We start from the raw sequence: 72089 nt of genomic DNA on the forward strand, positions 1-72089 counted from the left end.
CTGGATAAGAGCGTCTGCTAAATGACTAAAAATGTAAATATAATAATGACCTTTGCTGTAACAGTCATCCGAGCTGGAACACTAAATTCCCAGGGACTCACAGTAACAGTATTGGAGACGTGAGTCTTAGAAACTCCTTGATTTCAGAACAGTATAGGGAGTTGTATATAATGTACAGTTACACTCATAGAACATAGAGACATAACCCAGGTGAGATACTAAACAGTATATGCATTGGGCACTACACTAAACAAGATAACCTACACTTCTTGTCATTTCTTTGCACCAGATTCAACAGAAACAGCTGTGTATGTGACACAGATAGAAATGGAACATTCTCCCGCGTCAAACCCTCTGTGACAAACGGTTGTGTTTGCAGAAGCCTGAGCAGAGCAGAGGGGTGGTTTGGGTTGTGGTGAGATGGAAGGGTACACGTTCGTTGTTTCTCATCATCCTGCCTTTGTTTCAGCACTCAGGGTGTTGTGTCTCTCTTACCACATCCTCTCATCGGCTGTTTCTCTCTCTCTCGCTCTCTCTCTCTCTCTCTCTCTCTCTCTCTCTCTCTCTCTCTCTCTCTCTCTCTCTCACCACATCCTCTCATCGGCTGTTTCTCTCTCTCTCGCTCTCTCTCTCTGTCTGTCTCTCTCTCTCTCTCTCTCTCTCTCTCTCCCCCTCTCTCTCTTACCATATCCTCTCATTGGCTCTTTATCTCTCTCTCTCCACCCCCACAGAGCTGCAGGCCTCCAGGGCTCAGTTTCACCGCTAACACCCCTCCCCTCCCCCCACTCCTCTATGTGATGGAGAGAGCATCGAACTTCCTGTCACCTTGCTGTTGTTTCATTGCTCAACCACTTGTATCATATTATATGCCTTTTGCAACAAGTAGCAGTCAAATATAATAATTATGAAGTTATTCTTAAGAACATACATTGGGTGTACGAAACATTATGAACACCTGCTCTTTCCATAACATAGACTGACCAGGTGAATCCTATGATCTCTTATTGATGTCACTTGTTAAACCTACTTCAGTCAGTGTAGATGAAGGGGAGGAGACATGGTTAAATAAAGATTTTTAAGCCTTGAGACAATTGAGACATGGATTGTGCATGGGTGCCGTTCAGAGGATGAGTGGACAAGACAAATGATTTAAGTGCCTTTGAACGGGGTATGCTAGTAGGTACCAGGCACACCGGTTTGAGTGTTCCAAGAACTGCAACGCTGCTGGGTAATCCCGTATGTATCAAGAATGGTCCACCACCCAAAGGACATCTAGCCAACTGGACACAACTGTGGGAAGTATTGTTGTCAACATGCGCTTGCATCTATGTGGAACACTTTCGACACCTTTTAGAGTCCATTTTAGAGTCCATACCCCAATGAATTGAGGCTATTCCGAGGGCAGAAGGGGGGTGATAAGATTGGCTTGGGGGGGGGGGGGGGGGCAAGGATGTGTAAAGATGGGAGGGTGGGACAAGCTTGGCTTGGGTGAGGTAAAGATGGTATGTTGGGATAAGCTTGGCTTGGTTATGTTGGGACAAGCTTGGCTTGGGTGAGGTAAAGATGGTATGTTGGGATAAGCTTGGCTTGGTTATGTTGGGATAAGCTTGGCTTGGTTATGTTGGGACAAGCTTGGCTTGGTTATGTTGGGATAAGCTTGGCTTGGTTATGTTGGGATAAGCTTGGCTTGGGTGAGGTAAAGATGGTATGTTGGGATAAGCTTGGCTTGGTTATGTTGGGATAAGCTTGGCTTGGTTATGTTGGGATAAGCTTGGCTTGGGTGAGGTAAAGATGGTATGTTGGGATAAGCTTGGCTTGGTTATGTTGGATAAGCTTGGCTTGGTTATGTTGGGATAAGCTTGGCTTGGTTATGTTGGGATAAGCTTGGCTTGGGTGAGGTAAAGATGGTATGTTGGGATAAGCTTGGCTTGGTTATGTTGGGATAAGCTTGGCTTGGTTATGTTGGGATAAGCTTGGCTTGGGTGAGGTAAAGATGGTATGTTGGGATAAGCTTGGCTTGGTTATGTTGGGATAAGCTTGGCTTGGTTATGTTGGGATAAGCTTGGCTTGGGTGAGGTAAAGATGGTATGTTGGGATAAGCTTGGCTTGGTTATGTTGGGATAAGCTTGGCTTGGTTATGTTGGGATAAGCTTGGCTTGGTTATGTTGGGATAAGCTTGGCTTGGGTGAGGTAAAGATGGTATGTTGGGATAAGCTTGGCTTGGTTATGTTGGGATAAGCTTGGCTTGGTTATGTTGGGATAAGCTTGGCTTGGGTGAGGTAAAGATGGTATGTTGGGATAAGCTTGGCTTGGTTATGTTGGGATAAGCTTGGCTTGGTTATGTTGGGAAAAGCTTGGCTTGGGTGAGGTAAAGATGGTATGTTGGGATAAGCTTGGCTTGGTTATGTTGGGATAAGCTTGGCTTGGTTATGTTGGGACAAGCTTGGCTTGGGTGAGGTAAAGATGGTATGTTGGGATAAGCTTGGCTTGGTTATGTTGGGATAAGCTTGGCTTGGTTATGTTGGGATAAGCTTGGCTTGGGTGAGGTAAAGATGGTATGTTGGGATAAGCTTGGCTTGGTTATGTTGGGATAAGCTTGGCTTGGTTATGTTGGGATAAGCTTGGCTTGGGTGAGGTAAAGATGGTATGTTGGGATAAGCTTGGCTTGGTTATGTTGGGATAAGCTTGGCTTGGTTATGTTGGGATAAGCTTGGCTTGGGTGAGGTAAAGATGGTATGTTGGGATAAGCTTGGCTTGGGTGAGGTAAAGGGGGAGAACTGGGAGGGGCTGGTGAAGAGGGATGGATTTAGTTTAGGAGAGGGAGAAAGAAGGACTTAATTATTCTACATTGTAAATGTATTCAATATTTGTGTGACTTGCAAACCCATTGTAAAATGAATAAGTGTTCTGGACAGATTAGGAAAGGATGTCGAATCATTATTATTCCTTGTTTGTCCATAATAACTAAGATTTAATGGTGGTTATTGGTGAGAATAGAGATGGGCTTTATCTGGGGGACTGGGATGGGATCAGACACTTCTCTGAGGTTTGCGTGGGGCCTCCACTCACCACTCGTCTTGGTGGACCCACTCTCCCCAAGTAGACCCCCAACCAACCACTATACTTACTTTAATTTATAAGGTAATACAAACCGACCACAGTACTTAAATGGCAGTCTTAATTCAATGTATGTACTGTGCATTCGGAAAGTATTCAGACCCCTTGACTTTATCCACATTTTGTTACGTTACAGCTTTATTCTAAAATGTATACAATTATTTTTTCCCCTCATAAATGCGAAAACAGGTTTTTCAAAATTGTATCAAATTTATAAAAATAAATAACAGAAATACCTTATTTACATAAGTATTCAGACCCTTTGCGATCAGACTCTAAATTGAGCTCAGGTGCATCCTGTTTCCATTGATCATCCTTGAGATGTTTCTACAACTTGATTGTAGTCCACCTGTGGTAAATTCAATTGATTGGACATGATTTGGAAAGGCACACACCTGTCTATATAAGGTCCTACAGTTGACAGTGCATGTAAGAGCAAAAACCAAGCCATGAGGTCGAAGGAATTGTCCGTAGAACGCTGAGACAGGATTGTGTTTAAGCACAGATATGGGGAAGGCTACCAAAACATTTCAGTAGCATTGAAGGACCCCAAGAACACAGAGACCTCCATCATTCTAAAATGGAAGAAGTTTGGAACCACCAAGACTCTTCCTAGAGCTGTCCACCCATCCAAACTGAGCAATGGGGGAGAAGGGCCTTGGTCAGGGAGGTGACCAAGAACCCAATGGTCACTCTGACAGAGCTCCAGAGTTCCTCTGTGGAGATGGGAGAACCTTCCAGAGGACAACCATCTCTGCAGCACTCCACCAATCAGGCCTTTATGGTAGAGTGGCCAGACGGAAGCCACTCCTCAGTAAAAGGCACATGACAGCCCGCTTGGAGTTTGCCAAAAGGAACCTAAAGGACTCTCAGACCATGAGAAAATAGATTATCTGGTCTGATGAAACCAAGATTGAACTCTTTGGCCTGAATGCCAAGCGTCACGTCTGGAGGAAACCTGGCACTATCCCTACGGTGAAGCATGGTGGTGGCAGCATCATGCTGTGGGGATATTTTTCAGCGTCAGGGACTGGGAGACTAGTCAGGATTGAGGGAAAGATTAACGGAGCAAAGTACAGAGAGATCCTTAATGAAAACCTGCTCCAGAGCGCTCAGAACCTCAGACTGGGGCGAAGCTTCACCTTCTAACAGGACAACGACCCTAAACACACAGCCAAGACAACGCAGGAGTGGCTTTGGGACAAGTCTCTGAATGTCCTTGAGCAAGACTCTCCAGTGGGTGGTGCGGTCTGCACAATGCATCACCGGGGGCAAACTACCTGCCCTCCATTCCACCTACACCACCCGATGTCACAGGAAGACCAAAAAAGATCATCAAGGACAACAACCACCCGAGCCACTGCCTGTTCACCCCGCTATCATCCAGAAGGCGGGGTCAGTACAGGTGCATCAAAGCTGGGACAGAGAGACTGAAAAACAGCTTCTATCTCAAGGCCATCAGACTGTTAAACAGCCATCACTAACTCAGAGAGACTGCTGCCTACATACTGACCCAATCACTGGACACTTTAATAAATGGATCACTAGTCACTTTAAACAATGTCACTTTAAATAATGCCCCTTTAATAATGTTTACATATCTTACATTATACATATCACATGTACATGCTGTATTTTATACCATCTATTGCATCTTGCCTATGCCGCTCGGCCATCGCTCATCCATATATTTATATGTACATGTTCTCATTCACCCCTTTAGATTTGTGTGTATAAGGTAGTTGTTGTGGAATTGTTAGATGACTTGTTAGATATTGCTGCACTGTCAGAACTAGAAGCACAAGCATTTTGCTACACTCGCATTAACATCTGCTAACCATGTGTATGTGACAAATAACATTTTATTTTATTTGAGTGGCTCAGCCAGAGCCCGGACTTGAACCTGATCAAACATCTAGAGAGACCTGGAAATAGCTGTGCAGCGACGCTCCCCATCCAACCTGACAGAGCTTGAGAGGATCTGTAGAGAAGAATGGGAGAAACTCCCCAAATACAGGTGTGCCAAGCTTGTAGCCTCACTGCCAAAGGTCGTTCAACAAGGTACTGAGTAAAGGGCCTGAATACTTATGTAAATGTGATATTTCCGTTTTTTAAAATCTTTTATAAATTTGCTACCATTTCTAAAAACCTGTTTTTGATTTGTCATTATGGGGTATTATGTTTAGATTGATGAGAAAAAATATATATTTAATCAATTTTAGAATAAGGCTGTAACGTAACAAAATGTGGAGAAATTGAAGGGGTCTGAATACTACTTATTTTTTATATTGAAATTCCACAAATTAACTTTTAACAAGGCACACCTGTTAATTTAAATGAATTCCAGGTTACTACCTCATGAAGCTGGTTGAGAGAATGCCAAGAGTGTACAAAGCTGTCATCAAGGCAAAGGGTGGCTACTTTGAAGAATCTCAAATATATAACTATATTTTGATTTGTCTAGCACTTTTTTGGTTACTACATGATTCCATATGTGTTATTTCATAGTTTTGATGTCTTCACTATTTTTTTTGTACAACGTAGAAAATAGTAAAAAATAAATAAAGACCCTTGAATGAGTAGGTGTGTCCAAACTTTTGTCTGGTATTGTATGTACTGTAACAAGTGTTCCTAATGTTTTGTATGCTCAGTGTTCGACTCGCATGATTTTAGACGTCAACTGAAAGTTTTGAACTGTTGTGAACGTAGTCTACACACAACTCCCTTATTTGTGGAAAAATAAGATTTGACTCAGATGAACCCACACATAACTGTTCCACCTGAGCTTAGGTAGGCCTGAGACCATGATGCACTGCAGCGCTGCAGAGTGTCACGGAAAACTTCCTCTCTGTGTGGGCAGGAAGCAGGAAGCGGTGTGTTTCTCAGAAACGGACGTGATACAGACATAAACATCACAATATACTCCCTCGATGGAAAGAAACAAGTTACAGTCGAAATCAAAATTGTAGAGAGTTTCTTCTCCGAAGAGCACAGAATCTATCTACCATGTCTTGACCTTATTTCAGGTGAAGTTATTTCCTGTATCTGGGTAATCTCACAAACAGTGTATCATGTTCAGTAATCACCCACATGCTGGGGGGGGGGACTGTAAACAGGATTACATGCCAGTATATGTATTAAAGAGCTTGATAATGACTGTGTATTGATTTCTAAAATGAGCTCTTTGATGGAAGTCAGTCATAATGAATCATTCACGGTTTCAACATTACTAACTTCTCTTAGGTGGAAATAAGTTTCAGTCAAATATTCACATTTCCAACTTTTTTTTATTGAGTAACAGGTGAGTATATAGTAACAACTGATGATGAAAATCAACCCAATGTATTTTAGAAAGCCATTTTTTTAAACTATAGCAGATGTCACAAAGTGCTAAAGGAAAGTGTTACCTGACAACTCAGACTGATAAAATGACACTTGAGGAGACTAATTATATATGTTGTTTATTTAACCTTAATTTAATGAGGCAAGTCAATTAAAAACAAATTCTTATTTACAATGCCGGCCTTTCGGGGCCAAACCCGGACGATGCTATATGCACATTATTGAATGCGTTATTCATAAGGGAAACATTGAAATTGGAAGCAACATGTATTTATACTGTACACACTATGATGTAATTCCTGCAACAAAAATAATACAAAAATTAACATAAACGTTGGTTTTGTAAGTTAATGGAAAAAAAAATTATAATAATAATTGTCACACTTCCTGAATTAACTCATATACACTGAGTGGACAAAACATTAGGAACACCGGCTCTTTCCATGACATAAATTGGCCAGGTGAATTCAGGTGAAAGCTAGGATCCCACTTGTTAATAAATCCACTTCAATCAGTGTAGATGAAGTGGAGGAGACGGGTTAAAGAAGGATTTTAAATCTTGAGACAATTGAGACATGGATTGTGTATATGTGCAATTTAGAGGGTGAATGGGCAAGACAAAATATTTAAGTGCCTTTGAACGGGGGTATGGTAGTAGGTGCCAGGCACACTGGTTGTGTCAAGAACTGCAACGCTGCTGGGTTTTTCACGATCAACAGTTTCCCGTGCGTATCAAGAATGGTCCACCAGCCAAAGGACATCCAGCCAACATGACACAACTGTGGGAAGCATTGGAGTCAACATGGACCAGCATCCCTGTGGAACGCTTTCGACACCTTGTAGAGTCCATGCCCCAACGAATTGAGGCTGTTCTGAGGGCAACTCAAAATGAGGAAGGTGTTCTTAATGTTTTGTACACTCAGTGAATACATTAATAATGATTCTGTTTATTGGGGATGATAAAATACATCCTCACATTGTATAGTAAGTGACAGTTAATAGACAGCACACTGTACATTGTAATCACATGATAGACATGGGTATGTTCTCTGTCCCAAATGGCACCCTATTCCCTTTATAGTGAACTACTTTATAGTGCACTACTTTTCACCAGAGCCTTATGCCACACATGAAGCCCTCCAGTCCACCGAGCTCAGCTTCCACGGGTGGCCGGGTCTCGGTCAGGGATCAATTACATCTGTTTATCTGAGGAGCGCTGTATGGGAAACACAGAGATAAAGGATAAAGACAGTATGGTGTCTGTATGGGAAACACAGAGATACAGGATAAAGACAGTATGGTGTCTGTATGGGAAACACAGAGATACAGGATAAAGACAGTATGGTGTCTGTATGGGAAACACAGAGATACAGGATAAAGACAGTATGGTGTCTGTATGGGGAAACACAGAGATACAGGATAAAGACAGTATGGTGTCTGTATGGGAAACACAGAGATACAGGATAAAGACAGTATGGTGTCTGTATGGGAAACACAGAGATACAGGATAAAGACAGTATGGTGTCTGTATGGGAAACACAGAGATACAGGATAAAGACAGTATGGTGTCTGTATGGGAAACACAGAGATACAGGATAAAGACAGTATGGTGTCTGTATGGGAAACACAGAGATACAGGATAAAGACAGTATGGTGTCTGTATGGGGAAACACAGAGATACAGGATAAAGACAGTATGGTGTCTGTATGGGAACCACAGAGATACAGGATAAAGACAGTATGGTGTCTGTATGGGGAAACACAGAGATACAGGATAAAGACAGTATGGTGTCTGTATGGGAACACAGAGATACAGGATAAAGACAGTATGGTGTCTGTATGGGAAACACAGAGATACAGGATAAAGACAGTATGGTGTCTGTATGGAAAACACAGAGATACAGGTTAATGACAGTATGGTGTCTGTATGGGAAACACAGAGATACAGGATAAAGACAGTATGGTGTCTGTATGGGAAACACAGAGATACAGGATAAAGACAGTATGGTGTCTGTATGGGAAACACAGAGATACAGGATAAAGACAGTATGGTGTCTGTATGGGAAACACAGAGATACAGGATAAAGACAGTATGGTGTCTGTATGGGAAACACAGAGATACAGGATAAAGACAGTATGGTGTCTGTATGGGAAACACAGAGATACAGGATAAAGACAGTATGGTGTCTGTATGGGAAACACAGAGATACAGGATAAAGACAGTATGGTGTCTGTATGTGGAAACACAGCGATACAGGATAAAGACAGTATGGTGTCTGTATGGGAAACACAGAGATACAGGATAAAGACAGTATGGTGTCTGTATGGGGAAACACAGAGATACAGGATAAAGACAGTATGGTGTCTGTATGGGGAAACACAGAGATACAGGATAAAGACAGTATGGTGTCTGTATGGGAAACACAGAGATACAGGATAAAGACAGTATGGTGTCTGTATGGGAAACACAGAGATACAGGATAAAGACAGTATGGTGTCTGTATGGGAAACACAGAGATACAGGATAAAGACAGTATGGTGTCTGTATGGGAACCACAGAGATACAGGATAAAGACAGTATGGTGTCTGTATGGGAAACACAGAGATACAGGATAAAGACAGTATGGTGTCTGTATGGGAAACACAGAGATACAGGATAAAGACAGTATGGTGTCTGTATGGGGAACACAGAGATACAGGATAAAGACAGTATGGTGTCTGTATGGGAAACACAGAGATACAGGATAAAGACAGTATGGTGTCTGTATGGGAAACAGAGATACAGGATAAAGACAGTATGGTGTCTGTATGGGAAACACAGAGATACAGGATAAAGACAGTATGGTGTCTGTATGGGAAACACAGAGATAAAGGATAAAGACAGTATGGTGTCTGTATGGGAAACACAGAGATACAGGATAAAGACAGTATGGTGTCTGTATGGGAAACACAGAGATACAGGATAAAGACAGTATGGTGTCTGTATGGGGAAACACAGAGATACAGGATAAAGACAGTATGGTGTCTGTATGGGAAACACAGAGATACAGGATAAAGACAGTATGGTGTCTGTATGGGAAACACAGAGATACAGGATAAAGACAGTATGGTGTCTGTATGGGAAACACAGAGATACAGGATAAAGACAGTATGGTGTCTGTATGGGGAAACACAGAGATACAGGATAAAGACAGTATGGTGTCTGTATGGGAACCACAGAGATACAGGATAAAGACAGTATGGTGTCTGTATGGGAAACACAGAGATACAGGATAAAGACAGTATGGTGTCTGTATGGGGAAACACAGAGATACAGGATAAAGACAGTATGGTGTCTGTATGGGAAACACAGAGATACAGGATAAAGACAGTATGGTGTCTGTATGGGAAACACAGAGATACAGGATAAAGACAGTATGGTGTCTGTATGGGGAAACACAGAGATACAGGATAAAGACAGTATGGTGTCTGTATGGGGAAACACAGAGATACAGGATAAAGACAGTATGGTGTCTGTATGGGAAACACAGAGATACAGGATAAAGACAGTATGGTGTCTGTATGGGAAACACAGAGATACAGGATAAAGACAGTATGGTACCATTTTTGAACCTTTATTAGCACAAAGCTAGCCTGGTCCCAGATCTGTTTGTGCTTTCTTGCCAACTCCTACATTATGTCATCGTCATGCTGACAATAAGAGTTGGCAAGACAGCACACAAACAGACCTGGGACCAGGCTAGCTGGCACAAGACATAGATCGAAGAAGAGAGAGACATGGCTGTGTGATGTCCCTCATCATAGTTGCAGTGAACTCACCTGAAGCCTCCAAATCAGAGCCATGACGACCAGGCCGTAGAAGGTACTCTTAGCGATGAAGATGCTGTAGGCCAGCTTGGCAGTCTTGGTGCTCATCACATAGTCCTCTACAAGGACAATAATACATTGAAATGACTGTGATTAAGACGGTGTCTGGTAATATTGTTCGGCAGATTAGGCATGACTAAATAAGATAGTATTGTAAACAGTATTTTGTAAACTATAGGTTATATGTATTCCATGTATTTTGGCATGAACAAGAAGTAGTTCGGTATAGAATGGGCACATTTACCTGTCGTCATCTCTCCATCACCACCTTGACCTGGAAGAAACAAAGCAGTGTTTCACATGACGCAGGCCAGTGTCCATCCTAGTTCCACATAACGCTGTAGAGAAGCTTACTAGTTTACTTACTATTTTACTAGAGAATGACAAAAAAACAGAAGCGTACTATTGCAGTTCAATGAAACGTGTTTCTTCTCATAAACAAGGACAGCGTTTCAGTTCCTAATGTGACCATACCTTCTTCTCCGTTAATGTGATCTGCAACATAGATGTCATCGTTCCCATTGAAGAAGCGGACGGTGCAGGTGAATCTGTTAGAGGCCTTGTTCCATTTCTTGGCTAGGACTCTCAGTCTGCTGGTGATACTGTAACGTCTGTTTCCATCCCTCAAGGCCGTGTTGTCGGTCCCAACTCCATCGGTGATGTTGGCGCCTCCATTTAACTGCCAGAACACAGTGACGTGGTCGGGGTAGAAGTCGGTGGCCACACACACCAACGTCTTCTTCTTCTTCTTGTTTCTATCTTCACACTCCTTAGTGGAGGGTGGAAGGACTTTGACTTTGGGTGGAGTGACAGGGATGTCTGGCTCTGCAGGGAGGAAATAGAAGATTGTTTAACCTTTAACAGTCAATCAATGGCTCTGAACCTGAGTGCTTTAAAAGAGACACAGAAATTATCCTGTCTTTCTCCTTCTATAAACCGGTCCTGTCTTTCTCATTCTATAAACTGGTCCTGTCTTTCTCATTCTATAAACTGGTCCTGTCTTTCTCCTTCTATAAACCGGTCCTGTCTTTCTCATTCTATAAACTGGTCCTGTCTTTCTCCTTCTATAAACCGGTCCTGTCTTTCTCATTCTATAAACTGGTCCTGTCTTTCTCCTTCTATAAACTGGTCCTGTCTTTCTCCTTCTATAAACCGGTCCTGTCTTTCTCATTATATAATCTGGTCCTGTCTTTCTCATTCTATAAACTGGTCCTGTCTTTCTCCTTCTATAAACCGGTCCTGTCTTTCTCATTATATAATCTGGTCCTGTCTTTCTCATTCTTGACAGTAACATCAAGGCAACATGAACCACCAAATGCTGTGTCCAGACAAGCACATAATAACACAGCATTTCATTCAGAAGCTCAGAGTGAACCTCTTTGTAACCCAGCTGCCAAAGTCATTGTCAAGACCGTAGAACATGAAAGGTATAATATACGATTATCACAGTATTTTTTTATCAGTATTCTTACAGCGTCCTTACCCAGAACTGTTAGCTTAGTTCCCTCTCCAAAGTAGGCAGGATAAGCACCAGAGCACACCACATACTCACAGACAGAAAACCAGGCTGATGCTCGCTAGCAAGTACTGTATTTCCTGCAGTTTGTCTTTAACAAAGGGAGTAGTACTGTATTTGCTAATAGTTTGTCTTTAACAAAGGGAGTAGTACTGTATTTCCTGTAGTTTGTCTTTAACAAAAGAGGTAATACTGTATTTCTAAGGATGTTTACGTCGACAGAGCTAAACTCACTTTCTCCGTTAGCTCTATTCACAGAACTAAAACAAACCTGGGTATTTTCCTGAATATTTGCGTGTTCAACTAACGTATCAAATAAAATCAACTAGAATTCAACCCATTATTCCAAATGATTTCAATATTGTGTATAAATACTTTTAAGAGGTGAATCTCTTACCTAGAACAGTGAGTCTGGTTCCTTGACCAAACTCTGCCTTCTCCGGGTTCCACAGAGAGATACCATGGTTTACACGACAGGCTCTGTAGTATGACCCGGTTCTGACCCAGTTCTACTACTTTCCTTGGTCTGAACTATTAAACGGGTTCTTCCAACTGATCTAACACCATATAGATTCATGCAAACCAACGCCTGGGAGGATTTTCCACATTCTTCTATACGTATCTATTTCTCTCCCATCTCTGGGTTCACACACACGTTTAGAAATATATCCAAAAGTATCTGTCATTAACAGATACATCTATATAGGTTGTATCTAGAAGAGTCTATACACATTTAATCATCAGGTTTCTCACCCAGAACTGTGAGTTTGGTGCCGCTGCTGAAGTACGGCTGGTTGAGGTTCACACTGATACACGGCTACAGAAAGAGTCTAGTTATATACACCCTAATATGCTACTCACAACTCTAGTAGAGTCTATTTATATACACCCTAATATGCTTCTCACAACTCTAGTAGAGTCTATTTATATACACCCTAATATGCTACTCGCAACTCTAACAGAGTCTAGTTATATACACCCTAATATGCTACTCACAACTCTAGTAGAGTCTATTTATATACACCCTAATATGCTTCTCACAACTCTAGTAGAGTCTATTTATATACACCCTAATATGCTACTCGCAACTCTAACAGAGTCTAGTTATATACACCCTAATATGCTTCTCACAACTCTAGTAGAGTCTATTTATATACACCCTAATATGCTTCTCACAACTCTAGCAGAGTCTAGTTATATACACCCTAATATGCTACTCACAACTCTAACAGAGTCTAGTTATATACACCCTAATATGCTACTCACAACTCTAACAGAGTCTAGTTATATACACCCTAATATGCTTCTGTTTGCTGTTACAATATTTTGGTGCTATTCTATAAAACATTTCTACGTCACAAGATAAATGACAGATACTGTATCAGATTATATCATCCTAGTTTTTTGCCTTTACCTCAGACTGCGAGTCTAGTTCCCATTGCCAACTGATGCATTTACTATTAAAATAAACTTAGTTTAAAGTGTAAATGTTTTTATATTGCAGAATATTTTACATGTTTTCTCCATGCTAGTACATAACATTTGGTCGTATATTTTCTTACCTAAAACGGTGAGTTTGGTGCCGGCTCCAAAGTATGCTTCCGAGTACGAGCACAGAGCGACAAGGCTGCATCCTAAAGTCTCTAGCTCTGACTAAGACTCTGGACTTTCTCAACCTTTGTTACTCTGTTAGAAGTACATTCAAATACTCTTCACAGTAACTCAGCAACAGATATAATCTAAATTAAAACCAAATATATTATTGTGGATTGTTTTGGTGTTTTTGTCTCAACCTAGAACAGTTAAACCTGGTTCCTCCACTGAAGTAAGCCTGGCTGACTCCGCCAGCACTGTCCATTTACTCCCCTTTAACGTGACCATGTCAGGAGGACATTTAAAGACACTACCCAGTCATTCTGTTACAGTACATTTCTCTACAAATCATACAACCACATACGTTATAACCACATAGCTTAGATGGTTAATAACCACATGGCTTAGAAAGGTTAATTACCACATAGCTCAGATGGTTAATTACCACATAGATGACTGCAAGGTGTCATTTCTTACCTAGGACAGTTAACCTGGTTCCTCCACCGAAGTAAGCCTGGCTGGCACTATTAGCACAGTACGGTGGAACGCTGCTCTAATATAGATTTAGTCTCTAGCTGTGCTTTTTTCTAGAACTTTCCATCCCGATCATGACCTTCGATAAATCTATTCTCCCAATACCAACCAACACTCTGTTCTGACCAGTTTAGAACACATGGATGAGACGAACATACTATAATCTACTAGGATATCAAATCTCTCTTCTCACAATTACGTTGTCTAAACTCAAACGACACATAAGGTAAACATAGTGTACGGATTACTTACCGAGAACTGTTAATTTGGTGCCTGAACCAAAATGTGCCTCATAGTTGGCACAGTGTACGGTCTTAACATCAAAAAGCATTGACTGGAGGAAACACTAGTATGAACTAATCTAATGTACTGAATCCACAACTAACTAACTCATCACATCACTATGCTACTAGACCACACATAGAGTCCCATTACTTCTACCATGGTGAACATTCTCTTACCCAGAACAGTCAGTTTGGTCCCTGCTCCAAAGAACGCAGGATTATAGTTGTCACAGAGCAGACATACTGAACAGTAATGTACCAGCCACTACTGCCTTGTTCTATGCATTTGGCATCAGAAATACTTTAGGAATGCTTGCTTTTAGTCTATCGTTCACTTTTTTTTATAAAGAAAGAAAGTTCAAAAATCATCAATTTCACGATAAGAAAGTAGAAAGTATTTACCTAAAACAGTGAGTTTGGTTCCATTGCCAAAGAAGGCTGGTTGGTTTGAAATCACAGCGTTTTCACATCAACCTTTAAGTTCAGCTTGACCATGGACACTTTATGAGACTCTCATTGGCAATGAAACAGCTTCAGGGCTACATGTGTATATACACATTATGAATCTTTAAGAAGTTAACTTACCTAAAACAGTGAGCTTTGTTCCATTTCCAAAGTAGGGCACACTTCCAGTGTCACATCGCTACTCTCCTATTCCAATAATACCTCAGATCTCTCTGTCATTCACCCTCTAGGGAAAATGAACTGAGATACTCAGAGATACAGAGAACAGATAATACCTCAGATCTCTCTGTCATTCATCCTCTAGGGAAAATGAACAGAGATACAGAGAACAGATAATACCTCAGATCTCTCTGTCATTCATCCTCTAGGGATTATGAACTGGATACTCAGAGAACAGATAATACCTCAGATCTCTCTGTCATTCACCCTCTAGGGGAAATGAACTGAGATACTCAGAGATACAGAGAACAGATACTACCTCAGATCTCTCTGTCATTCACCCTCTAGGAAAAATGAACAGAGATACTCAGAGATAGAGAGAACCCAACCAAATCATGAGAAAACAAAAAGATAATTACTTGACACTTTGGAAGAAATTTACAAAAAAACAGAGCAAACTAGAATGCTATTTGGCCCTAAACAGAGAGTACACAGTGGCAGAATACCTGACCACTGTGACTGACCAAAACTTAAGGAAAGCTTTGACTATGTACAGACTCAGTGACCATAGCCTTGCTATTGAGAAAGGCCGCCATAGGCAGCCCTGGCTCTCAAGAGAAGACAGGCTATGTGCAACACTGCCCACAAAATGAGGTGGTGTTAAGGCTTGGTAATTGTGGAGGAGGAATGAGGCGCAGGAACCAGCGAACACAGGGTAGTGGTGTTTTTAATATACACTCACCAAAAAAAAACAAATGTTCCCACACACAGGGGAGAAAATACATGCGGCGTACAACAACGTCGACATGAACACAAGCCGTCACACAAGAAACAATCATTAATCCCGCACGAACAGGAGCGGGCCAGCTAAACTAAATAGCCCCTCTAATGGCTAATTGACCACAGGTGTCACAAAATAAAAAAAGGGAAAAGCAAAAGGGAATCGGTGGCAGCTAATAGGCCGGTGACGACGACCGCCGAGCGCCACCCAAGCAGGAGGGGGCGCCACCGTCGGTGGGAATCGTGACAGTACCCCCCTCCTGACGCGCGGCTCCCGCAGCGCGCCGACACCGGCCTCGAGGTCGACCCGGAGGGCGAGGGGCAGGGCGATCCGGACGGAGGTGGTGGAACTCCCTCAACATAGATGGGTCCAGGACGTCCGCCGCCGGCACCCAGCACCTCTCCTCCGGGCCGTACCCCTCCCAGTCCACGAGGTACTGTAGGCCCCTCGCCCGGCGTCGCGAGTCCAGAATGGCCCTTACGCTGTACGCCGGGGACCCCCGATGTCCAGAGGGGGCGGAGGGACCTCCGGCACCTCATCTTCGTGAAGGGGACCAGCTACCACCGGCCTGAGGAGAGACACATGAAACGAGGGGTTAATACGGTAATAGGAAGGGAGTTGCAACCGATAACACACCTCGTTTATCCTCCTCAGGACTTTGAAGGGCCCCACACACTGCGGCCCCAGCTTCCGGCAGGGCACGCGGAGGGGCAGGTTCCGGGTCGAGAGCCAGACCCTGTCTCCCGGTGCGAACACGGGCGCCTCACTGCGGTGGCGGTCAGCACTCCTCTTCTGCCGTGCACTGGCCTCCTTTAGTGAGTCCTGGACGGCTCTCCAGGTCTCCTTGGAGTGCTGGACCCAGTCCTCCACCGCAGGAGCCTCGGTCTGACTCCGGTGCCATGGTGCCAGGACCGGCTGGTAACCTAACACACACTGAAAGGGTGATATGTTAGTAGAGGAGTGGCGAAGTGAGTTCTGGGCTAACTCAGCCCAGGGAATATACCTCGCCCACTCCCCTGGCCGGTCCTGGCAATACGACCTCAGGAACCTGCCCACCTCCTGGTTCACCCTCTCCGCCTGCCCATTGCTCTCGGGGTGATAACCGGAGGTCAAACTGACCGAGACCCCCAGCCGCTCCATAAACGCTCTCCAGACCCTGGATGTGAACTGGGAACCTCGATCAGAGACAATGTCCTCCGGCACCCCGTAGTGCCGGAAGACGTGGGTAAATAGGGCCTCCGCAGTCTGCAGGGCCGTAGGGAGACCGGGCAATGGGAGGAGACGGCAGGACTTAGAGAACCGATCCACAACCACCAGAATCGCCGTGTTCCCCTGAGAGGGGGGAAGATCTGTCAGGAAGTCAATGGACAGGTGCGACCATGGTCGTTGTGGAACGGGGAGGGGCTGTAACTTCCCTCTTGGTAGATGCCTAGGAGCCTTACTCTGGGCACACACCGAACAGGAAGAGACATAGGCCCTCACGTCCTTAGCTAAGGTGGGCCACCAGTACTTCCCCCTTAGACTCCCCACTGTCCTCGCCTCACCAGGATGACCCGCAGTAGGTAGCGTGTGCGCCCACCGAATCAAACGATCACGAACACCGAGCGGCACATACATGCGCCCCACGGGCACCTGCGCAGGCGCAGGATCCAACACCAATGCCCGCTCGATGTCCGCGTCCACCTCCCACACCACTGGGGCCACCAGCCTAGACGCTGGAATGATGGGAGTTGGATCGATGGGCCGGTCCTCCGTGTCATAGAGACGGGACAGCGCGTCGGCCTTAGTATTTAGGGAACCCGGTCTATAGGAGATGGTAAACCTAAACCGGGCGAAGAACATGGCCCACCTCGCCTGACGTGGATTCAGTCTCCTCGCTGCCCGGATGTACTCCAGGTTTCGGTGGTCGGTCCAGATGAGAAAGGGGTGTTTAGCCCCCTCAAGCCAGTGCCGCCACACCCTCAAAGCTTTAACCACTGCTAGCAACTCCCTGTCCCCCACATCGTAGTTACGCTCCGCCGAACTGAGCTTCTTCGAAAAGAAAGCGCAGGGGCGGAGTTTCAATGGCGCACCCGAGCGCTGTGATAGCACGGCACCCACCCCAGCCTCGGATGCGTCCACCTCCACTACGAACGCTAAAGACGGGTCCGGGTGCGCCAATACGGGTGCGTCGGTGAACAGCGTCTTCAATTTCTTGAAGGCTCCGTCCGCCTCCGTCGACCATCGCAAACGCACCGGCCCCCCCTTCAGCAGTGAGGTAATGGGAGCCGCTACCTGGCCAAAACCCCGGATAAACCTCCGGTAGTAATTGGCAAAGCCTAAAAACCGCTGCACCTCCTTCACCGTGGTTGGAGTCGGCCAATTACGCACGGCCTTAATGCGGTCACACTCCATCACCACCCCCGTGGTGGAAATGCGATAACCCAGAAAGGAGACGGCCCGTTTGGAAAACTCACACTTCTCAGCCTTAACGTATAGGTCATGCTTCAGCAGTCTACCAAGCACCTTGCGCACCAGGGACACATGCGCGGAGCGGGTGGCGGAATATATCAGAATGTCATCGATATATACAATCACGCCCTGCCCGTGCAGGTCCCTGAGAATCTCGTCAACAAAGGATTGAAAGACGGCTGGAGCATTTTTCAACCCATACGGCATGACGAGGTACTCATAATGGCCCGATGTGGTACTAAAGGCGGTTTTCCACTCGTCTCCCTTCTTGATACGCACCAGGTTATACGCGCTCCTGAGATCCAGTTTTGTGAAGAACTGCGCTCCGTGAAATGATTCCACCGCCGTAGCGATGAGAGGTAGTGGGTAACTAAACCCCACCGTAATAGCGTTTAGACCTCGGTAATCAATGCACGGACGCAGACCTCCCTCCTTTTTCTTCACAAAAAAGAAACTCGAGGAAGCGGGTGAGATGGAGGGCCGAATGTACCCCTGTCCCAGGGATTCCGTGACATATGTCTCCATAGCCGCCGTCTCCTCCTGTGACAAGGGGTACACGTGACTCCTGGGAAGCGCAGCGTTAACCTGGAGATCTATCGCACAATCCCTCTGTCGATGAGGTGGTAATTTAGTCGCCCTCTTTTTACAAAAAGCGATCGCCAAATCGGCGTATTCGGGGGGAATGCGCACGGTGGACACCTGGTCTGGACTCTCCACCGACGTGGCACCTATGGAAACTCCTAGACACCTACCTGAACACTCCTCTGACCACCCCTGGAGAACCCCCTGTTTCCACGAAATACGGGGATTGTGACCAGCCAGCCAGGGGACCCCCAGCACCACCGGAAACGCAGGCGAGTCAATAAGGAAAAAACGAATGCGTTCCTTATGATTCCCCAGCGTTACCATGTCCAGTGGCACCGTAGACTCCCTGACTAGCCCTGACCCTAATGGTCGGCTATCTAGGGAGTGCACGGGGAAAGGAGAATCTATCGGCACCCGCGGAATGCCCAGCTTAATGGCAAGTCCACGGTCCATAAAATTCCCAGCTGCGCCTGAATCGACTAGCGCCCTATGCTGGGAAGAGGGAAAAAAATTTGTAAACAAAACAGGTAAAAACACATGACCAACAGGGGGTTCTGGGTGAATCTGGTGCTGACTCACCTGAGGTAACCGAGAAGTGTTCTGCCTACCATCTCGACTCCCAGACTGGCTCCTCCGGCACCGGTCAGCCGTGTGTCCTCTCCGACCACAGCTGGTGCAGGAGGAGCCACCTCCTCCGGTGCCCCTTGGCACGGCCCCCCCTACCTCCATAGGGGTAGGGGCGGGGGTGCACGGGGGTGGAACGGGCAGGACCCTCTCCGAACGCCCGCGGGCAGCCAGCAAGTTGTCCAGTCGTATGGACATATCTATCAGTTCGTCCAGGGACAGAGCTGTGTCCTGACAGGCCAGCTCCCTGCGGACGTCCGCCCGGAGACTGCAGCGGTAGTGGTCTATGAGGGCCCTGTCGTTCCACCCCGCCCCAGCAGCCAAGGTCCTGAAGTCCAGCGCGAAGTCCTGGGCACTCCTCGTCTCCTGCCTGAGGTGGAACAGCCGTTCACCCGCCGCTCTTCCTTCCGGAGGGTGGTCGAACACGGCCCGAAAGCGGCGGGTGAACTCCGGGTAGTGGTCCCTCGCCGAGTCTGGACCGTTCCAGACCGCATTAGCCCACTCCAGAGCTCTGCCCGTCAGGCAGGAAACGAGGGCACTCACGCTCTCCTCCCCCGTGGGAGCAGGTCTAACGGTGGCCAGGTACAGCTCAAGCTGGAGCAAAAACCCCTGGCACCCAGCCGCCGCCCCATCGTACTCCCTCGGGAGCGCCAGACGAAGCGCGCCAGAGCCAGACGTCATGGGAGGCGAAGATGGCTGTATCGGGGCAGGTGGAGGTGGAGAGAGGATACCACTTCTCTCCCATCTGTCCATCCTCTCCATCATCTGGTCCATTGCCGATCCGATGCAATGGAGGACTGTCGTGTGGTGGAGTACGCGTTCCTCCATCGAGGGCAGAGGAGTGGCCGCTGCTCCCGCTGATTCCATGCCTTCTATCGTGGTGCGGGATTCTGTTAAGGCTTGGTAATTGTGGAGGAGGAATGAGGCGCAGGAACCAGCGAACACAGGGTAGTGGTGTTTTTAATATACACTCACCAAAAAAAAACAAATGTTCCCACACACAGGGGAGAAAATACATGCGGCGTACAACAACGTCGACATGAACACAAGCCGTCACACAAGAAACAATCATTAATCCCGCACGAACAGGAGCGGGCCAGCTAAACTAAATAGCCCCTCTAATGGCTAATTGACCACAGGTGTCACAAAATAAAAAAAGGGAAAAGCAAAAGGGAATCGGTGGCAGCTAATAGGCCGGTGACGACGACCGCCGAGCGCCACCCAAGCAGGAGGGGGCGCCACCGTCGGTGGGAATCGTGACAGGTGGAAACTGAGCTGCACTTCTTAACCTCCTGCCAAATGTATGACCATATTAGAGACACATATTTCCCTCAGATTACACAGATCCACAAATAATTCGAAAACAAACCTGATTTTGATAAACTCCCAAATCTACTGGGTGAAAGACCACAGTTTTTAAAAAATGTATTTTTATTTTTATTATCTTTATTTAATCAGGTAGGCCAGTTGAGAACAAGTTCTCATTTACAACTGCGACCTGGCCAAGATAGAGAAAAGCAGTGCGACACAAACAACAACACAGAGTTACACTTGGAATAAACAAACATACAGTCAATAACCCAATAGAGAAATAAAGTATATATACAGTGTGTGCAAATGAGGTGAGATATGGGAGGTAAGGCAATAAATAGGCTATAATGGCAAAATAATTACAATTTAGCAATTAAACACTGGAGTGATAGATGTGCAGAAGATGAATGTGCAAGTAGAGATACTGGGGTGCAAAGGAGCAAAAACATTTATAACAGTATTTACAGATGGGCTATGTACAGGTGTAGTGATCTGTGAGCTGCTCTGACAGCTGGTGCTTAAAGCTAGTGAGGGAGATATGGGTCTCCAGCTTCAGAGATTTTTGCAATTCGTTCCAGTCATTGGCAGCAGAGAACTGGAAGGAAAGGCGGCCAAAGGAGGAATTGGCTTTGGGGGTGACCAGTGAGATATACCTGCTGGAGTGCGTGCTGCGGGTGGGTGCTGCTATGGTGACCAGTGAGCTGAGATAAGGCGGGGCTTTACCAAGCAAAGACTTATAGATGACTTGGAGCCATTGGGTTTGGCGACGAATATGAAGTGAGGGCCAGCCAACGAAAGCATACAGGTCGCAGTGGTGGGTAGTATTTGGGGCTTGGTGACAAACGGATGGCACTGTGATAGACTGCATCCAATTTGCTGAGTAGAATGTTGGAGGCTATTTTGTAAATGACATTGCCGAAGTCAAGGATCGGCAGAATAGTCTGTTTTACGAGGGTATGTTTGGCAGCATGAGTGAAGGATGCTTTGTTTGGAAGTAGGAAGCCAATTCTAGATTTAATTTTGGATTGGAGATGCTTAATGTTAGTCTGGAAGGAAAGTTTACAGTCTAACCAGACACCTAGGTATTTGTAGTTGTCCACATATTCTAAATCAGAACCGTCCAGAGTAGTGATGCTGGACGGGCGGGCAGGTGCGGGCAGCGATCGGTTGAAGAGCATGCATTTAGTTTTACTAGCATTTAAGAGCAGTTGGAGGCCACGGAAGGAGAGTTGTATGGCATTGAAGCTCGTCTGGAGGTTAGTTAACACAGTGTCCAAAGAAGGGCCAGAAGTATACAGAAGGATGTCGTCTGCGTGGAGGTGGATCAGAGACTCACCAGCAGCAAGAGCGACATCATTGATGTACACAGAGAAAAGAGTTGACCCGAAAGTTGAACCCTGTGGCACCCCCATAGAAACTGCCAGAGGTCCGGACAACAGGCCCTCCGATTTGACACACTGAACTCTATCTGAGAAGTAGTTGGTGAACCAGGCGAGGCAGTCATTTGAGAAACCAAGGCTGTTGAGTCTGCCGATAAAAATGTGGTGATTGACAGAGTCGAAAGCCTTGGCCAGGTCGATGAATACAGCTGCACAGGCCGGGGTGTTAAGCATGTCCCAGTTTAGGTCACCTAACAGTACGAGCTCTGAAGATAGATGGAGGGCAATCAATTCACATATGATGTCCAGGGCACAACTGGGGGCAGAGGGTGGTCTATAGCAAGCGGCAACGGTGAGAGACTTGTTTCTGGAAAGGTGGATTTTTAAAAGTAGAAGCTCGAATTGTTTGGGTACAGACCTGGATAGTAAGACAGAACTCTGCAGGCTATCTCTGCAGTAGATTGCAACTCCGCCCCCTTTGGCAGTTCTATCTTGTCGGAAAATGTTATAGTTAGGGATGGACATTTCAGGGGTTTTGATGGCCTTCCTAGGTCAGGATTCAGACACAGCTTGTTCATTTATATTGTTTATTTCACTTTTGTATATTATCTACCTCACTTGCTTTGGCAATGTGAACATATGTTTCCCATGCCAATAAAGCCCCTTGAATTGATTTGAATTGAGAACAGATAATACCTCAGATCTCTCTGTCATTCACCCTCTCGGGAAAATGAACAGACAATCCATGGGGACTTTAAAACACCATCACCTAGTTGGTTTAGAATACGTTTTGTCGTCAAGCAGGAATCAAACAAACTCCAATATCTAATGAATCTAACTTGATAACTTAGTTGTGTTTTCCAGGCAAATCTTGATGTTACGAAGAAAATCCTGTTCAGTATTATTGATCTCTTCAGAAGCATCTCTCCAGGCTCCTTAACAGTCTCCTCAATGTGTGTGAATTGGCCCCAGCACTATCCTGTATGGAAGTGAATGGGAGGAGGTTTTTTGTATGGAAGTGAATGGGAGGAGGTTTTTTGTATGGAAGTGAATGGGAGGAGGTTTTTGTATGGAAGTGAACGAGAGGAGGTTTTTGTATGGAAGCGAATGGGAGGTTGTTTTTGTATGGAAGTGAATGGGAGGAGGTTTTTGTATGGAAGTGAATGGGAGGGGGCTCTTGTACGGAAGTGAACGAGAGGAGGTTTTTGTATGGAAGCGAATGGGAGGTTGTTTTTGTATGGAAGTGAATGGGAGGTTGTTTTGTTATGGAAGTGAATGGGAGGAGTTTTTTGTATGGAAGTGAATGGGAGGGGGCTCTTGTACGTAAGTGAATGGGAGGAGGTTTTTGTATGGAAGTGAATGGGAGGTTGTTTTTGTATGGAAGTGAATGGGAGGAGTTTTTTGTATGGAAGTGAATGGGAGGGGGCTCTTGTACGTAAGTGAATGGGAGGAGGTTTTTGTATGGAAGTGAATGGGAGGTTGTTTTTGTACGTAAGTGAACGAGAGGAGGTTTTTGTATGGAAGTGAATGGGAGGTTGTTTTTGTATGGAAGTGAATGGGAGGAGTTTTTTGTATGGAAGTGAATGGGAGGAGGTTTTTGTACGGCGTCTCTATGTGAATATATCACCGTGGCCCCCTGTCCCCACAGTGTTAAAGCATCACACAAAAACATGAATTCTCTCTCGTTCTCTCTTCTTTCTCTTCCCTCCTTCCCCCCCACCCTGTCTCTCTCTCTATCTCTCTACCCATCTCTCCTTCTCAGTATCTGTCTGTAGCAGCAGGTGTGTTGATATGGGGGTTCCTGGAGTTGGATCCTGTTCCGACCTGACTCTTTCTATTTCTGTCAGCAGCGCTAAGAAAAGCAGAAGGGAGGAAGCAGAAGAGAAGACAGGAGGAAAGGAGGGGACAGGTAATGTTATGTTTCCGTTTCGTCCTATAATGGAGTTGACGCCTCTCTAAGTCTCTAAAACGCCTCCCCTCTTCACCCAACAACTCCCACCCCCCCCTCCATGCAGCATCATGTGACAGTAACTGTCTGTCACAGAGCATGGCTGTCAACCTCAGGTCCTAAACTTGCAGAACCATCTAACGTGATTGTAACTTCCATTTGATCATATCTGCTGGTAGTAACAGTATCATATTATTGATCAGAAAGATGCAATATCAATCAGGGATTAATATGTATTCAAAGGGAATCTTAAATATGTTTTATTTTTGTTTCATATCTCAAATCATGGAATTTAATTGAATCCAGGATAGAATAGACTCATGGTTTGATTTCTGTGTAATCTGACATTTACCCTCCAGAGGTCAGTGTAAGATCATAACTGAGAAACATCTCCCTTTTTAATCAAAGAGTTTAATTTGATACAAGGGTAGGCCTATATACCAGGGACACCTGGATGACAGTCAGACAGTCAGAGAAACACCCATATACTGTTTGTTATATATATCTCTGAAAGTGTAGGACCACTGACTTGGCCTGCAGGTAAGAGGACATCAACTCTAGTATGGTGGTTGGCACCTGTACTCTCCTATCTCATAGGATCAGTTATCTGATGCAAAAACAATAACTGAAGGATGGTTTAATGTAACATACTATCATGTATGTGATAGTAACATACTACCATTCATACTGACAGGCAGACTGTTCACTCTCCTTCTTCCTTAGACCTCTCACCTGTTCATTGGACCAGGAAGTAATATTATAGACCAGGAAGTTATGTCATATCCTGCTGCTATAATATCAGTTTGAGTACAAAATATGCCTCTTCCCACGTATCTCTCTCTCTCTCTCTCTCTCTCTCTCTCTCTCATTTTACAATTCAATTCAATTTGCTTTATTGGCATGACGTAACAATGTACATATTGCCAAAGCTTACTTTGGATATTTACAATATGAAAAGTCTTCCCTGTGGCTCAGTTGGTAGAGCGTGTGCAATGGTGTGTGAACTACCCCCCCCAGAGATATCAACCACACTAGCTGAACTACCCCCCCCCCCAGAGATATCAACCACACTAGCTGAACTACCCCCCCCCCCCCCAGAGATATCAACCACACTAGCTGAACTACCCCCCCTCCCCCAGAGATATCAACCACACTAGCTGGACTACCCCCCCAGAGATATCAACCACACTAGCTGAACTACCCCCCCCCCCCCAGAGATATCAACCACACTAGCTGAACTACCCCCCCCCCCAGAGATATCAACCACACTAGCTGAACTACCCCCCCCCCCAGAGATATCATCCACACTAGCTGAACTACCCCCCCCCCGAGATATCAACCACACTAGCTGAACTACCCCCCCTCCCCCAGAGATATCAACCACACTAGCTGAACTACCCCCCCCCAGAGATATCATCCACACTAGCTGAACTACCCCCCCCCCAGAGATATCAACCACACTAGCTGAACTACCCCCCCCCCAGAGATATCATCCACACTAGCTGAACTACCCCCCCCCCCCAGAGATATCAACCACACTAGCTGAACTACCCCCCCCAGAGATATCAACCACACTAGCTGAACTACCCCCCCCCCCAGAGATATCAACCACACTAGCTGAACTACCCCCCCCCCCCCCAGAGATATCAACCACACTAGCTGAACTACCCCCCCCCCCAGAGATATCAACCACACTAGCTGAACTACCCCCCCCAGAGATATCAACCACACTAGCTGAACTACCCCCCCCCCCCAGAGATATCAACCACACTAGCTGAACTACCCCCCCTCCCCCAGAGATATCAACCACACTAGCTGAACTACCCCCCCCAGAGATATCATCCACACTAGCTGAACTACCCCCCCCCCCAGAGATATCAACCACACTAGCTGAACTACCCCCCCCAGAGATATCAACCACACTAGCTGAACTACCCCCCCCCCAGAGATATCAACCACACTAGCTGAACTACCCCCCCCCCAGACATATCAACCACACTAGCTGAACTACCCCCCCCCCAGAGATATCAACCACACTAGCTGAACTGCCCCCCCCCCCCAGAGATATCAACCACACTAGCTGAACTACCCCCCCCCCAGAGATATCAACCACACTAGCTGAACTACCCCCCCAGAGATATCAACCACACTAGCTGAACTACCCCCCACAGAGATATCAACCACACTAGCTGAACTACCCCCCCCCCCCCCAGAGATATCAACCACACTAGCTGTGCCTCTGTTCTGAGGCATCGTGCTGTACAGGAAGCACAGTAATACACAGCCCTGTTCCCAACTTCCTGGTGGTTGATTCTTACTGGCAGTGAGGAGGAGAGCCAGAGTCACACGCACTTCATACTGACAGGCAGACTGTTCACTCTCCTTCTTCCTTAGACCTCTCACCTGTTCATTGGACCAGGAAGTAATATTATAGACCAGGAAGTTATGTCATATCCTGCTGCTATAATATTAGTTTGAGTACAAAATATGCCTCTTCCCACGTATCTCTCTCTCTCTCTCTCTCTCTCTCTCATTTTTCAATTCAATTCAATTTGCTTTATTGGCATGACGTAACAATGTGCATATTGCCAAAGCTTACTTCGGATATTTACAATATGAAAAGTCTTCCCTGTGGCTCAGTTGGTAGAGCGTGTGCAATGGTGTGTGCAATGCCAAGGTTGTGGGTTTGATTCCCACGGGGGGCCAGTACAACATTTTTTTTTTTAAATGCATGAAATGTATGTATTCACTACTGTAAGTTGCTCTGGATAAGAGTGTCTGCTAAATGACTAAAATGTAAATGTAATAAGAATCAAAAATGTCAATGGGACAACAGTAACAACAATAACCAAGGGTCAAAATAACCATACATTCAACAATAACAATAGCCATACAGTAGAGTACATGTGCAGGTTTATTGGTCTGTCAGACACTGTCCCTCAACTTATGGCAGGCAGCAATGTAGTGCGCTGCCAACCCACAGCTCTCTGCGTCCTCCCCCAACAGGACGGGTAGCCTGTTCTCATCAGAGAGGTCTTTGAAACCTTGAATAAGGGTTTCAAATTTGGGGAAATGACACTCTCTAATTGTTTTATATTTTTGACATTTTGTCAGGAAACGCAGCTCCGTCTCAGGTTCTGCTGTTGTGCAGTGGTTGCACAGCCTTTCCTCTACAGGGAGCCAGGTTTTCCTGTGTCTACCCTTCTCAATGGCAAGACTGTGCTCACTGAGCCTGTACTTTGTCAAGGTTTTTCTAAGGTTTTGATCAGTAACCATGGTCAAATAGTTAACCACGGTGTACTGTAGATTTAGGGCCAGATAGCGCTGCATTTTGCTTTGTGCTTGTGCTTGTGTTTCCCAATAAGCAATGTAGTTTTGTTTTGACTGTGTTGTAATTTGGTTTATTCTGATTGATTGGATGTTCTGGTCCTAAGGCTTCAGTGTGTTAGTAGAACAGGTTTGTGAACTCAGCCCCAGGACCAGATGGATGAGGGGACTATTTTCTTTGCTCAGCTCTTGGCATTGCAGGGCTTGGTAATGATATGAGAGGGGGTCACTGTATTTTAGATGTTTCCAAAACTTAATTGCTCTTTTTTGAGTTTTTATTATTAGTGGATATTGGCCTAAATTGCCCTGCATGCATTGTTTGTAGTTTTCCTCTAGACATGTAGGAAAATCTTACAGAACTCTGCATGCAGGGTTTCAATGGGGTGTTTGTCCCATTTGATGAAATCTTGTTTTGCAAGTGGACCCCACACCTCGCTGCCATAAAGTGCAATTGGTTCAATGACACGTTCAATTAGTTTTAGCCAAATATTAAATTTGTTTTTTAATGGTGTAGCATGCCCTGCGTGCTTTCTCTCTCAGTTCATTCACTGCCTCATTAAGGTGTCTAGTTGAGCTTAAATAATTGTAGTGTGTGCAGTACTGTATATATTTTGTACCATTTGAGAACTTTGGTCTAATTCCCTGAGATCTGGATCTTCTCTGGAAAATCATAATTTTTGTCTTTTTGGGGTTTACTGCCAGGGTCTGGCAGTACTGCTCTAGCAGATCCAGGCTCCACTGTAGGTCATGTGCTGTGGGTGACAGCAGGCATAGGTCATCTGCGAAGAGTAGGCATTTAACCTCTGAATTGTGGAGACTAACACCAGGGGCCGAGGATTTTTCTAGAATAGTGTCCAATTTGTTGATGTAAATATTGAAGATTGCAGGGCTCAGATTGCAACCCTGACGAAGGCCCCGTCCCTGGTTAAAGAATTTTGTTATTTTCTTGCCAATTTTAATGCTGCACGTATAGCCAGTATACATTGATTGAATTATGTCATATGTTTTACCCCCTACACCACTTTCAATAACTTTGTAGAACAGTCCTGTACGCCAAATAGAATCAAATGCTTTTTGGAAGTCGATAAAGCAAGCGTATATTTTGGTATTATTTTGGTGGACAAGTTTATCTATCAGGGTGTGTAGGGTATAAATATGATCAGCCGTGCGATGTTTTGGTATAAATCCAATTTGGCTTTTACTCAAGACATTGTGCTTATTAAGGAAGTTTAGAACTCTTACATTTATAATACTACAGAAAACCTTCCCCAGGTTACTGTGCACACAAATGCCTCTGTAATTGTTAGGGTCAAATTTGTCTCCGTTCTTAAAGATTGGAGTTAGGAGTCCTTGATTCCAGATGTCAGGGAAATAACCTACACTCAGGATCAAATTAAACAGTTTTAATATAACCAATTGAAATTTTGCACTAGTGAGTTTGAGCATCTCATTTAGGATGCCATCAGGTCCGCATGCTTTTTAAATTTGAGGGCCTGAAGTTTTTTATAGAACTCCTGGGGAGTCCAATGGATTTTGATTGTCCTTTATAGCCTTTTCTAATCCATTCAGCTTCTCATGAATTTGGCATTGTTCTGCATTTGTGTCAATTTGAACGGTGTTGTATAGTGTTTTAAAATGGGTCCTAATTCAGACACCTGTCCTCTCCTGTCTGGACTACTGCAACTTGGCTGGGCTCCCCACTTGTGCCATCAAACCCCCCGCAACTTATCCAGGACGCTGCAGCCCACCTGGTTTTCAACCTTCTCATGTTTTCTCATGTCACTCCACTCCTCCGTACATTCCACTGGCTTCCAGTCGAAGCTCACATCCACTACAAGACCATGGTGCTTACCTACGGAGCAGCAAGAGGAACTGCCCCTCCCTACCTCCAGGCAATGCTCAAACCTTACATCCCAAACTGAGCACTCCGCTCTACCACCTCAGGTCTTTTGGCCATACCACCCCAACAGGAGGGCTCCCGCTCAGCCCAGTCCAAACTCTTCTCTGTCCTGGCACCCCAATGGTGGAACCAGCTTCCCCCTGAAGCTAGGACAGCAGAGTCCCACCGCCATCAGATAATCCTTTGGAGAACACTTTTTGGTTCCAAGTAGAAAAAGGTTCAACATGGAACTCAAAAGAGTTTTACCTGTCCTATGGGGAAAAACCCTTTATGAAACAATTTTTTTCTAAGAATGTACTGATAGCTACTTTATTGAGGAAAAATGTACTTTCTATGCCTGTGATATGTGGTTGTCCCACCCAGCTACAGTTGAAGTCGGAGGTTTACGTATACCTTAGCCAAATACATTTAAACTCAGTTTTTCATCATTCCTGACATTTAATCCTGGTAAAAATTCCCTGTCTTAGGTCAGTTAGGATCACCATTTTATTTTAAGAATGTGAAATGTCAGAATAATAGTAGAGAGAATTATTTATTTCAGCTTTAATTTCTTTCATCACATTCCCAGTGGGTCAGAAGTTTACATACACTCAATTAGTATTTGGTAGCATTGCCTTTAAAATGTTTAACTTAGGTCAAACGTTTCGGGTTGCCTTCCACAAGCTTCCCACAATAAGTTGGGTGAATTTTGGCCCATTCCTCCTCACAGAGCTGGTGGAACTGAGTCAGGTTTGTAGGCCTCCTTGCTCGCACACGCTTTTACAGTTCTGCCCACACATTTTCTATAGGATGAGGTCAGGGCTTTGTGATGGCCACTCAAATACCTTGACTTTGTTGTCCTTAAGCCATTTTGCACAACTTTGGATGTATGCTTTGAGTCATTGTCCATTTGGAAGACCATTTGTGACCAAGCTTTAACTTCCTGACTGATGTCTTGAGATGTTACTTCAATATATACCTATAATTTTCCTCCTCATGATGCCATCTACTTTGAAGTGCACCAGTCCCTCCTGCAGCAAAGCACCCCCACAACATGATGCCGCCACCCCCGTGCTTCACGGTTGGGATGGTGTTCTTCGGCTTGCAAGCCTCCTGCGTTGTCTTGGCTGTGTGCTTAGAGTCGTTGTCCTGTTGGAAGGTGAACCTTCACCCCAGTCTGAGGTTCTGAGCGCTCTGGAGCAGGTTTTCATCAAGGATCTCTCTGTACTTGGCTCCGTTCATCTTTCCCTCAATCCTGACTAGTCTCCCAGTCCCTGTCCACTGAAAAACATCCCCACAGCATGATGCTGCCACCACCATGCTTCACCGTAGGGATGATGCCAGGTCATTGTGGGGTATTGAGTCATTATGGGTTGTCTATTTTGTGAAGTGCACCAGTCCCTCCTGCAGCAAAGCACCCCCATAACATGATGCTGCCACCCCCGTGCTTCACGGTTGGGATGGTGTTCTTCAGCTTGCAAGCATCCCTCTTTTTCCTCCAAACATAACGACGGTCATTATGGCCAAACAGTTTTATTTTTGCTTCATCAGACCAGAGGACATTTCTCCAAAAAGTATGATCTTTGTCCCCATGTGCAGTTGCAAACTGTAGTCTGGCTTTTTTATGGCGGTTTATGAGCAGTGGCCTCTTCCTTGCTGAGCAGCCTTTCAGGTTATGTCGATATAGGACTCGTTTTACTGTGGATATAGATACTTTTGTACCTGTTTCCTCCAGCATCTTCACAAGTTCCTTTGCTGTTGTTCTGGGATTGATTTGCACTTTTCACACCAAAGTACATTCATCTCTAGGAGACAGAACGCGTCTCCTTCCTGAGCGGTTTGAGGCTGTGTGGTACCATGGTGTTTATACTTGCGTACTATTGTTTGTACAGATGAACGTGGTACCTTCAGGCGTTTGGAAATTGCTGATTTCTTTTGCTTTTCCCATGATATCAAGCAGAGTCACTGAGTTTGAAGGTAGGCCTTGAAATACATCCACAGATACACCTCCAATTGACTCAAATGATGTCAATTAGCCTATCAGAAGCTTCTAAAGCCATGACATAATTTTCTGGAATTTTCCAAGCTGTTTAAAGGCACAGTCAACTTATTGTATGTAAACTTCTGACCCACTGGAATTGTGATACAGTGAAATAATCTGTCTGTAAATAATTGTTGGAAAAATTACTTGTGTCATGCACAAAGTAGATGTCCTAACCGACTTGCCAAAACTATAGTTTGTTAACAAGACATTTGTGGAGTGGTTGAAAAACGAGTTTTAATGACTCCAACCTAAGTGTATGTAAATGTCCGACTTCAACTGTACTTTAAGATGAATTCACTAACTCTAAATCGTTCTGGATAAGAGCATCTGCTAAATGACCAACATGTACATGTAAATGTATACGTTGTTTTAGAGCAGTGAAGCAGGCCTGAGTCAGTGTGCTGAGCTGGCAGCACAGTAGTACACAGCAGAGTCTCCAGACTTTAAATCCCTAATCAGTATAGAGGAGTCTAAATGTTCTTCTTTCCCCAGAGAATAAGCCACCACGTCCATGGTTCTGTTGGTGTTCTGTTTGTACCAGAACATTCTATAGAACTCAGCGTGTTCTGTTTGTACCAGAACATTCTATAGAACTCAGCGTGTTCTGTTTGTACCAGAACATTCTATAGAACTCAGCGTCATCTTGAGAACATTCTGGAGTCTTCTATCCTCCCTGTATTGAAAAAAAAGAGTTGGAGGATGTTGAACGATGTTGATCCTGTAGGTAGAAAAATGTCATAATAAATTAAACAGAGTTATAATTATTGTACTGATGATGTCTTACAGGTTGAATATATTTCTTACTGGTGTTCAGGTGATACAATACTAATACACAATACTACTTCATACTTAGATGAGAGAATTGTGAATGGACACGCCAACTACTCTTTCTCTCTCCATCCCTCTCTCTCTCCCTCCCTCTTGCTCTCTTTTGCTCTCTTGTCTCTGGACAAAAGGAATGCATAGGTGAGGATTATGATCTTCGACTACAGCTCAGCCTTCAATACCACAGTGCCCTTTAAGCTGACCACAAATCTCACAGCCCTGGAACTGAACTCCTCCCTATGCATCTGGTTCCTGGACTTCCTGTCGGGCCGCACCCCTGGTGGTGAAGCTAGGCAAACATGACCTCCTACACACTGATCCTCAACAAGGGTGCGTCCTCAGTCCCCTCCTGTAGTCCCTGTATACCCACGACTATGTGACCTCACACAGTTCCAACTCCAACATCACGCCTGACGGTGTGGTGCCAGGTAAACAACCTCTCCCTTAACGTTAGCAAAATAAAGGAGCTGACTGTGGACTTGAGGAGGAACCAGGCCGGACACGCCCCCATCCTCATCAACGGGGTCGCCATGGAGATGGGCAAAAGCTTCAAGTTACTCGGCATACACATCTCAGAGGAACTGAAATGGTCAAACCACACGGACACAATTGGTGTAGAAGACACCATTGAGAGCATACCGTCAGGCTGCATCACACATTACATCTGTACCCTGTGACTAGTAACTCTCTACATTTAAATATTTGGAACAGTGCCCTCCACAGTACCCTCCACAGTACCCTCCACAGTGTCCTCCATAGTGCCCTCCACAGTGCCTCCACAGTGCCCTCCACAGTGCCCTCCACAGTGCCTCCACAGTGCCCTTCACAGTGCCCTTCACAGTGCCCTCCACAGTGCCCTCCACAGTGCCCTCCATAGTGCCCTCCACAGTACCCTCCACAGTGCCCTCCATAGTGCCCTCCACAGTACCCTCCATAGTGCCCTCCACAGTGCCTCCACAGTGCCCTCCACAGTGCCCTCCACAGTGCCTCCACAGTGCCCTTCACAGTGCCCTTCACAGTGCCCTCCACAGTACCCTCCATAGTGCCCTCCCCAGTGCCCTCCACAGTACCCTCCACAGTACCCTCCACAGTACCCTCCATAGTGCCCTCCACAGTACCCTCCATAGTGCCCTCCCCAGTACCCTCCACAGTGCCCTCCCCAGTGCCCTCCACAGTACCCTCCACAGTACCCTCCATAGTGCCCTCCACAGTGCCTCCACAGTACCCTCCACAGTACCCTCCATAGTGCCCTCCACAGTGCCTCCACAGTGCCCTCCCCAGTGCCCTCCACAGTACCCTCCATAGTGCCCTCCACAGTGCCCTCCCCAGTGCCCTCCACAGTGCCTCCACAGTACCCTCCATAGTGCCCTCCACAGTACCCTCCATAGTGCCCTCCACAGTGCCTCCACAGTGCCCTCCACAGTACCCTCCATAGTGCCCTCCACAGTGCCTCCACAGTGCCCTTCACAGTGTCCTCCATAGTGCCCTCGGTAGTGCCCTCCATAGCAGCTTGTATGAGCTATAGTTCCCACTTGGAGTCATACTATTTATACTATACAGCTAACTATTTGAATAGCCTGATGGCCTCAATTCGTCGGGGCGTGGACTCTACAAGGTGTCGAAAGCGTTCCACAGGGTTGCTGGTCCATGTTGACTACAATGCTTCCCACAGTTGTGTCAAGTTGTCTGGATGTCCTTTGGGTGGTGGACCATTCTTGGGCTCCCGAGTGGCGAAGCGGTCTAAGGCACTGCATCTCAGTGTTAGAGGCATCACTACAGACCCTGGTTCAATTCCAGGCTGTATCACAACCGGCCGCGATTGGGAGTCCCAAAGGGCGAAGCACAATTGGCCCAGCGTTGTCCGGGTTAGGGTTTGGTCTGGGTAGGCTGTCATTGTAAATAAGAATTTGTTTAACTGACTTGCCCAGTTAAATAAATTCCCAGCAGCGTTGCAGTTTTTGACACAAACTGGTGCGCCAACCACCTACTACCATACCCCGTTCAATGGTACTTAAATATTTAGTCTTGCCAATTCACCCTCTGAATGGTACACATGCACAATCCATGTCTCAATTGTCGCAAGGCTGTGCCATGGGCGGAGTTTGCCATTGGACCAGTGGCGACTTGTCATTCAGGGCAGGTGGGGCAAACCCACATTTTTTGTGGCTTGCCTGTTTTGCATGTTATTTTGGCATTAACCTCTGGACAGGCTCGACGGACATCCAGCGAAAAATCCTATCGCCATTTGCATAACAAAATTTAATATATATATTTTTTCAAATATAGGACTATTTTAAATCGTTTTATAGATACACCTCTCCTGAATTGAACCACGTTGTCCGATTTCAAAAAGGCTTTACAGCAAAAGCAAAACATTAGATTATGTTAGAGGAGTATATCGTAAAAGTAGCCACATAGCCATTTTCCGACCAACCACATGCATCACAAATAACCAAAAAACAGCTAAATGCAGCACTAACCTTTGACAATCTTCATCAGATGACACTCCTAGGACATCATGTTACACAATACATGCATTCTTTTGTTCGATAAAGTTCATATTTATATATAAAAACAGCATTTTACATCGGCGCGTGACGTTGACTAACTATTTTCCCTCAAATGCGTCCGGTGAAACAGCGCTACAATTTACTAAATTACTATTCGAAAACATTTTTAAAATGTAATATTGTCATTCTAAGATTTATAGATTAGCATCTTTTGAAAGCACCTGCAATGCCAGATTTAAAAATAACTTTACTGGGTAATCACACTTTGCGATAAAAGGGGATGCGATACTCAGAAAAATAGGCTAGCAATTCAGGTCAGCGCCATCTTGGAACAATCGCATATTAAATCTAGTCTTGTATACTATTGTCAATAATCCCTTACCTTTGATTATCTTCATCAGAAGGCACTTCCAGAAATTCCAGGTCCACAACAAATGTATTTTCGTTCGAAAAAGTTAATCCTTCATGTCTTCTTGTTAGCGCGTTCTGAAGGCTGCACCAAAAGTACCGTCGTGCGCGGGACTCCTCTCTTACCAAAATGGATTTTTTTTTATTTAAGTACGTTCAAACATGTCAAACGTTGTATAACATAAATCTTTAGGGCCTTTTTCAACCAGAGCTCCAATAACATTCAAGGGGGACGATTGCATTGTCTTTCAAAACGTTTCGAAAGGGGAGGGTAGCCAGGGGCACCATAATGGTGATGGCCCTCCCCATGTGACCACGTTCCACAGACTTTCATTCTGTCAGTTTTCACAGTAGAAAGCTCAAACCACTTTGTAAAGACTGGGGACATCTAGTGGAAGCAATAGGAAGTGCTCAATGAACCATAGCTCACGGTGTGATTTATAGGCAAAGTGATGAAGTTGAGTCCGCAATTCAGAATTCCACATCCTGTTACGATCTGACTCGGGGTTTTGACTGCCATATGAGTTCTGTTATACTCACAGACACCATTCAAACAGTTTTAGAAACTTTAGGGTGTTTTCTATCCACAAGTATTAATTATATGCATATCCTAGCTTCTGAGTTTGAGTAGGAGGCCGTTTAAAATGGGCACGAATTTCTTTCAAAAATCGCTGTAGCGCCCCCTATCTCACATATCAGTTCACAAACAACGTAAAAAATATATATCATTCAGTTAACCTCTTACATCTAGACGTTCCGCTAGCGGAACACCTGCTCCAATATCCAATGATAGGCGTGGCGCGAATTACGAATTCCTCAAAAATACAAAAACTTCAATTTTTCAAACATATGACTATTTCACAGCATTTTAACCTGTTAGGGCTAGGGGGCAGTATTGACACGGCTGGATAAAAAACATACCCGATTTAATCTGGTTACCACTCCTACACAGTAACTAGAATATGCATATACTTATTACATATGGATAGAAAACACCCTAAATTTTCTAAAACTGTTTGAATGGTGTCTGTGAGTATAACAGAACTCAAATGGCAGGTCAAAACCTGAGAGATTCCTTTACAGGAAGTGGCCTGTCTGACTATTTCTTGAACTTCTTTTCCATCTCTATCATTTACTAAGGATCTCTGCTCTAACGTGACACTTCCCACGTCGTCCATAGGCGCTCAGAGCCCGGGAAAAAACAGAATGTCGTCATTCCAGCCCCAGGCTGAAACACATTATCGCCTTTCTCAAGTGGCCGATCAAGGGACACTGGGCTTATGCGCGTGACCCGACCGCCCCCGCCTTTGGGATTTTTTCCTCTGTTTGCCGAAAAGGAGATTCCCTGTCGGAATATTATCGCTTTTCTACGAGAAAAATGTCGTAAAAATTGATTTTAAACAGCGGTTGACATGCTTCGAAGTACGGTAATGGAATATTTAGAATTTTATTGTCACGAATTGTGCCATGCGTGCGACACTTCTTTACTATTTCGGATAGTGTCTGGAACGCACGAACAAAACGCCGCTATTCGGATATAACGATGGATTATTTTGGACCAAACCAACATTTGTTATTGAAGTAGCAGTCCTGGGTGTGCATTCTGACGAAGACAACAAAAGGTAATCAAACTTTTATAATAGTAAATATGATTATGGTGAGTGCTAAACTTGCCGGGTGTCTAAATAGCGAGCCCGTGATGCCTGGGCTATGTACTTAGAATATTGCAAAATGTGCTTTCACCAAAAAGCTATTTTAAAATCGGACATATCGAGTGCATAGAGGAGGTCTGTATCTATAATTCTTATAATAATTGTTATGCTTTTTGTGAACGTTTATCGTGAGTAATTTAGTAAAATGTTAGCGAAATCCCCGGAAGTTTGTTTTTCTTTCGTTGTAAAGCCTTTTTGAAATCAGACAGTGTGGTTAGATTAACGAGAGTCTTGTCTTTAAATAGCTGTAAAATAGTCATATGTTTGAGAAATTGAAGTAATAGGATTTTTAAGGTTTTGAAAATCGCGCCACAGGCTGGCAGTGGCTGTTACGTAGGTGGGACGAATTCGTCCCGCCTAGCCCACAGAGGTTAAAGACAAGACTCTCCTTTATCTAACCACACTGTCCGATTTCAAAAAGGCTTTACAGCGAAAGAAAAACATTAGATTATGTCAGCAGAGTACCAAGCCAGAAATAATCAGACACCCATTTTTCAAGCTAGCATATAATGTCACAAAAACCCAGAAGACAGCTAAATGCAGCACTAACCTTTGATGATCTTCATCAGATGACACACCTAGGACATTATGTTATACAATACATGCATGTTTTGTTCAATCAAGTTCATATTTATATCAAAAAACAGCTTTTTACATTAGCATGTGATGTTCAGAACTAGCATACCCCCCGCAAACTTCCGGGGAATTTGCTAACAATTTACTAAATTACTCACGATAAACGTTCACAAAAAGCATAACAATTATTATAAGAATTATAGATACAGAACTCCTCTATGCACTCGATATGTCCGATTTTAAAATAGCTTTTTGGTGAAAGCACATTTTGCAATATTCTAAGTACATAGCCCAGCCATCACGGGCTAGCTATTTAGACACCCGGCAAGTTTAGCCTTCACCAATATCAGATTTACTATTATAAAAGTTCGATTACCTTTTGTTGTCTTCGTCAGAATGCACTCCCAGGACTGCTACTTCAATAACAAATGTTGGTTTGGTCCAAAATAATCCATCGTTATATCCGAATAGCGGCGTTTTGTTCGTGCGTCCCAGACACTATCCGAAATGGTAAATCAGGGTCGTGCGCATGGCGCAATTCGTGACAAAAAAATTCTAAATATTCCATTACCGTACTTCGAAGCATGTCAACCGCTGTTTAAAATCTATTTTTATGCAATTTATCTCGTAAAAAAGCGATAATATTCCGACCGGGAATCTCCTTTTCGGCAAACAGAGGAAAAATCACAAAGACGGGGGCGGCCAGGGCACGCGCCTAAGCCCACAGTCCCTTGATCGGCCACTTGAGAAAGGCGATAATGTGTTTCAGCCTGGGGCTGGGATGACGACATTCAGGTTTTTCCCGGGCTCTGAGCGCCCATGGAAGACGTAGGAAGTGTCACGTTAGAGCAGAGATCCTTTGTAAAAGATAGAGATGGCAAAGAAGTTCAAGAAATGGTCAGACAGGCCACTTCCTGTAAAGGAATCTCTCAGGTTTTGACCTGCCATTTGAGTTCTGTTATACTCACAGACACCATTCAAACAGTTTTAGAAACTTTGGAGTGTTTTCTATCCAAAGACAATAATTATATGCATATTCTAGTTACTGGGCAGGAGTAGTAACCAGATTAAATCGGGTACGTTTTTTATCCAGCCGTGAAAATACTGCCCCCTAGCCATAACAGGTTAATAAAGCTGCATACAAACATGGTCTTTTTTTGTTTTCTTCAGTAAAGCAGCTCCAAAACGCAGGTGTTTCAGCCTAGCTCAGTGCTTTCTGTGGTGGTGGGGCAGCCAGCAGAAAATAGTAGCGTTGTGCCTTGATTGGCTCAGTGTTCTGTCACTCAATGGGAAACTTAGTAATGGTAGACAGAAAATTCTAGCCCTTTTGGTCCTGTCATTTAGTTATATTACAAGTGCCCTTCCAGGAAGGCTCAAGGTCATTGGCAAAAGATACAATGACAGCAAATCACATTATTCACTACCATTCAAAAGTTTGGGGTCACTTAGAAATATCCTTGTTTTTGAAATAAATGTTTTTTTGGCCATTAAAATAACATCAAATTGATCAGAAATACAGTGTAGACATTTTTAATGTTGTAAATGACTCTTGTAGTTGGAAACGGCTGAATTATAATGGAATATCTACATAGGCGTACAGAAGCCCATTATCAGCAACCATCACTCCTGTGTTCCAATGGCACGTTGTGTTGGCTAATCCAAGTTTATCATTTTAAAAGTCTAATTGATCATTTAGAAAACCATTTGCAATTATGTTAGCACAGAAAACTGTTGTTCTGATTAAAGAAGCAATAAAACTGGCCTTCTTTAGACTAGTTGAGTATCTGGAGCATCAGCATTTGTGGGTTCGATTACAGGCTCAAAATGGCCAGAAACAAATAACTTTCTTCTGAAAATCGGCAGTCTATTCTTGTTCTGAGAAATGAAGGCTATTCCATGTGAGAAATTGCCAAGAAACTGAAGATCTAGTACAACGCTGTGTACTACCCCCTTCACAGAACAGCACAAACTGGCTCTAACCAGAATAGGAAGAGGAGTGGGAGGCCCCGGTGCACAACTGAGCAAGAGGACAAGTACATCAGATTGTCTAGTTTGAGAAACAGACGCCTCACAAGTCCTCAACTGGCAGCTTCATTAAATAGTATTCGCAAAACACCAGTCTCAACGTCAACAGTGAAGAGGCGATTCCGGGATGCTGGCCTTCTAGTCAGAGTTGCAAATAAAAAGTCATATCTCAGACTGGCAAATACAAATAAAAGATTAAGATGGGCAACAAAACATTGACACTGGAGAGAGGAACTCAAAATTTCAGCCCTTTGAGTCCTGCCATAGAGTTATATTACAAGTGCCCTTCCAAGAAGGCTCAAGGTCATTGGCCACAGATACAATTATGTCAAATCACGTTATATCTACCGTAGCTTAGATTGGACTGATCACGTCAACATCATACTTTCAAAGTATTAGCTAGCAATCATCATCATGAATCAAGTCGACAATCTACTGGCAAATTCTTTTTAATCCTTGTCGTATAAAGAGAAATAATGAAGAGAAATCATGGAATAAACGTATCTGTGCTCATCAGCCGTTGGACATAAAGATTACACAACAAGTTGGAAATTTCAAATTCAAAAATGAGTCATTTGGAAGGAATCAGTGGCTCACTGCAAGCATTGCAAAGCGAGGTTGCCGTGGAGATGGTTAGAAACTTCAAGTTCCTCGGCAAGACGACAGTAGAGTGTCTAGCCACTAGCCTGTTATTCACTGTGGCTGTGTTTTTTCCCCCCCAGAGTTCCCACCATAAATCCAGAGAATGTCAGACTTTGATGATAAAGTTTGATTACAAAATTTGCCCACAAAGGACCGCCGCGCCACCTTCCTGTTTAAGGGAGCACATCGCAAGATCAGTCCAAAAATGTCTTGAATGCTGCTGCATAAATGATATAATATACCAGGGAGATATGAATACTGTAGCTAAGAAAGTAATACTGAGTGTATGTTGTGTAGTAAGCTGTTAGTAGCCCATGTGCCTCACCCTAATAATTTGGTCTATTTTCACCTCTTAATTTCGTCTACTGTTCTGACTTGGTGGTACACATGTAGCCTATAACCCGTTTTAGAGAAATGTAATCATCAAATATTGTAAGAGCTTCATTGTGTGTTTTATATGCCCCCTTTAATTATCCTACAGTTCTGACTTGGTATAGAGGGAGTACACTGTAAGAACGGCCCATGTTCTGAATTCTGTGGCTGTACATTTCAAAAGTGCTGAACAAATAGTTATATTGACTACGTCCGTCGTCACTCATTAATGTCTTAATCGAAATTATGGATTGCCTCTTATCTGCTTGTCGTCCTCTTATGCCATAGCTTGTTCATCTCAATTGTCAGTAGAAACCACATTTGTTTAACCAAGTCAGCCATATCAGCTATGTGTTTTTTAAAAGGCAGTAAATGAGGCTGAATGAACTGTTTCGCTGCCAGACAAGGCTCCGCTGATAACCAGGTGTAGCAGTGGTAAGGTGTTGGGACTCTGCTGTTGGGACTCTGCTGTTGGGACAGCTTTATGTACTGTAGGCCCTAACAGTTTGTGGGCACTGTTTGTCACCGTTCTAGTGCAGTTAATGTATTGTTTAGTGTTGTGTTGTGTAGAGGCTTTGCTGGCATGCATCCCACTTTTTTTTGTTTGTTGCCCCACCTAGATTTACGTACTAAAATCACCACCGCTGGTGCCTACTGCTATTTGACATATCGTGGCCTGAGATTTGCTGAAACAAAAAAACACTACTACTTTGAATGGCATGTCTGCTTCCTGCTTAGCCAATGTTTGCAATGGCGATGGAAAAACAACAACATTTCATCGCTATTTAGACCGCGTTCGCTAGCAGAGTGAGCATTATTTACGAAGAGAATCCATCAGAAGAAGCTTCGGGGACCTATGATGACCTATGACCTATGAGAAGAAGAGAATCCATCAGAAGAAGCTTCGGGGACCTATGATGACCTATGACCTATGACCTATGAGAAGAAGAAAAGAAAGGTCTGAGAGAAGTTGGATCAGCAGCTTTATTATAACATTATTATAACGTTATTATAACGCTTTTATAACGTTATTTCATCTTAACGATCTGCACTGCTTGAAAGAGCAAATATAAATAAATATAGGATGACCCAGTGAGCAAACAGTGTGGAAAATATGTCATTTAATAGAACATCTGGAGAGGGGAGAGATACAAAATAAAAGTTCAAGTTAAATTTAAGCAGAAAAATGAACTATTTGTAGTAAGATAATTTCTTACTTCTAACAAGAAAACAAATTGGGTCTGTGCTGGATTCTGTATATTGTGACCTACTGTACACACTTTGGCTTTCATTACTACTGCTCCCACTGACCCTGATCAACTGTTTTCCTTTACCTGACACCACAATACATGTCACGCCCCCTGACCTTAGAGATCCTTTTATGTCTCTATTTTGGTTGGTCAGGGCGTGAGTTGGGGTGGGCATTCTATGTCCTTTTTTCTATGTTTGGTATTTCTTTGTTTCGGCCGGGTATGGCTCTCAATCAGGGACAGCTGTATATCGTTGTTGCTGATTGGGAGCCATACTTAGGCAGCCTGTTTTCCTTTGGGTTTTGTGGGTGGTTGTTTTCTGTTTAGTCATTTGTTACCTGACAGAAGTGTTTGGCTGTTGTCTTTTGTTTATTTGTAAAGTGTTCTCTTTTTTCCATTAAATTACAAAGATGAGCACTAACCACACTGCGCCTTGGTCTACTCCATTCAACAGCCGTTACAATACATGATACAAGACCAGAGTAGAAAGCTGGTGCCTGCGTTTCGATTTCCTGTGAGTGAGTGTGTGTCAGGTTTTGAGCGAGAGACAGACATCTATCCACATCACTGTGTGACTGGCTGCGCAGAAATACACAGCAGAGTCTGCTGATGTTAGGTTGGAGATGACCAGAGATCCCTTCAGGGTGTCCTCTCTCTTCAGCTGAAACCTCTCCTTGAACAGACCCTCGTAGTTAGGCTCTGTGGCGCTGTAACCGTACCCTATCAAATCAAAGTTTATCATCAGGATACATGTGGTAGGATGAAATGCACCTCTCCTCAACAACAATAGGGTTTAGAAGTCGGTGGCAGCAGTCACATGATGGATCGTCACCTATCAGAGTCATAGCAGGACTGGCCTGTTTCTGTTGGTACCACAGCATCACCACCAGGTTATTGTCATTGTGGCTACAGTGGACCTCCACGCGGTCTCTTTCCTTCACTGTCAGGGAAGGAGACTGATGAAACTCTGCACACTTTACATGAGCTGTGAAAGAGACAGTTCAGACAGAGGATGACGATGATGAGTTCAGAGTTCACCAAAGCTTGGGAAGAGAGAGTGCTATTTCGATACAGTCCCATGTAACTTTAATACAATACTTAGCTATAATATTTAGTCATATTCAGATTGAGGAAATCTCACGTGGAAATAAGATGAAGAACAAGCCGAGTCCAAGTGTTGTTGGAGACATCCTTCTACATACACAGTGCCAGCTACCTCCCAAAGCTGTCTTGTGTAAAGAGAGTAAGTGAGAGAAGAGAGAGAGAGAGGAGAGAGCGAAAGAGCAGAGAGAGAGAGAGAGTGAGAGAGAGAAGAGAGAGAGAAAGAGCAGAGAGAGAGTAAGCGAGAGAGAGAGGGAGAGAGAGGAGAGAGAGAAAGAGAGAGAGAGGAGAGAGAGAAAGAGAGAGAGAGCGAGAGAGCGCGAGAGAGAGAGAGAGAGAGAGAAAGAGCAGAGAGAAAGAGAGAGAGAGCGAGAGAGCGACTTAAAGAGAAAGAGAGAGTTTTATTCATCATCACATCCTCTTGATTACTGTTCTAATATCTGGGCTGTAGCTCCCCCTATCGGAGAGAGACCCTGCCAGGTAACATCAGTCAGGTGTAGAGAGATATAAACCCTGCCAGGTAACATCAGTCAGGTGTAGAGATATAAACCCTGCCAGGCAACATCAGTCAGGTGTAGAGAGATATAAACCCTGCCAGGTAACATCAGTCAGGTGTAGAGAGATATAAACCCTGCCAGGTAACATCAGTCAGGTGTAGAGAGATATAAACCCTGCCAGGTAACATCAGTCAAGTGTAGAGAGATATAAACCCTGCCAGGTAACATCAGCCAGGTGTAGAGAGATATAAACCCTGCCAGGTAACATCAGTCAGGTGTAGAGAGATATAAACCCTGCCAGGTAACATCAGTCAGGTGTAGAGAGATATAAACCCTGCCAGGTAACATCAGTCAGGTGTAGAGAGATATAAACCCTGCCAGGTAACATCAGTCAGGTGTAGAGAGATATAAACCCTGCCAGGTAACATCAGTCAGGTGTAGAGAGATATAAACCCTGCCAGGTAACATCAGTCAGGTGTAGAGAGATATAAACCCTGCCAGGTAACATCAGTCAGGTGTAGAGAGATATAAACCCTGCCAGGTAACATCAGTCAGGTGTAGAGAGATATAAACCCTGCCAGGTAACATCAGTCAGGTGTAGAGAGATATAAACCCTGCCAGGTAACATCAGTCAGGTGTTGAGAGATATAAACCCTGCCAGGTAACATCAGTCAGGTGTTGAGAGATATAAACCCTGCCAGGTAACATCAGTCAGGTGTAGAGAGATATAAACCCTGCCAGGTAACATCAGTCAAGTGTAGAGAGATATAAACCCTGCCAGGTAACATCAGCCAGGTGTAGAGAGATATAAATCCTGCCAGGTAACATCAGTCAGGTGTAGAGAGATATAAACCCTGCCAGGTAACATCAGTCAGGTGTAGAGAGATATAACCCTGCCAGGTAACATCAGTCAGGTGTTGAGAGATATAAACCCTGCCAGGTAACATCAGTCAGGTGTAGAGAGATATAAACCCTGCCAGGTAACATCAGTCAGGTGTAGAGAGATATAAACCCTTCCAGGTAACATCAGTCAGGTGTAGAGAGATATAAACCCTGCCAGGTAACATCAGCCAGCTGCCAGAGAGAGCCTCCATGGCAGCCTCCCAACATGTGATATTGTGACAGAGTTGAGCATCCCTGCTTCACTGTGTGGACTAGCAGCACACAGATACACTGCCTGGTCCTTTCTCTGCACCATCTGTACTGTCAGAGACCACTGCCTTACTGAGCTCATTCCCTCTGAGTTTTCTGTTCTCCAGACTCTGAAGCCAGACTTAAACTCTGTCTCATAGCTTGCTGATTCAGCAACAAACGATGCCATAAATGTATGGTCCTCTCCCTGATGGTGCCTGTACCAGTACATGTAGTCATAGGGCCCTCTCCCTGGAGGTGGCTGTACCAGTACATGTAGTCATAGGGCCCTCTCCCTGGAGGTGCCTGTACCAGTACATGTAGTCATAGGGCCCTCTCCCTGGAGGTGCCTGTACCAGTACATGTAGTCATAGGGCCCTCTCCCTGGAGGTGCCTGTACCAGTACATGTAGTCAAAGCCTGCTTCCTGAGAACAGTGCATGTCCATGGAGGTGTTGGGATGGGATGGCTACATCTGGAACTGGGCCACTGGCCAATCCACACTAACTTGCTTTCAATTGAACCACTAGTCCAAAATCGTGCCATATCGTACCAAGGTTTTCACCATTTCAAGAGATAAAGTTGACATGATTAGAATCACTAATGAATCCTCACGGAACATGTGTGGCAGACGATGGAGGCGGTGAGGGAGAAGATATCTGTGATCATGTTGTCTCAGTGAAGGGTGGTGGAGAGATGACAGAGGTGACAGTACAAACACACTTAACTGTCTGAGGAGAGGGAATGCTACTGCTACAAGACCATGGTGCTTGCCTACGGAGCTGTGAGGGGAACGGCACCTCCATACCTTCAGGCTCTGATCAGGCCCTATACCCAAACAAGGGCACTGCGTTCATCCACCTCTGGCCTGCTGGCCCCCCTACCTCTGCGGAAGCACAGTTCCCGCTCAGCCCAGTTCCCGCTCAGCCCAGTCAAAACTGTTCGCTGCTCTGGCACCCCAATGGTGGAACAAGCTCCCTCACGACGCCAGGACAGCGGAGTCAATCACCACCTTCCGGAGACACCTGAAACCCCACCTCTTCAAGGAATACCTAGGATAGGATAAAGTAATCCTTCTAACCCCCCCCCCCCAAAAAAAATATATATAGATGTACTATTGTAAAGTGGTTGTTCCACTGGATATCATAAGGTGAATGCACCAATTTGTAAGTCACTCTGGATAAGAGCGTCTGCTAAATAACTTAAATGTAAATGTAAAATGTAAATGAATGGACAGGAAATGGACAGGAAATGACTCAACTCCTGTAATTACGTAACTTCTTAGGGCTAGGCCCCTTTTTGACATACCCAAAGTAAACTACCTGTTGCTCACATCACAGTGTGACAGTGTCCAATCTTTTGAATGGTACTGTATGTACAGACTCAGTGAGCATAGTCTTGCTATTGAGAAAGAGAAAAGGCTATCTGCACACTGCCCACAAAATGAGGTGGAAACTGAGCTGCACTTCCTAACCTCCTGCAAAATGTATGACTGTATTAGAGACACATATTTCCCTCAGATTACACAGATGAAGATGAAGAGTGGTGAAAAGGAGAGAGAGAGGAAGTTAGAGAGAGAGACAGAGAGAGAGAGAGGGAGAGAGAGAGACGAAGTTAGAGAGAGAGGAAGTTAGAGAGAGAGAGAGAGAGAGAGAGAGAGAGAGAGAGAGAGAGAGAGAGAGACGAAGTTAGAGAGAGAGAGAGAGAGAGAGAGAGAGAGAGAGGGGGGGGAGGGAGAGGGAGAGGAAGAGAGAGGAAGTTAGAGAGAGAGAGAGAGAGAGGGAGGAAGTTAGAGAGAGAGAGGGAGAGAGAGAGAGAGGAAGTTAGAGAGAGAGAGAGAGATTGTCTCGTAAACTGAACAGGGCAGAATATTCTAGTCTCGTCCTCTAAATGTGACGCTGTGTTGTTGAGAAGGAGTGTGTCTTCACGGTGTCGGTCAAGGTACACCTTTAGTTACAGAGGTTGTGGATCATAGCGCTCGCTATGCCCCCTACCGGGATGCTAGATATAACATCTCTGAAGACCGATCAACATGTATGGGGGTTTTCACTAAGAACTTCAAGATAAACATTACATTTACATGCCGGGTAAAATCACTTCAGAACAGTCTCAACTTTGACCCCGAAACCATGCTGGAAAGAAAGTAACTCAATACATAACAGAAATTATTATCTTTCTCTCCAAGTTTACTCAGGTCTGTTTTTTCCCCTCCTCTTATCTTCCCCTTTTCACTTTATTACTCCACAGTTACATGTACCAAAGGGCTAGCCTCTGATTACTAGACAGTTACATGTACCAAAGGGCTAGCCTCTGATTAATCCACAGTTACATGTACCAAAGGGCTAGCCTCTGATTAATCCACAGTTACATGTACCAAAGGGCTAGCCTCTGATTACTAGACAGTTACATGTACCAAAGGGCTAGCCTCTGATTACTAGACAGTTACATGTACCAAAGGGCTAGCCTCTGATTACTAGACAGTTACATGTACCAAAGGGCTAGCCTCTGATTACTAGACAGTTACATGTACCAAAGGGCTAGCCTCTGATTACTAGACAGTTACATGTACCAAAGGGCTAGCCTCTGATTACTAGACAGTTACATGTACCAAAGGGCTAGCCTCTGATTACTAGACAGTTACATGTACCAAAGGGCTAGCCTCTGATTACTAGACAGTTACATGTACCAAAGGGCTAGCCTCTGATTACTAGACAGTTACATGTACCAAAGGGCTAGCCTCTGATTGATCCACAGTTACATGTACCAAAGGGCTAGCCTCTGATTAATCCACAGTTACATGTACCAAAGGGCTAGCCTCTGATTAATCCACAGTTACATGTACCAAAGGGCTAGCCTCTGATTGATCCACAGTTACATGTACCAAAGGGCTAGCCTCTGATTACTAGACAGTTACATGTACCAAAGGGCTAGCCTCTGATTAATCCACAGTTACATGTACCAAAGGGCTAGCCTCTGATTAATCCACAGTTACATGTACCAAAGGGGTAAACTCTGATTACTAGATAGTTACTTGTACCAAAGGGGTAAACTCTGATTGATCCACAGTTACATGTACCAAAGGGCTAGCCTCTGATTAATCCACAGTTACATGTACCAAAGGGCTAGCCTCTGATTACTAGACAGTTACATGTACCAAAGGGCTAGCCTCTGATTAATCCACAGTTACATGTACCAAAGGGCTAGCCTCTGATTACTAGACAGTTACATGTACCAAAGGGCTAGCCTCTGATTGATCCACAGTTACATGTACCAAAGGGCTAGCCTCTGATTACTAGACAGTTACATGTACCAAAGGGCTAGCCTCTGATTAATCCACAGTTACATGTACCAAAGGGCTAGCCTCTGATTGATCCACAGTTACATGTACCAAAGGGCTAGCCTCTGATTACTAGACAGTTACATGTACCAAAGGGCTAGCCTCTGATTGATCCACAGTTACATGTACCAAAGGGCTAGCCTCTGATTACTAGACAGTTACATGTACCAAAGGGCTAGCCTCTGATTACTAGACAGTTACATGTACCAAAGCGGTAAACTCTGATTGATCCACAGTTACATGTACCAAAGGGGTAAACTCTGATTGATCCACAGTTACATGTACCAAAGGGCTAGCCTCTGATTAATCCACAGTTACATGTACCAAAGGGCTAGCCTCTGATTGATCCACAGTTACATGTACCAAAGGGCTAGCCTCTGATTAATCCACAGTTACATGTACCAGAGCGGTAAACTCTGATTAATCCACAGTTACATGTACCAAAGCGGTAAACTCTGATTAATCCACAGTTACATGTACCAAAGCGGTAAACTCTGATTGATCCACAGTTACATGTACCAAAGGGGTAAACTCTGATTAATCCACAGTTACATGTACCAAAGCGGTAAACTCTGATTGATCCACAGTTACATGTACCAAAGGGGTAAACTCTGATTGATCCACAGTTACATGTACCAAAGGGGTAAACTCTGATTACTAGATAGTTACTTGTACCAAAGGGGTAAACTCTGATTGATCCACAGTTACATGTACCAAAGGGCTAGCCTCTGATTAATCCACAGTTACATGTACCAAAGGGCTAGCCTCTGATTACTAGACAGTTACATGTACCAAAGGGCTAGCCTCTGATTGATCCACAGTTACATGTACCAAAGGGCTAGCCTCTGATTACTAGACAGTTACATGTACCAAAGGGCTAGCCTCTGATTACTAGACAGTTACATGTACCAAAGCGGTAAACTCTGATTGATCCACAGTTACATGTACCAAAGGGGTAAACTCTGATTAATCCACAGTTACATGTACCAGAGCGGTAAACTCTGATTGATCCACAGTTACATGTACCAAAGGGGTAAACTCTGATTAATCCACAGTTACATGTACCAAAGCGGTAAACTCTGATTAATCCACAGTTACATGTACCAAAGCGGTAAACTCTGATTGATCCACAGTTACATGTACCAAAGGGGTAAACTCTGATTGATCCACAGTTACATGTACCAAAGCGGTAAACTCTGATTAATCCACAGTTACATGTACCAAAGCGGTAAACTCTGATTAATCCACAGTTACATGTACCAAAGCGGTAAACTCTGATTAATCCACAGTTACATGTACCAAAGCGGTAAACTCTGATTGATCCACAGTTACATGTACCAAAGGGGTAAACTCTGATTAATCCACAGTTACATGTACCAAAGCGGTAAACTCTGATTGATCCACAGTTACATGTACCAAAGGGGTAAACTCTGATTGATCCACAGTTACATGTACCAAAGGGGTAAACTCTGATTGATCCACAGTTACATGTACCAAAGGGGTAAACTCTGATTGATCCACAGTTACATGTACCAAAGGGGTAAACTCTGATTGATCCACAGTTACATGTACCAAAGCGGTAAACTCTGATTGATCCACAGTTACATGTACCAAAGGGCTAGCCTCTGATTAATCCACAGTTACATGTACCAAAGGGGTAAACTCTGATTACTAGATAGTTACTTGTACCAAAGGGGTAAACTCTGATTACTACATAGTTACTTGTACCGTGATACTCAATATCAGCTAAATTATCACCCTGATAAGCCATGTTGAGGTGGACTGTGTAGACAAACAGACTGCGCTGTGTATGGACTGACTTGTCTAGTCCAGGTGTGCCTCTCCGTGTTCAGTTGTCCTCCTCAGGAGGTGTTGAGGAGTCTGGCGGATGAGGAGAGAGGAGGCGAACACCTCCTCTACAGAGGGGAGGAAACAATGTCAAAGAGTAACATTACAGAGACGTCACAGTGGATATAACGTCTCTCTGTGACACTTACCTGTGAGAAAGGAGAGAGAAACGATGAACGTGGTAAATACTTTGAACATGGTGACTTTTTTTAGTGCAGCAGATACTAAGACAAATTAAAAAGGCTGAGATGGGAACTCAATGAAAATTCCCCAAATATTGCCAATAGAAAATGACAAGGATGTCCTTTATTTCCACTGCAGTTTACTGTACATCAAATTGGCATTATGTACTGCCTAGCACATAGCAGCCTTCTATAGGAGTTATATATTTCAGGTAGGCAGGTCATGTGGGAGGGGAGGAGAGAAGGAGGGGAGGGACGAGGAGGGGAGGAGGGGAGGGACGAGGAGGGGAGGAGAGAAGGAGGGGAGGGACAGGGAAGGGAGGAGGGGAGGGACGAGGAGGGGAGGGACGGGGAGGGGAAGCGAGGGGGGGGAGGGGAGGAGGAGAGAAGGAGGGGAGGGACGGGGAGGGGAGGAGAGAAGGAGGGGAGGGACGAGGAGGGGAGGGGTTTATTGAGTCTTTGTTCTGAGGAGGGAGGAGCTTATAGCTGGTGTGTCTATCTACAGTACAGTGTGACATTACTGCGCTCTGCTGGATCAGCTGGAAGTTATTGATACAGGAATAGAAGTTATTGATACAGTAGTATTATCAAGTTATTGGTGCAATAAATCAAATCAAATCAAATTTATTTATATAGCCCTTCTTACATCAGCTGATATTTCAAAGTGCTGTACAGAAACCCAGCCTAAAACCTCAAACAGCAAGCAATGCAGGTGTAGAATAACAGAAGTGATTGGTGCTGTAACAGAAGAAGATAAGCTATGAGTAATAAAGAAAAATGACTTTTTATTTTGAAGAAAACAAACAAAATATTATTATACATTTTTGAGGATGTTTAGTGTTGAGGATGTTTAATATTGAGGATGTTTATTATTGAGGATGTTTAATATTGAGGATGTTTAGTATTGAGGATGTTTAGTGTTGAGGATGTTTAATATTGAGGATGTTTAGTATTGAGGATGTTTATTATTGAGGATGTTTAGTGTTGAGGATGTTTAATATTGAGGATGTTTAGTATTGAGGATGTTTATTATTGAGGATGTTTAGTATTGAGGATGTTTAATATTGAGGATGTTTATTATTGAGGATGTTTATTATTGAGGATGTTTAGTATTGAGGATGTTTAATATTGAGGATGTTTATTATTGAGGATGTTTAGTATTGAGGATGTTTATTATTGAGGATGTGTAATATTGGGTGAGGAGATGAAGAGCAGAGGAAGAGAGGAAGTGGAGAGGAAGTAGAGAAAGAGGAGAGGAAGGGGAGGAGAAAGAGGATGAGGATGAGGAAGAAGATGAGGAAGATGATGAGGAAGAGGGGTGGAAGAGGAGAGGGGAGGAAGAGGAGAGGAAGATGATGAGGAAGAGGGGAGATGATCAAACGTGTGTGAATCTAAGTAGACTTGTGAATTGATTGTCAACAGGTTTTTCATGTTGACAAACACAGAAATGCCCTCCATGACAATGAAATGTCTGGTACCTCAAAATATTATTATAGTCTTAGTCTTCCCTGTGAGACATAGCGATACCATGGTGACAGTCTGTCTGCACTACAGAGAGAAAAGAACAGACAATCTGTGTAAAGCTTCACACAGAGACAGACAGGGGAAAGTCCATCATCACAGTGACATGATCTGCCCAACCTCGCTCTGTCTATCTCTCTTTCTCAGTCTCCCTTTTCTCTTTCTCTCCTTCCCACTCTCTCTTTCTAACTTCCCCTCCCTCTCTCTATCCTTCTCTCCCCTCATCTCTCTCTGAACAGAGGTCTGTTAGTTCATGTGGTTTAATGCAGGTGTTGACAGTATCTGAACAGAGGTTTGTTAGTTCATGTGGTTTAATGCAGGTGTTTTGATACAGTACCAGATGGGTCTGATAGGTAGAGGTTTTTGTAGAGTAGACTGGGCCTCTGTAACACTGTGCATAACTAGCAGCACAGAAATACTCCCCGCTGTCTTCAGCTTGTCTCAGTTTGAGGAGATGAAGGAAGGCTTCGTTCCTTCCATCACCTTTCACGTCAAAGTAACCTTTATATGGCGGTTCAACAGTCTGACTTGTATAGTATACATATGCTATGAGTTTCAGAGCTGTGTCTCCCACAGGACGCTGGTACCAGAGGATAGTGTTATAGCTAGGGATTTTATGACTGCAGCTGAGTGGGACAGAGACAGGCGCATTAGGCTTTACCAGCAGTGTAGAGGGAGACTGGTACACTACTTTACTGAGAGAGACACCTGGGGAGAGAGACATAGAGAGAGAGAGAATTACTTTTACTTTACAATATGTAAAAAAAAAAAACTATTGTACCAAAATAACTTCAGTTTGGATGAAACCTTTGTTAAGTAGTTATTGTTATACATGTATACACATTGTTACTCTGTCATATTTAATAAGTATTTTAGGCAAATAACTGTAGTTAAAATACCTGCAATCCAGAATAGTAGGACAGTAAAAATGAAGAGAAGTTTGCACATGTTGACTCTCAGTGATTGTTGAATACCATCTGGCATCTCGTCTGAAATGAGTGGAGAGGAGGACCAGGACGTGACCTCATCAGTGACTGGAGATGAGGAGAAACAGATGTGATGTCATCAGTAATGTGATGACCGAACGCAGTGTGACATCAGACCGCTTTAATGTTATCTTATATTATTCATGTGAAGTGTATCACAGCGGCTTGGAAATACAATTACATTTTCTAAAGAAGGCAAATAATTAGTAGGGAAACCTTTCGTCATCATTTTGATGTCGTCAGATTGGCTTTACGTGCGGTATAACGTTTGCTAGCTACTTAAGATTGACAGGAGACTACTGGATTTTACCAAGCTCATGTTATTATTGCAAGCTCATTTTAATGACAAACTTTGCTAGGTAATGACGACATTGTACGGAAGCCCTGAAGCCCAAGGTAAAAAAAAAAGAAAGTTGTTCAAACAACTTTACTAAGTCGTTCAAACGAGATACTAATTCATTTGAACGACATATTATCTTGTTTGAAGTTAAAACTTCATATTTTTTGTTGTTCTAATTAGTCCTCATTTGTTATGCAGCTTGTCACGGTAACGTAACGGTTAGTAACGGTTGCCTGAAGCCATTCATACACGGATTCCATCCATTGATATGTTTATTAATTTACAGTTTTTTGATAACCCAAAGCAGGGCTACTTTAAAAATGCCAGACCATGTCTAAGTGGCTGAGGAGCAGATAAACATTTTTTGGGGGGCTCTGGTACTGCTGAGCAACAAGCTCCGCTCTGCATTTATTTTAATTATTGTGACCCCACCCACAGTAACCTATATCTAGTTAATTTGATATATTTTGACTCCACCCACAGTAACCTATATCTAGTTAATTTGATATATTTGGACTCCACCCACAGTAACCTATATCTAGTTAATTTGATATATTTTGACTCCACCCACAGTAACCTATATCTAGTTAATTTGATATATTTGGACTCCACCCACAGCAACCTATATCTAGTTAATTTGATATATTTTGACTCCACCCACAGTAACCTATATCTAGTTAATTTGATATATTTTGACTCCACCCACAGTAACCTATATCTAGTTAATTTGATATACACTGCTCAAAAAAATAAAGGGAACACTAAAACAACACAATGTAACTCCAAGTCAATCATACTTCTGTGAAATCAAACTGTCCACTTAGGAAGCAACACTGATTGACAATACATTTCACATGCTGTTGTGCAAATGGAATAGACAACAGGTGGAAATTATAGGCAATTAGCAAGACACCCCCAATAAAGGAGTGGTTCTGCAGGTGGTAACCAAAGACCACTTCTCAGTTCCTATGCTTCCTGGCTGATGTTTTGGTCACTTTTGAATGCTGGCGGTGCTTTCACTCTAGTGGTAGCATGAGACGGCGTCTACAATCCACACAAGTGGCTCAGGTAGTGCAGCTCATCCAGGATGGCACATCAATGCGAGCTGTGGCAAGAAGGTTTGCTGTGTCTGTCAGCGTAGTGTCCAGAGCATGAAGGCGCTACCAGGAGACAGGCCAGTACATCAGGAGACGTGGAGGAGGCCGTAGGAGGGCAACAACCCAGCAGCAGGACCGCTACCTCCGCCTTTGTGCAAGGAGGAGCAGGAGGAGCACTGTCAGAGCCCTGCAAAATGACCTCCAGCAGGCCACAAATGTGCATGTGTCTGCTCAAACGGTCAGAAACAGACTCCATGAGGGTGGTATGAGGGCCCGACGTTCACAGGTGGGGGTTGTGCTTACAGCCCAACACCGTGCAGGATGTTTGGCATTTGCCAGAGAACACCAAGATTGGCAAATTCGCTACTGGCGCCAGGTGCTCTTCACAGATGAAAGCAGGTCCACACTGAGCACGTGACAGAAGTGACAGAGTCTGGAGACGCCGTGGAGAACGTTCTGCTGCCTGCAACATCCTCCAGCATGACCGGTTTGGCGGTGGGTCAGTCATGGTGTGGGGTGGCATTTCTTTGGGGGGCCGCACAGCCCTCCATGTGCTCGCCAGAGGTAGCCTGACTGCCATTAGGTACCGAGATGAGATCCTCAGACCCCTTGTGAGACCATATGCTGGTGCGGTTGGCCCTGGGTTCCTCCTAATGCAAGACAATGCTAAACCTCATGTGGCTGGAGTGTGTCAGCAGTTCCTGCAAGAGGAAGGCATTGATGCTATGGACTGGCCCGCCTGTTCCCCAGACCTGAATCCAATTGAGCACATCTGGGACATCATGTCTCGCTCCATCCACCAACGCCACGTTGCACCACAGACTGTCCAGGAGTTGGCGGATGCTTTAGTCCAGGTCTGGGAGGAGATCCCTCAGGAGACCATCCGCCACCTCATCAGGAGCATGCCCAGGCATTGTAGGGAGGTCATACAGGCACGTGGAGGCCACACACACTACTGAGCCTCATTTTGACTTGTTTTAAGGACATTACATCAAAGTTGGATCAGCCTGTAATGTGGTTTTCCACTTTAATTTTGAGTGTGACTCCAAATCCAGACCTCCATGGGTTGATAAATTGGATTTCCATTGATTATTTTTGTGTGATTTTGTTGTCAGCACATTCAACTATGTAAAGAAAAAAGTATTTAATAACATTATTTCTTTCATTCAGATCTAGGATGTGTTGTTTAAGTGTTCCCTTTATTTTTTTGAGCAGTATATTTTGACTCCACCTACAGTAACCTATATCTGTCACGTCCTGACTAGTAATAGGGGTTATTTGTTATTGTAGTTTGGTCAGGACGTGGCAGGGGGTGTTTGTTTTATGTGGTTCAGGGTGTGTTTTGTGTATGTGTTTAGGTAGAGGGGTATTTGATTTATTAGTCCGGGGTTTGTTAGTCTATGTTAGTATATTTCTATGTTTGATCTAGTCTTTCGTAGTTCTATGTTTAGTTAATTGGGGTTGGACCTTCAATTGGAGGCAGCTGGTTATCGTTGCCTCTGATTGAAGGTCCTATAATTAGGAGGTTGTTTGTCATGGGATTTTGTGGGAGATTGTTTCTTGTTTTGCTGTGTGCCTGACAAGACTGTCCAGTTCGTTTGTTTTGTATACGTTGTTTGTGTTTTCCTTCTTCACCTAATAAAAAGAAGATGAGTATACATTTTCCCGCTGCGTTTTGGTCTACACCCATGACAATATCTAGTTTATTTTCTACTTTCTAACATTAAGATATGTAGTTTCTATTTTGAAGGACTGAAAATGTTTATTTGTTTTATTTAACCTTTATTTAACTAGGCAAGTCAATTAAGAACAAATTCTTAATTACATTGACGGCCTACCCCCGCCAAACCCTCCCCTAACCCGGACGATGCTGGGCCAAGTGTGCGCCGCCCTATGGGACTCCCGATCACTGTCAGGTGTGATACAGCCTGGGATTGAACCAGGGTGTCTGTAGTGATGGCTCTAGCACTGAGATGCAGTGCCTTAGACCGCTGCGCCACTCGGAAAAACAATGTATTGACAGATGTTTTAGGTAAGCAATGCATATGCTGTAAAATGTATTTTAGTTTCTCTTGGAATAGAAACACCATAATATACAGTACCAGTCAGAAGTTTGGACACACCTCAAGGGTTTTTCTTTATTTTTACTATTTTCTACATTGTAGAATAATAGGGAAGACATCAAAACTATAAAATAACACATATGGAATCATGTAGTAACCAAAAAAGTGTTAACCTGTTAGGGCTAGGGGGCAGCATTGACACGGCTGGATAAAAAACATACCCGATTTAATCTGGTTACCACTCCTACTCAGTAACTAGAATATGCATATACTTATTACATATGGATAGAAAACACCCTAAATTTTCTAAAACTGTTTGAATGGTGTCTGTGAGTATAACAGAACTCAAATGGCAGGTCAAAACCTGAGAGATTCCTTTACAGGAAGTGGCCTGTCTGACCATTTGTTGAACTTCTTTTCCATCTCTATCATTTACTAAGGATCTCTGCTCTAACGTGACACTTCCCACGTCGTCCATAGGCGCTCAGAGCCCGGGAAAAAACAGAATGTCGTCATTCCAGCCCCAGGCTGAAACACATTATTGCCTTTCTCAAGTGGCCCATCAAGAGACACTAGCTTATGCGCGTGACCCCGACCGCCCCCGCCTTTGGGATTTTTTCCTCTGTTTGCCGAAAAGGAGATTCCCTGTCGGAATATTATCGCTTTTCTACGAGAAAAATGTCGTAAAAATTGATTTTAAACAGCGGTTGACATGCTTCGAAGTACGGTCATGGAATACTTAGAATTTTATTGTCACGAATTGCGCCAAGCGCGTGACACTTCTTTACTATTTCGGATAGTGTCTGGAACGCACGAACAAAACGCCGCTATTCGGATATAACGATGGATTATTTTGGACCAAACCAACATTTGTTATTGAAGTAGCTGTCCTGGGTGTGTATTCTGACGAAGACAACAAAAGGTAATGAAATTTTTATAATAGTAAATATGATTATGGTGAGTGCTAAACTTGCCGGGTGTCTAAATAGCGAGCCCGTGATGCCTGGGCTATGTACTTAGAATATTGCAAAATGTGCTTTCACCAAAAAGCTATTTTAAAATCGGACATATCGAGTGCATAGAGGAGGTCTGTATCTATAATTCTTAAAATAATTGTTATGCTTTTTGTGAACGTTTATCGTGAGTAATTTAGTAAAATGTTAGCGAATTCCCCGGAAGTTTGCGGGGGGTATGCTAGTTCTGAACGTCACATGCTAATGTAAAAAGCTGGTTTTTGATATAAATATGAACTTGATTGAACAAAACATGCATGTATTGTATAACATAATGTCCTAGGGTTGTCATCTGATGAAGATCATCAAAGGTGAGTGCTGCATTTAGCTGTCTTCTGGGTTTTGGTGACATTATATGCTGGCTTGAAAAATGGGTGTCTGATTATTTCTGGCTTGGTTCTCTGCTGACATAATCTAATGTTTTGCTTTCGTTGTAAAGCCTTTTTGAAATCGGACAGTGTGGTTAGATTAACGAGAGTCTTATCTTTAAATGGCTGTAAAATAGTCATATGTTTGAGAAATTGAAGTAATAGGATTTTTAAGGTTTTGAAAATCGCGCCACAGGATAGCCGTGGCTGTTACGTAGGTGGGACGAATTCGTCCCGCCTAGCCTAGAGAGGTTCAACAAATCAAAATATATTTTAGAATCTTCAAAGTAGCCACCCTTTGCCTTGATGACAGCTTTAGACACTCTTGGCATTCTCTCAACTTGCTTCAACTGGAATGCTTTTCCAACAGTCTTGAAGGAGTTCCCACATATGCTGAGCACTTGTTGGCTGCTTTTCACTCTGTGGTCCAACTCATCCCAAACCATCTCAGTTGGGTTGAGGTTGGGTGATTGTGGAGGCCAGGTCATCTGACGCAGCACTCCATCACTCTCCTTCTTGGTCAAATAGCCCTTACACAGCCTTGAGGTGTGTTGGCTCATTGACCTGTTGAAAAACAAATGATAGTCCCACTAAGTGCAAACTAGATGATGTGGCGTATCGCTGCAGAATGCTGTGGTAGCCATGCTGGTTAAGTATGCCTTGAATTCTAAATAAACCACTGACAGTGTCACCAGCAAAGCACCTCCACACCCTGACACCTCCTCCTCCGTGCTTCATGGTGGAAACCACACATGCGGCGATCATCCATTCACCTACTCTGCGTCTCACAAAGACACTGCAGTCGGAACCAAAAATCTCAAATTTGGAATCATCAGACCAAAGGACACATTTCCATCGGTCTAATGTCTATTGCTCGTGTTTCTTGGCCCAAGCAAGTCTCTTCTTATTATTGGTGTCCTTTAGTAGTTGTTTCTTTGCAGCAAATTCGACCATGAAGGCCTGATTCACGCAGTCTCCTCTGAACAGTTGATGTTGTGATGTGTCTGTTACTTGAACTCTGTGAAGCATTTATTTGGGCTGCAATTTCTGAGATTGGTCCTCATGAGAGCCAGTTTCATCGTACCGCTTGATGGTTTTTGTGAGTACACTTGAAGAAACTTTCAAAGTTCTTGAATTTTTCCGTATTGACTGACCTTCATGTCTTATAGTAATGATGGAGTGTCATTTCTCTTTGCTTATTTGAGTTGTTTTTCACATAATATGGACTTTGTCTTTTACCAAATCGGGCTAACTTCTGTATACCACCCCAACCTTGTGACAACACAATTGATTGGCTCAAACGCATTAAGAAGGAAAGAAATTCCACAAATTAACTTTTAACAAGGCGCACAGGTTAACCTCTCTAGGGCAGGCGGGACGAATTCGTCCCACCTACGTAACAGCCAGTTGAATCCTGTGGCGCGATTTTCAAATACCTTAAAAATGCTATTACTTCAATTTCTCAAACATATGACTATTTTACAGCTATTTAAAGACAAGACTCTCGTTAATCTAACCACACTGTCCGATTTCAAAAAGGCTTTACAACGAAAGCAAAACATTAGATTATGTCAGCAGAGTACGCTGCCAGAAATAATCAGACACCCATTTTTCAAGCTAGCATATAATGTCACAAAAACCCAGAAGACAGCTAAATGCAGCACTAACCTTTGATGATCTTCATCAGATGACACACCTAGGACATTATGTTATACAATACATGCATGTTTTGTTCAATCAAGTTCATATTTATATCAAAAAACAGCTTTTTACATTAGCATGTGACGTTCAGAACTAGCATACCCACCGCAAACTTCCGGTGAATTTACTAAATTACTCACGATAAACGTTCACAAAAAACATAACAATTATTTTAAGAATTATAGATACAGAACTCCTTTATGCAATCGCTATGTCCGATTTTAAAATAGCTTTTCGGTGAAAGCACATTTTGCAATATTCTGAGTAGATAGCTCGCCATCACAGGCTAGCTATTTTGACACCCACCAAGTTTGGCCCTCACCAAACTCCGATTTACTATAAGAAAAATTGGATTACCTTTGCTGTTCTTCGTCAGAATGCACTCCCAGGACTTCTACTTCAATAACAAATGTTGGTTTGGTTCAAAATAATCCATAGTTATGTTCAAATATCCTCTGTTTTGTTCGTGCGTTCAAGACACTATCCGAAGGGTGACGAAGGGTGACGCGCACAACGCGTTTCGTGACCAAAAAATTCTAAATATTCCATTATCGTACTTCGAAGCATGTCAACCGCTGTTTAAAATCAATTTTTATGCGATTTTTCTCGTAAAAAAGCGATAATATTCCGACCGGGAAACCCTGTTTTCGTTCAAAGACGAAAAAATAAAAACATGGTGTCGGCTCGTGCACGCGCCCCCAGTCTCATTGTTCTCTGATCGACCACTATCCAAATGCGCTACTGTTTTTCAGCCAGGGGCTCCAAAGTCATCATTCAACGTTTTGCCGCCTTCTGAGAGCCTATGGGAGCCGTAGGAAGTGTCACGTTACAGCAGAGATCCTCAGTTTTCAATAAAGAGAGTGTAGAAGGCCAAGAAATGGTCAGAGAGGGCACTTCCTGTAAGGAATCTTCTCAGGTTTTTGCCTGCCATATGAGTTCTGTTATACTCACAGACACCATTCAAACAGTTTTAGAAACTTTAGGGTGTTTTCTATCCAAATCAAACAATTATATGCATATTCTAGTTTCTGGGCAGTAGTAATAACCAGATTAAATCGGGTACGTTTTTTATCCAGCCGTGCAAATACTGCCCCCTACCCTAGAGAGGTTAAATGTCTCACTCACGTTGTCCACGGAGAACGAGATCCCACAGTCCTTGGGAGCAGGTCGTGTCGGTGGCACTGTGTCATTCTCAAAGCGGGCGAAGAAGGTGTTTAGCTTGTCTGGGAGCAAGACGTCAGTGTCCACGATGTGGCTGGTTTTCCCATTGTAGTCTGTTTTTGTCTGTAGACCCTGCCACATACGTCTTGTCTCTGAGCCGTTGAATTGCAACTCCACTTTGTCTCTGTACTGACGTTTTGTCTGTTTGATTGCCTTACGGAGGGAATGACTAAACGGTTTGTGTTCAACCATTATTCCCAGTCACCTTGCCATGGTTAAATGTGGTGGTTCGCAATTTCAGTTTTATACGAATGCTGTCAATCTATCCACGGTTTCGGGTTTGGGTAGGTTTTAATAGGCACAGTGCGAACAACATCTCTTATACACTTCCTGATGAACTCAGTCACTGTGTCCATGTAAACATCAATGTTATTCTCAGAAGCTACCCGGAACATATCCCAGTCTGCATGATCAAAACTATCTTAAAGCATGGATTCCGATTGGCCAGACCAGCATTGAATAGACCTAGGCACGGGTACTTCCTGATTGAGTTTCTGCCTATAGGATGGGAGGAGCAAAATGGAGTCGTGATCTGATTTGGCCGAAGGGAGGGCAGAGGAGGGCCATGTAGGCATCTTGAAAAGGCGAGTAGCAGTAGTCTAGTGTTTTTCCTAAGCGAGTACTACAGTCAATGTGTTGGTAGAACTTCGGTAGCGATTTCTTCAAATTTGCTTTATTAAAATCCCCAGCTACAATAAATGCGGCCTCAGGATATGTGGTTTCCAGTTTGCATAAAGTCCAGTGTAGTTCCTTGAGGGCCGTTGTGGTATCGGGGGAATATACACGGCTCTGAGGGTAGAGTGGGTTAACACCTGCTGATACCACAGTATGGTGTTGTACTGGGGAGAGTGGGTTAACACCTGCTGATACCACAGTATGGTGTTGTAGCTGGGGAGAGTGTGTTCCACCTGCTGATACCACAGTATGGTGTTGTAGCTGGGGAGAGTGGGTTAACACCTGCTGATACCACAGTATGGTGTTGTACTGGGGAGAGTGGGTTAACACCTGCTGATACCACAGTATGGTGTTGTAGCTGGGGAGAGTGGGTTAACACCTGCTGATACCACAGTATGGTGTTGTAGCTGGGGAGAGTGGGTTAACAGAACAGGACTGCAGTTTCTCCAGAAATCTGAAACACTGAAGATGGAGACTAGAGAATACTGGAGCAGAGGAGTTCACCTGTTACAGAAGAGGAGAGAGAGGTGTTTTATACGCCAATCATTCATACAGGAAATATACAGAATAATATATTATTTTAGACAATCTCTAACCTGTCAGATAAACAATAATAATAACCGTAATCAACAATAATCCACAAAAAGCAGAAAGATTCATGTTAATGGATGAAGGATATCCAGCATTGATATCTTCTTGGTTTGTCACTGACTGTAGGTGAACATTCAACAGGACAAGGTATGGATCTTCTGAATGGGTCCAGACAGCTCTACACACCAACGTCTACTGATGTAATGTGTCTGGTGACTCCCCATGGACGTGCTGAGCTGTAACTCCACCTACAGGAAATTCATGATTTCATATCATAACACCACATGGACGTGCTGAGCTGTAACTCCACCTACAGGAAATACATGATATCATATCATTACACCACATGGATGTGTTGAGCTGTAACTCCACCTACAGGAAATACATGATATCATATCATAACATCACATGGATGTGTTGAGCTGTAACTCCACCTACAGGAAATACATGATATCATATCATAACACCACATGGATGTGTTGAGCTGTAACTCCACCTACAGGAAATACATGATTTCATATCATAACACCACATGGATGTGTTGAGCTGTAACTCCACCTACAGGAAATACATGATATCATATCATAAGTTGTCATGGTCTCCTGAATGTGCCATTAGGGAACCTCTCCTTCCTAATAGGCCAGCTGGTGAGTCTGTTGGCACCGACTGAGAGTCGGTTACAGTGTGATGTTAACGCAGCTGAGGATTCTGACAGCATATCAGGGGAGGAGGTTTCTGTAGAACAGAGAAGGAGATTTGTGTAAACTAGCAGCACAGTAATACACAGCACTGCTATCTGCAGTTAGCTCTCTGATGGTTAAGGTGCTGGTCTGCATTAGCATCTCCTTCAGTGACTCCTGAATACAGTGACACCTGAACCCCCAGTCATGTGTCCCAGAAGTATCTGTCTGTGTCCATTTTGTTTGTACCAGAGAATTATGGTATAGTTTGGTACTCTATGTGAACATTCTATCTTAGCAGACTCTTCCTGGTTCTTGTACAGGGCTGCAGCACTCTGGTCAACCTGGTTACTCAGAGAAGAACCTGTAGAGAGAAAAGGAGAAGGAGAGAGAGAGAAAGAAACAACAGATAAATAAAACATATTCACCTGTAATACATTAAAAAAAACGAACACAGAGTATTAGGAGTTCCGGAAATAATCTGAATATCTGCGACCCAGGCTGTGTAACCCATGGAGATAAGAATTCTGATCACTGCTAAGGACAGAAAGAATGAGTCAGACAAACCACTCCACATTAATTAGAGATTAATTAATTAATTAAGCTTCTCATCAACTCATCTCAGTCATCTTATAGATCTCCTTATGAAAACAGGAGGAGGAGGTTTTTAGTTTTAGTCTATGAATATAGCTGGAGCTAAACAACAATTACACAGCTACACTACTGCAGATGTAGGATCTTAATTTGTCTAGTTTTTCTCTGCTGGATAATAATGCTGCAGCAACAGGTAATGTGAATTATTGTGTGGATTATGATAATGACAATTATTTTAGGGGTTGATAGATTTATAGTTAGGGCAAATTAAGTCTGACATGTTTAAGTGGAATTTACATACTCTAGAATCCTTTTTAAACTTCAAACACACTACAAGTCTGACATTTCCTGCAACAACAGGGTTATCGAATTAAGATTCAATATCTGACAGGTCTTGGAAAAAAATATGCTATGTAGTACCTAAAAGGGTTCAATCGGCTGTCCCCAAAGGATAATCCTTTGTAGAACCCTTTTTGGAACTAGGTAGAACCCTTTTGGTTCTAGGTAGAACCCTTTTGGATTCTATGTAGAACTCTTTCCACAGAAGGTTCTACACGGATCCCAAAAGAGTCCTACTTGGAACTAAACAGTGTTCCTATGGGGACAGGTGAATAACCCTTTTTTTCAAAGAGTGTATGTCTAAGGGAATTGTGTTTCGTTGCAGTGGTGTAGTGATATTTGTTTAGGTAAGAATTTCTAAGCAAACGGCTGGAGGTAGGGCTTTCTCCTATAGAGCTCCATTTTTATGGAATGGTCTGCCTACCAATGTGAGAGACGCAGACTCAGTCTCAACCTTTAAGTCTTTACTGAAGACTTATCTCTTCAGTAGGTCCTGTGATTAAGTACAGTCTGGCCCAGGAATGTGAAGGTGAAAGGCTGGAGCAACGAACCGCCCTTGCTGTCTCTGCCTTGCCGGTTCCCCTCTTTCCACTGGGATTCTCTGCCTCTAACCCTTTTACAGGGGCTGAGTCACTGGCTTACTGGTGTTCTTCCATGCCGTCCATGGGAGGGGTGCGTCACTTGAGTGGGTTGAGTCACTGACGTGGTCTTCCTGTCTGGGTTGGCGCCCCCCCTTGGGTTGTGCCATGGCGGAGATCGTTGTGGGCTATACTCGGCCTTGTCTTAGGACGGTAAGTTGGTGGTTGGAGACATCCCTCTAGTGGTGTGGGGGCTGTGCTTTGGCAAAGTGGGTGGGGTTATATCCTGCCTGTTTGGCCCTGTCCGGGGGTATCATCGGATGGGGCCACAGTGTCTTCTGATCCCTCCTGTCTCAGCCTCCAGTATTTATGCTGCAGTAGTTTATGTGTCGGGGGGCTAGGGTCAGTCTGTTACATCTGGAGGATTTCTCTTGTCTTATCCGGTGTCCTGTGTGAATTTAAATATGCTCTCTCTAATTCTCTCTTTCTCTCTTTCTGTCTTTCTCTCGGAGGACCTGAGCCCTAGGACCATGCCTCAGGACTACCTGGCATGATGACTCCTTGCTGTCCCCAGTCTACCTGGCCGTGCTGCTGCTCCAGTTTCACCAGTAGACTAATAGAATGCTCTGGGTGACACCAGTAGACTGATAGAATGTTCTGGTGACACCAGTAGACTAATAGAATGCTCTGGGTGACACCAGTAGACTGATAGAATGTTCTGGTGACACCAGTAGACTAATAGAATGCTCTGGGTGACACCAGTAGACTGATAGAATGCTCTGGGTGACCCCTTTGTTATGTCAAGCCTAAATAAGTTCAGGAGTAAACATTTGTTTAGCAAGTCACATGCAATAAGATACATTTTTTAATGACTACCTTATCTCTATACCCCACCCATACAATTATCTGTAAAGTCCCTCAGTCGAGCAGTGAATTTCTAACACAGATTCAACTACAAAGACCAGGGAGGTTTTCCAATGTCTCGCAAAGGGCACCTATTGGTAGATGGCAAAAAAAAAAGCAGACATTGAATTTCCCTTTGAACATGTGTAACAGCTGTCAAATGGAGTAGACCAAGGCGCAGCATGGTTAGTGCTCATCATGAATTTATTTGACCGAGAACACATGAACAGAAAAACAAAAGACGACAGCCAAACAGTTTTGTCAGGTAAGAAATACTAAACAGAAATAAACCACCCACAAAACACAATGAGAAAACCCCTACATAAATATGGTCTCTAATCAGAGGCAATGAGATTCAGCTGCCTCCAATTAGAGACCAACCCCAAACAATTCCAACATAGAAACAGAAAAACTAGATATTTAAACATAGAAATAGAATAATATAGATCATCCCAAAAACCCCAAAACACACAAAACAAACACCCCCTGCCACGCCCTGACCAAACTATCATAACAAAATGACCCCTTACTGGTCAGGATGTGACAGCATGTTGACATTATTTCACTTTGGGCCTGAGCAATCTTACTGGAATAAAGACCTCCTCCATTCCTGGCATGATATCTCACGTCTCAAAATAGGGCTACATAATGTTAGATCCCTCACTTCCAAGGCAGTCATAGTCAATGAACTCAGCACTGATCATAACCTTGATGTGATTGGCCTGACTGAAACATGTCTCAAGCCTGATGAATTGACTGTGTTAAATGAGGCTTCTCCTCCTGGTTACCCTAGTGACCATATCCCCCACTTATCCCACAACCGCAGATGTGTTACATTTACTTTTTGACAGCAAAAAAAATAAGAAATAATAATAATTGTTTTCGTCTTTTGAGCTTGAAGTCTCAAATCTCATGAAATCTATATCAGTTTTTATAGCGACTGTTTCCAGGCCTTATGGGCAGTATACAGTGTTCCTCATTCACATTTTTGGTGACTTCAATATTCACATGGAGAAGTCCACAGACCCACTCCAAAAGACTTTTGGAGCAATCATTGACTCAGTGGGTTTTGTCCAACATGTCTCCGGACGTACGCATTGCCACAGTCATACCCTGGATCAGTCATACAGTGGATCAGTCATACCCTGGATCAGTCATACTCTGGATCAGCCATACCCTGGATCAGTCATACTCTGGATCAGTCATACACTGGATCAGTCATACAGTGGATCAGTCATACTCTGGATCAGTCATACCCTGGATCAGTCATACTCTGGATCAGTCACACTCTGGATCAGTCATACTCTGGATCAGTCATACCCTGGATCAGTCATACCCTGGATCAGTCATACTCTGGATCAGTCATACCCTGGATCAGTCACACTCTGGATCAGTCACACTCTGGATCAGTCATACTCTGGATCAGTCATGCCCTGGATCAGTCATACTCTGGATCAGTCATACTCTGGATCAGTCATACTCTGGATCAGTCATACCCTGGATCAGTCACACTCTGGATCAGTCACTCCCTGGATCAGTCACACCCTGGATCAGTCATACCCTGGATCAGTCATACTCTGGATCAGTCATACCCTGGATCAGTCACACTCTGGATCAGTCATACCCTGGATCAGTCATAGTCTGGATCAGTCACACTCTGGATCAGTCATAGTCTGGACCAGTCATACCCTGGATCAGTCATAGTCTGGATCAGTCACACTCTGGATCAGTCATAGTCTGGACCAGTCATACCCTGGATCTAGGTTTGTCCCGTGGAATAAATATATATCCTGGAATATCGGACTACCATTTGATTACGTTTGCAATCACAACAAATAATCTGCTCAGACCCCAACCAACTACTATCAAAAGCCGCTCTATACGTTCTCAGACAACCCAAAGATTCCTAGATGCCCTTTCAGACTCCCTCCACCTACCCAAGGATGTTGGAGTACAAAAATCAGTTAACCACCTAACTGAGGATCTGAATTGTACCTTGCATAATACCCAAGATGCAGTTGCACCTATAAAAACCAAAAACATTTCTCACAAGAAATTAGCTTCCTGGTTTACAGAAAATACCTGAGCCGTGAAGCAACCTTCCAAAAAATTGGAACGGAAATGGCGCTCCACCAAATTGGAAGTCCTCTGACTAGCTTGGAAAGACAGTACTGTCCAATATCGAAGATCCCTCACTGCTGCTCGATCAGCCTACTTTTCCAACCTAATTGAGGAGAATAAAAACAATCCTAAATCTATTTTTGATACTGTCGCAAAGCTAACTAAAAATAAACATTCTCCAAGTGAGGATGGCCTTCACTTCAGCAGTGATAAATTCATGAACTTCTTCGACGAAAGATCATGATCATTAGAAAGCAAATTACGGTCTCTTCTTTGTTCTGAGTCTGCATAAAACTGCCAGGACCTCGGATCAATAGAGACACTGAAGTTATTTTATCCTGTATCTCTCGACACATTCACGAAAATAGTCATGGCCTCTAAACCTTCCAGCTGCCTACTGGACCCAATTCCAACTAAACTACTTAAAAAGCTACTTCCTGGGCTTGGTTCTCCTGTATTGAACATAATAAACAGCTCCCTAACCTCTGGATGTGTACCAAATTCACTAAAAGTGGCAGTAATAAAGCCTCTTCTGTAAACACCAAACCTTGACCTGGAAAATTTTAAGAATCTATCTACCTATATCAAACCTCCTATTCCTCTCAAAAATTGTGGAAAAAGCTGTTGCGCAGCAACTCACTGCCTTCCTGAAGAAATGAACCCATCATAGCACTGAGACTCATGAAGGTGTTATATGTCCTTTTTATGGCATCGGACCAAGGCTTTGTATCTGTCCTCGTGCTCCTAGACCTTAGTGCCGCTGTTGAAACCATCGATCACCATGTTCTTTTAGAGAGATTGGAAACCATAATTGGTCTATACGGACAAGTTCTTGCCTGGTTTAGATCTTATCTGTCGGAAAGATATCAGTTCATCTCTGGATGGTTTGTCCTCCGCCAAATCAATTGTACGTTTTTGTGTTCCTCAAGATTCTGTTTTAAAATCACTACTGTTTTCACCATATATTCTACCTCTTGGTGATGTCATTCGGAAAACACAATGTCAACTTTCACTGCTGCGTGGACGACACACAACTGTACATTTCGATAAAACATGGTGAAGCAACAAAATTGCCTACCCTGGAAGACTGTTTCAGACATAAGGAAGTGGATGGCAGCAAAATAGAGATGCTAGTTCCAGGTCCTAAGAAACAAATAGATCTGCTGTTTGATCTGACAATTAATCTTGATGGTTGTACTGTCGTCTCAAATAGAACTGAGAAGGACCTCGTGTTAATCTGGACCCTGATCTCTCTTTTGACGAACATGAAGAATATTTCGTGGGCACATTTTTTCCATCTTCAAATTTTTTGGTTAAAAAATGATGCAGAAAAGCTAATTCTTGCTTTTGTCACTTCTAGATTAGACTACTGCAATGCTCTACTCTCCATCTACCCAGATAAAGCACTAAATCAACTTCAATTAGTGCTAAATACGGCTTCTAGAAGCTTGACTAGAACCCCCAAATTTGATCATATTACTCCAGTGCTAGCCTCTCTACAATGTCTCCTCTTAAGGATCCGCCCCTTTTTTCAATTTTCTCCTAAAATGACTTACCCAAATCGAACTGCCTGTAACTCAGGCCCTGAAGCAAGGATATGCATATTCTTGGTACCATTTGAAAGGAAACACTTTGAAGTTTGTGGAAATGTGAAAGGAATATAGGAGATTCTCTGATCCACCTCTACGCAGACGACACCATTCTGTATACAACTGGTCCTTCTTTGAACACTGTGTTAAGAAACCTAGAAAGAAGCTTCAATGCCATACAACATTAAGCATCTCCAATCCAAAATTAAATCTAGAATCGGCTTCCTATATCGCAACAAAGCATTCTTCACTCATGCTGCCAAACATACCCTCATAAAGCAGACTATCCTACCGATCCTTGACTTCGGCGATGTCATTTACAAAATAGCCTCCAACACTCTATTCAGCAAATTGGATGCAGTCTATCACAGTGCCATCCATTTTGTCACCAAAGCCCCATATACTACCCACCACTGCGACCTGTATGCTCTCGTTGGCTGGCCAGTCGCCAAACCCACTGGCTCCAAGTCATCTATAAGTCTTTTCCAGCTAAAGCCCCGCCTTATCTCAGCTCACTGGTCCCCATAGCAACACCCACCCGTAACACGCACTCCAGCAGGTATATTGCACTGGTCATCCCCAAAGCCAACACCTGCTTTGGCCGCCTTTCCTTCCAGTTCTCTACTGCCAATGACTGGAACGAATTGCAAAAATCACTGAAGCTGGAGACTTATATCTCAATCTCTAACTTTAATCATCAGCTGTCAGAGCAGCTTACCAATCACTGTACCTGTACACAGCCCATCTGTAAATAGCACACCCAACTACCTCATCCCCATATTGTTATTCATTTATATTTTGCTCTTTTGCACCCCAGTATATCTACTTGCACATCATCATCTGCACATCTATCACTCCAGTGTTAATGCTAAATTGTAATTATTTTGCCTCTATGTTCTATTTATTGCCTTACTTCCCTAATCTTACTACATTTGCACACACTGTACATATATTTCTCTATTGTGTTATTGACTGTACGTTTGTTTATCCCATATGTAACTCTGTGTTGTTGTTTTTGTCACACTGCTTTGCTTTATCTTGGCCAGGTCGCAGTTGTAAATGAGAACTTGTTCTCAACTGGCCTACCTGGTTAAATAAAGGTGAAAAAATATATATACAGTGAGGGAAAAAAGTATTTGATCCCCTGCTGATCTTGTATGTTTGCCCACTGACAAAGAAATGATCAGTCTATCATTTTAATGGTAGGTTTATTTGAACAGTGAGAGACAGAATAACAACAAAAATATCCAGAAAAACGCATGTCAAAAATGTTATAAATTGATTTGCATTTTAATGAGGGAAATAAGTATTTGACCCCCTGTCAATCAGAAAGATTTATGGCTCCCAGGTGTCTTTTATTCAGGTAATGAGCTGAGATTAGGAGCACACTCTTAAAGGGAGTGCTCCTAATCTCAGCTTGTTACCTGTATAAAAGACACCTGTCCACAGAAGCAATCAATCAATCAGATTCCAAACTCTCCACCATGGCCAAGACCAAAGAGCTCTCCAAAGATGTCAGGGACAAGATTGTAGACCTACACAAGGCTGAAATGGGCTACAAGACCATCGCCAAGCAGCTTGGTGAAAAGGTGACAACAGTTGGTGCGATTATTCGCAAATGGAAGAAACACAAAAGAACTGTCAATCTCCCTCGGCCTGGGGCTCCATGCAAGATCTCACCTCGGGGAGTTGCAATGATCATGAGAACGGTGAGGAATCAGCCCAGAACTACACGGGAGGATCTTGTCAATGATCTCAAGGCAGCTGGGACCATAGTCACCAAGAAAACAATTGATAACACACTACGCCGTGAAGGACTGAAATCCTGCAGCGCCCGCAAGGTCCCCCTGGTCAAGAAAGCACATATACATGCCCGTCTGAAGTTTGCCAATGAACATCTGAATGATTCAGAGGACAACTGAGTGAAAGTGTTGTGGTCAGATGAGACCAAAATGGAGCTCTTTGGCATCAACTCAACTCGCCGTGTTTGGAGGAGGAGGAATGCTGCCTATGACCCTAAGAACACCATCCCCACCGTCAAACATGGAGGTGGAAACATTATGCTTTGAGGGTGTTTTTCTGCTAAGGGGACGGGACAACTTCACCGCATCAAAGGGACGATGGACGGGGCCATGTGCCGTCAAATCTTGGGTGAGAACCTGCCTCCCTCAGCCAGGGCATTGAAAATGGGTCGTGGATGGGTATTCCAGCATGACAATGACCCAAAACACACGGCCAAGGCAACAAAGGAGTGGCTCAAGAAGAAGCACATTAAGGTCCTGGAGTGGCCTGGCCAGTCTCCAGACCTTAATCCCATAGAAAATCTGTGGAGGGAGCTGAAGGTTGCCAAACATGAGCCTCGAAACCTTAATGACTTGGAGAAGATCTGCAAAGAGGAGTGGGACAAAATCCCTCCTGAGATGTGTGCAAACCTGGTGGCCAACTACAAGAAACGTCTGACCTCTGTGATTGCCAACAAGGGTTTTGCCACCAAGTACTAAGTCATGTTTTGCAGAGGGGTCAAATACTTATTTCCCTCATTAAAATGCTAATCATTTTATAACATTTTTAACATGCGTTTTTCTGGAATTTTTTGTTATTATTCTGTCTTCCACTGTTCAAATAAACCTACCATTAATATACTGCTCAAAAAAATAAAGGGAACACTTAAACAACACATCCTAGATTTGAATGAAAGAAATAATCTTATTAAATACATTTTTCTTTACATAGTTGAATGTGCTGACAACAAAATCACACAAAAATAATCAATGGAAATCCAATTTATCAACCCATGGAGGTCTGGATTTGGAGTCACACTCAAAATGAAAGTGGAAAACCACACTACAGGCTGATCCAACTTTGATGTAATGTCCTTAAAACAAGTCAAAATGAGGCTCAGTAGTGTGTGTGGCCTCCACGTGCCTGTATGACCTCCCTACAACGCCTGGGCATGCTCCTGATGAGGTGGCAGATGGTCTCCTGAGGGATCTCCTCCCAGACCTGGACTAAAGCATCTGCCAACTCCTGGACAGTCTGTGGTGCAACGTGGCGTCGGTGGATGGAGCGAGACATGATGTCCCAGATGTGCTCAATTGGATTCAGGTCTGGGGAACAGGCGGGCCAGTCCATAGCATCAATGCCTTCCTCTTGCAGGAACTGCTGACACACTCCAGCCACATGCGGTCTAGCATTGTCTTGCATTAGGAGGAACCCAGTGCCAACCGCACCAGCATATGGTCTCACAAGGGATCTGAGGATCTCATCTCGGTACCTAATGGCAGTCAGGCTACCTCTGGCAAGCACATGGAGGGCTGTGCGCCCCCCCAAAGAAATGCCACCCCACACCATGACTGACCCACCGCCAAACCGGTCATGCTGGAGGATGTTGCAGGCAGCAGAATGTTCTCCACGGCGTCTCCAGACACTGTCACGTCTGTCACATGCTCAGTGTGAACCTGCTTTCATCTGTGAAGAGCACAGGGCGCCAGTGGCGAATTTGCCAATCTTGGTGTTCTCTGGCAAATGCCAAACATCCTGCACGGTGTTGGGCTGTAAGCACAACCCCCACCTGTGGACGTCGGGCCCTCATACCACCCTCATGGAGTCTGTTTCTGACCGTTTGAGCAGACACATGCAAATTTGTGGCCTGCTGGAGGTCATTTTGCAGGGCTCTGGCAGTGCTTCTCCTGCTCCTCCTTGCACAAAGGCGGAGGTAGCGGTCCTGCTGCTGGGTTGTTGCCCTCCTACGGCCTCCTCCACGTCTCCTGATGTACTGGCCTGTCTCCTGGTAGCGCCTCCATGCTCTGGACACTACGCTGACAGACACAGCAAACCTTCTTGCCACAGCTCGCATTGATGTGCCATCCTGGATGAGCTGCACTACCTGAGCCACTTGTGTGGGTTGTAGACTCCGTCTCATGCTACCACTAGAGTGAAAGCACCGCCAGCATTCAAAAGTGACCAAAACATCAGCCAGGAAGCATAGGAACTGAGAAGTGGTCTGTGGTCACCACCTACAGAACCACTCCTTTTTTGGGGGTGTCTTGCTAATTGCCTATAATTTCCACCTGTTGTCTATTCCATTTG

The 72089-nt window shown here is 44.0% G+C and overlaps 1 protein-coding gene across 1 annotated transcript; it reads right to left on the reverse strand.

The window, feature by feature from the left end:
- Positions 1 to 6384: 6384 nt before the first annotated feature.
- On the reverse strand, positions 6385 to 42815 carry LOC106578466 (M1-specific T cell receptor beta chain). Its single transcript, XM_045706178.2, has 9 exons — positions 42667 to 42815; positions 42358 to 42510; positions 42094 to 42245; positions 19710 to 19717; positions 13912 to 13958; positions 10800 to 11150; positions 10570 to 10599; positions 10278 to 10384; positions 6385 to 7675 (listed from the first exon to the last, which is right to left on the reverse strand). The coding sequence occupies exons 1-9, from the start codon at positions 42713 to 42715 to the stop codon at positions 7652 to 7654; spliced, it is 921 nt and encodes a 306-aa protein (XP_045562134.1). The 5' UTR covers positions 42716 to 42815; the 3' UTR covers positions 6385 to 7651.
- Between the last annotated feature and the right edge of the window lie 29274 nt (positions 42816 to 72089).

This window comes from Salmo salar, chromosome 01 (genome assembly GCF_965601325.2).
Source record: "Salmo salar chromosome 01, fSalSal1, whole genome shotgun sequence".
NCBI classification, from domain to species: domain Eukaryota; kingdom Metazoa; phylum Chordata; class Actinopteri; order Salmoniformes; family Salmonidae; genus Salmo; species Salmo salar.

Bases quoted from the DNA above. Each gene is read 5' to 3' on its own strand.
- LOC106578466 (XM_045706178.2), bottom strand. From the start codon at position 42,715: ATGTCTCCAACAACACTTGGACTCGGCTTGTTCTTCATCTTATTTCCA. The intron at 42,246-42,357 runs GTGACGATCCAT...TTGATTTGATAG, and splicing joins TCCTGCTATGACTCTGATAG to GGTACGGTTACAGCGCCACA. The intron at 10,600-10,799 runs GTATGGTCACAT...TGTTTCTTCCAG, and splicing joins TCACATTAACGGAGAAGAAG to GTCAAGGTGGTGATGGAGAG.